The 72,089-nt window shown below is 32.4% G+C and overlaps 4 protein-coding genes and 1 long non-coding RNA gene across 5 annotated transcripts; 3 read left to right on the top strand and 2 right to left on the bottom strand.

Annotated features, from left to right (window-relative positions):
- The first annotated feature begins 16,566 nt into the window (after positions 1 to 16,566).
- LOC107895217 (V-type proton ATPase subunit e1) lies at positions 16,567 to 19,088 on the top strand. The gene is made up of 4 exons (XM_016820484.2): positions 16,567 to 16,757; positions 16,844 to 16,971; positions 17,617 to 17,664; positions 18,740 to 19,088. The coding sequence occupies exons 2-4, from the start codon at positions 16,874 to 16,876 to the stop codon at positions 18,804 to 18,806; spliced, it is 213 nt and encodes a 70-aa protein (XP_016675973.1). The 5' UTR covers positions 16,567 to 16,757; positions 16,844 to 16,873; the 3' UTR covers positions 18,807 to 19,088.
- A 269-nt stretch (positions 19,089 to 19,357) lies between these two features.
- On the top strand, positions 19,358 to 22,367 carry LOC107895218 (cell division protein FtsZ homolog 1, chloroplastic). Its single transcript, XM_016820485.2, has 6 exons — positions 19,358 to 19,987; positions 20,542 to 20,641; positions 20,754 to 20,983; positions 21,116 to 21,283; positions 21,553 to 21,786; positions 21,966 to 22,367. The coding sequence occupies exons 1-6, from the start codon at positions 19,742 to 19,744 to the stop codon at positions 22,230 to 22,232; spliced, it is 1,245 nt and encodes a 414-aa protein (XP_016675974.1). The 5' UTR covers positions 19,358 to 19,741; the 3' UTR covers positions 22,233 to 22,367.
- A 9,980-nt stretch (positions 22,368 to 32,347) lies between these two features.
- Positions 32,348 to 33,567, top strand: LOC107895219 (uncharacterized). Its single transcript, XR_001683459.2, has 2 exons — positions 32,348 to 32,989; positions 33,294 to 33,567. It is a non-coding gene; the product is annotated as an uncharacterized lncRNA (long non-coding RNA).
- A 577-nt stretch (positions 33,568 to 34,144) lies between these two features.
- LOC107895220 (syntaxin-51) lies at positions 34,145 to 37,164 on the bottom strand. The gene is made up of 6 exons (XM_016820487.2): positions 36,779 to 37,164; positions 35,865 to 36,083; positions 35,513 to 35,715; positions 35,325 to 35,425; positions 35,170 to 35,214; positions 34,145 to 34,526 (listed from the first exon to the last, which is right to left on the bottom strand). The coding sequence occupies exons 2-6, from the start codon at positions 36,077 to 36,079 to the stop codon at positions 34,395 to 34,397; spliced, it is 696 nt and encodes a 231-aa protein (XP_016675976.1). The 5' UTR covers positions 36,080 to 36,083; positions 36,779 to 37,164; the 3' UTR covers positions 34,145 to 34,394.
- A 17,761-nt stretch (positions 37,165 to 54,925) lies between these two features.
- Positions 54,926 to 64,251, bottom strand: LOC107895221 (probable long-chain-alcohol O-fatty-acyltransferase 2). The gene is made up of 6 exons (XM_041084794.1): positions 63,853 to 64,251; positions 63,644 to 63,738; positions 63,202 to 63,537; positions 55,467 to 55,729; positions 55,188 to 55,242; positions 54,926 to 55,091 (listed from the first exon to the last, which is right to left on the bottom strand). The coding sequence occupies exons 1-6, from the start codon at positions 64,249 to 64,251 to the stop codon at positions 54,926 to 54,928; spliced, it is 1,314 nt and encodes a 437-aa protein (XP_040940728.1).
- Positions 64,252 to 72,089: the final 7,838 nt, after the last annotated feature.

The following is a 72,089-nucleotide window of genomic DNA, read 5'->3' as shown; positions in this document are numbered from 1 at the left end:
ATTTGCCTTTACGGCCAAATTTGAGTACCTTTCTCCAAGGTGAGACTTTAAGAAACACCTTGTCTCCGACCTGATATTCAATGTCTTTTATTTTCAAATCCGCATACGACTTCTGACGATCTGAAGCTGCCTTCAAACTTTCACTGATTACTTTTACTTTCTGCTCAGCATCTTTAATCAAATCGACTCCGAAGATTTTACTTTCGCTAAGTTCGGTCCAAAACAGCGGTGTACGACATTTACGACCATATAAGGCCTCGTATGGTGCCATCTTAATGCTTGACTGAAAACTATTGTTGTAAGCGAATTCAATCAAAGGTAAATACCGCTCCCATGAACCACTAAACTCAGGGATGCAACATCTCAACATATCCTCGAGTATCTGAATTATCCGCTCGGATTGACCATCAGTCTGGGGATGAAAAGTGGTGCTAAAATGCAACTTGGTACCCAAAGCTTCTTTCAATTTCTTCCAAAATCGCGAGGTGAACCTCGGATCTCTATCCGACACAATAGAAATAGGTACCCCGTGTAATCTTACAATCTGAGAAACATACAATTCAGCTAGTTTATCCAGTGAATAATCCGAACGTACGGGAATAAAATGAGTCGATTTAGTCAGTCTATCAACAACAACCCAAATCGCATCTTTCTTACTTGCCGACAATGGCAACCCATATACAAAATCCATCGTGACTCGATCCCATTCCATTCAGGTATCATGATCGGCTGAAGTAAACTTGTAGGCACTTGATGTTCCACTTTCACTTGTTGACATATTAAACACTTCGAAACAAAATCGGAAATGTCTCGTTTCATACCATGCCACCAAAACTGACGTCTCAGATCGTTGTACATTTTCGTACTCCCCGGGTGAATTGACATTCGGCCACAATGAGCTTCGTTCAAAATCATCGAAATAAGTTCTGAATTTCTTGGAACACATAAATGACTTCTGAACCTCAAACAATCGTCATCATCAATTTGAAACTCTGATTCCATATTCGAAACACATTCAGCCCGTTTTGCAACCAATTCATCATCGACTTTCTGAACTTCACGAATTTGATGAATCAACAATGGTTTGGCCTTTAATTCTGCTACTAACACATTATCGAATAGAACAGACAAATGTACGTTCATCGCTCATAAAGCAAACAGTGATTTACGACTTAAAGCATCTGCAACCACATTAGCCTTTCCCGGGTGATAGTCAATGACAAGCTCATAATCTTTTAACAACTCAAGCCAACGTCTTTGTCGCAGATTCAAATCTCTTTTAGTCATCAAATATTTGAGACTTTTGTGATCCGAAAATACATGGCACTTCTCACCAAATAAGTAATGTCGCCATATTTTCAAAGCGAATACGATGGCAGCTAATTCGAGATCATGGGTTGGATAATTTTTCTCATGTGACATCAATTGTCTCGACGCATAAGCTACAACTCGACCTTCTTGCATCAATACACAACCCAACCCAAGTAAGCATGCATCACTGTAAATGACAAACTCTTTGCCTGATTCGGGTTGCACTAGTACTGGAGCTTCAGTCAAATAAGTTTTCAACTGATCAAAACTTTTCTGACATTTTTCTGACCATTCAAACCTAACAACTTTCTGAAGTAGCCTCGTTATTGGTGTGGCTATCATCGAGAAACCCTTTACAAACCGTCTATAGTAACCAGCAAGCCCCAAAAAGCTTCAAACTTCAGTAACATTTCTCGGGGGTTTCCAATCAAGTATGGCTGAAATTTTGCTCGGTTCAACTCGAATTCCCGATGCAGATACTACATGCCCTAAAAAGCTAACTTCTCTCAACCAGAACTCACATTTACTGAACTTAGCATACAACTGCTTATCCCGTAAAATCTGTAACACTAATCTCAGGTGCTCAGCGTGTGCAGTTTCATCATGTGAATAAATCAAGATGTCATCTATGAACACAACTACAAACCGGTCCAAATACTGCCTGAAGATTCGATTCATCAAATCCATAAATACCGCAGGGGCATTAGTGAGCCCAAACGGCATCACTAAAAACTCGTAGTGACCGTATCTCATCCTGAAAGCAGTTTTAGGTATATCTGAGTCTCGAACTCGCAGTTGATAATAACCCGATCTCAAATCTATCTTTGAGAACACTGAGGCTCCCTTCAATTGATCAAACAAATCATCAATACCCGGTAACGGATATTTATTCTTTATTGTCACTTTATTCAACTGACGATAGTCGATGCACAACCTCATGGTTCCATCCTTCTTTTTCACAAACAATACTGGTGCACCCCATGGTGAAAAACTCGGTCGAGCGAAACCTCTATCTGTCAACTCTTGCAACAGAGCTTTCAATTCCTTTAATTCGGCTGGTGCCATGCGGTACGGCGCGATCAAAATTGGTGTAGTCCAAGGTACAAGTTCGATGCCAAATTCTACTTCTCGAACGGGTGGTAATCCCGGTAACTCCTAAGGAAAAACATTTGGATACTCACGAACCACTGGTACCTTTTCAAGTTTCTTTTCTGACTCTTTGTGACTAAGTACATACGCAAGATATGCTTTACTTTCTTTTCTCATATATCTCTGAGCGATCATCGAGGATATTATTTCTGGCACTCCGTTCAAGTCAGTAGACTCAATTCGGACTATCTCATTATTTGCACACCTCAAATCAATGGTCTTTCTTTTGCAATTCACCACTGCATCATGCACGGTCAACCAATCCATACCGAGAATAACATCAAATTCATCAAACGGTAAGAGCATCAAATCGACCGGAAAACAGGAATCTCGGATTATCAGATGACATTTCTTACACACTTTGTCAACAAGTACATATCGACCCAAGGGATTTGACACTCGAATTACGAACTCAGTAGACTCAACTGGTAGAGTCTTACTGGATGCTAAAGTCTCACATACATATGAATGAGTAGAACCAGGGTCAATCAATGCAATCACATCAGTATTAAAGAGAGTGAAAGTACCAGTGATAACATCAGGGGAGGATGCCTCCTCTCGTGCGCGGATAGCATAAGCTCTAGCAGGAGCACGAGTCTCAGATCGAACAGCCGTATCAGAAGTCCCTCTCTGACTACCACCTCTACCTCCTGAAATTCTCGGTGGTCTACCTCTAGTCATTGTTCCACTAGGTCTTGCACCTTGCATCTTATTTTTCTCATCGAGTTCCGTGCAATCTCTAATAAAGTGATCCTTCGAACCGCATCTGTAACAGGCCCTGTTAGTAGACTTACCCCAACATTCACCTACGTGTCGTCTTCCACATTGTGGACATTCAGGTTTTTCTTGGCGATTGTTACCCACACTAGCAACCGAAGTAGCACGAGAGTCCGCTGAGGGTCGTTCTCTAATAGGAATCCCTGCAGTCGTCTTCGATTTATTAGTATCTTCCCTGAACTTCTTTACAGCTGAGAATGAGGTTTTACCCGCCAATCTTTTACGAAAGTCTCTGGCTTCAACTTTAGCCTTCCTTTTCTCCTTTCCAAGTTCTTTTGCCTTGCAAGCTCGTTCAACTAGTGTTACAAATTCCTTTATCTCTGAAATACCCATTAGTAGCTTTAAATCTTCATTCAATCCTTCTTCAAATCTTTTACACGTAGCAATTTCATCAGCTACACACTCTCGAGCATATCGACTGAGTCTTACAAACTCACATTCGTATTCAGATACTGTCATACGGCCTTGCTTAAGTTCCAAAAATTCTTTACGCTTTTGATCGACGAACCGCTGACTAATATACTTTTTTTGAAATTCTGTCTGGAAGAATCCCAAGTAACTCGTTCCTTCGGGACTATAGCAATCAAGGTTCTCCACCAATAGTAGGCTGAGTCTCGTAACAAAGATATGACACACTTTAAACACTCATCAGGTGTGCAAGACAGCTCATCAAAACCCGGATGGTGTTATCAAGCCAAAACTCGGCCCTTTCAGCATCATCAGTAGTTATGGCTCGGAATTCCTCGGCCCCGCGCTTCCTAATCAAATCCACAGGAGGTTTACTCGGCCTTACAGGATCAGCATCTGATGGTATTATAGGCACCTGAGGCGAATTATTTAAATTCAAAAATGGTTGAGCAGCCGGGTTAGTTCGGACATATTGTGCGACCCACTCATTCATCATGGTAAAGAAGGCTTGTTTTGCCCCATCATCTTGATTATTCGCGGATGATTGAGGTTCAACAGGCGGTGTCCCTTGCGCAGGAGCAGCCGCTACACTTTCAACGTCATCCGCTAAGGTTCTCTCTAGATTGGGTTCCATTTACTAATCAAAACAATAATTTCAACCGTCAGAAGTCATCACACTATCAAATACTAACATTAAGGCATGTATAGCTAGACTCATACGCACTATCATAGTCCTAGAACCGACTAAACCATAGCTCTGATACCACTAAAATGTAACACCCCATACCCGATACCGTTGCCGGAGTCGAACACAAGGTGTAAACGGGTTTAATTTATTACTTAAACAGCTCATGCAATTCATTTTAAAATTTTCTAGACAAGCTGGCTAACTGCATCCCAGTTGCTTTAAAAATCATATCTCGAGTTCTGAAACTCGAGATCCAATTCCGTAAATTTTTCCTGAAACTAGACTCATCTATCTATCTACTAAAATTTTTCCAGAATTTTTGGTCGGTCCAATTAGTACAGTTTATTAGTTAAAGTCTCCCCTGTTTCAGGGTTCGACTACTCTGACCTCTGTTTATTATGAATCAGATATCTCCCTGTACAGAGATTCAATGACTATGACGTTTGTCTCAAATAAAACTAGACTCAATAAGGAATCTGTACATATAAAGCATGACTTCTAATTATATTTTTAAAATTTATGGTGAATTTCCAAAGTCAGAACAGGGGATCCAGAAATCGTTCTAGCCCTATTTCACAAAATTTTAAATATCTCATACAATATAGCTCATATATCTGTTTTACTTCTTCCATATGAAAATAGACTCATCAAGCTTCGATTCCATAATTTATTCATTATTTAATTCCATTTTTACTATCTTTAGTGGTTTTTCAAATTCACACCACTACTGCTGTCTGAATCTATTTTATGGTAAAATTTACCTATTTCATGGTTTCCATGGATTAGCTAGTAATTTGACATACATAACACCAAATATGATCAGCCATGGCATACGGCATAATAATCAAATAGACTTAGACTATTACTCCATCAAAACCGAATTATCAAGGCCAAATCTACTGAACCTTATAACTAAGCACCCATAAGGCTAAATTCAAACTTAGCATTTAAGCCATATTCGCATGGCTAAAAGTTTACATATTGAGGTTCAAACAAAACATAATAGCCTATACATGCCGTAATGTTCACCTATATAACTAAGAAAAGATACCAAAACATTGCAAGCTGGTGTGATGACTTTGACGATGATCCAAACACGCAAAATGGGTCAAGGAAATCTAAATAGAAAACAAACAAACACAAACAAACAAAAAAAATGAGTATTCAACCCAGTAAGTCATAAGCAATAATATACATACCGTTGATATGAGATTACGAAAAAAATAATATAAAATCAATCAATTTCAGTCATGCCGAATTATGTTACATTCACATATTTTACTGACCCAACCACAGGCCAAGGCTTACTATCAAATCAACTATCAACCAACCAAATGCTTTAAAACCTTCTCTCAATGTATAAAACAATGTCAAATTATATACACTCATGCATATTCGTTTCAGGCCTCATTTTGATATTTCGATTAATAGCACAAACACTATATGCTTTCCATATGCTACTTAAACCATCAATCGAATTCGCACACATAGTGCACAAGGATTTTCGCACACATAGTGCCAAGATACACCACACACTTAGTGCCCCGAAAATTCAATCACGAATTTAACATTCAAATCAGCACACATAGTGCCTTTCAACTACGCACACGTAGTGCTAGTATCGATTCCTTATAGTAAGGCAAATTAATTAACTCAATTGGCACATACGGCCACAATTATAAATGCATATATATATGTATAATCAATCTCATGAAAGCTTATGGACTTACCTTATATAGTTCGAAATGATTTCCAACCGTCTACTCAATATTCTTTGTTTTTGCCTTTGCTTGACTCCCTTCCTTTGGGTTCTAGATCTAGGATAATTAAGTTCGGTAGTTTAATCACTTTGCTAAATACTTATACATATAATTCAATGATTTTTACATCATCTTACAATCACCATTATTCAAGACTTTGAAATTTCCACAAATGTTCATCTAATGCCTCTAGGTCGAATGTAATATTACATCCAAATTCACATAGTTTCTGTTATATCTAATTCTAATGTACATAATCATAATTCAATTCAACATTATAAACCATTATCACCCATTTAGCCGATTATAGGGAATTAAATATAATATCTCTAGGATATACTCTACATGGCTGAATATACCACATTATTTTTTTTAACATTACCTATGTAATTACCTATAGGTTCTTATACCTTAAATTTCACCCATTTAACCTTTTAGTGCCTATTTATCATTCCTTTGATCTTAACCTAAATGACAACCCCCATTCTCCATATGTCAACCGAATTATTCATAACATCAAGACTAAAATTTTTGCACCTTGAACTTCTTACATTTATAAAAACTTTCATAACTCATTCGCCCCTATCAAGAACCATTTAACATGCAAGGAAAATAATCATAGAGGAAGAAATTAACATTCTAAATAAACTCAATTTTTTTGACCGAATGTACAAGGTGCCTCTAAACTACTCATCCAAAAATCTTTACCCCATTCTAGTCATTCCCCTATTGTTCCATACAATATGAAAATAACCCCTAATTCTAACACTTAATCATTCGACATATTGCCCAAATCACCATAAGAAATCTCAACTTTCTTGACATTACCAAGAGTGCATCCACAATTTAACTTAGCATATTATAAAACCAAATCAACAAATTCAAAGCTTACCTCCTAATAGCTAAAGATGAATGCCGAATTGCTCTAGGTAAATTTTCCCTTATTTTTCATCTTTGTTTCGGCTTTGAGAGAGGTAGGAGAAGAAGATGAACACCATCCTCTTTCTTCTCTTTTATTTAATTCATTTTATTACAATTATTAAATCATTTGTTAATATAAAATTATTTTAAATTTGAATTAGTGAAGCATTATCATTTCTTGGCCGGCCACTATGTTTATTATGGGTAAATTGACATGCAAAACCACTCTTTTCAATGCATGTACTAATAGACCATTGTAAGATTAACCTATCACTTTCCAACAATGTTTCATATAAGTCCATTTTAATAAATTCACATAAAAATGATCAAATTAATGCATGAAACTTTCACACATGCATTTACTCACATCATAAACACAGAATATAACTTTTAATTACTTATAAGACTCGGTTTCATGGTCCCGAAACCACTTTCCGACTAGGGTCAATTTAGGGCTGTCACAGATATGCTAATGGTCCAACTCTCTCAATCACTTCAAACGGTCCAATAAAACGTGGACTTAGTTTGCCTTTCTTGCCAAATCTAAGAACTTTCTTCCACAGGGATACTTTCAAAAAAACTTTGTTACCAACTTGATACTCAGTCTCTTTTCTCTTCAAATCTGCATACGACTTTTGTCTCTCTGAGGCTGCTTTCAAGCAATCTCTGATGATTTTTACTTTCTCTTCTGTTTCCTTAACTAGATCAACCCCGTAAATCTGATTTTCCTTAAGGTCTGTCCAATACAAAGGTGTGCGACATTTACGTCCATACAATGCTTCATAAGGTGCCATCTTTAAACTCGACTGATAACTATTATTGTAGGCAAACTCTATTAATGGTAAATATTTTTCTCAACTACCTTGAAATTTCAGTACACAACATCTAAGCATATCTTCAAGTTCCTGAATAACTCTCTCTGACTGACCGTCGATTTGAGGATGGAAAGCTGTACTAAAACTCAACTTTGTGCCCAAAAGCCTTCTGCAATTTCTTCCAAAACCGTGAAGTAAATCTTGGATCTCTGTCTGAAATGATCGATAACGGTAGTAGTCTGACTATCTCTGAAATATACAACTCGGCCAACTTGTCAAGTGAATAATCCATACCAACTGGGACAAAATGAGCCGACTTCGTTAACTTATCAATCACAACCCATACTGCATCTTTCTTTCTCGGTGTAAGTGGCAATCCTGTCACAAAATCCATAGTAACTCGATCCAATTTCCACTCAGGGATTAGCACAGGCTGCAATAAACCTGAAGGTACCTGATGTTCGGCCTTTACCTGCTAACAGATTAAGCATCTAGAAACAAACTCTAAAATGTCCTTTTTCATCCTACCCACCAGTACATTTTCTTCAAATCATTATACATCTTTGTACTACCTAGATGGATAGACAAAAAACTACTATGTGCTTCCTGTAAGATCTTTCGAATAAGCTCATCATTCTTCGGTACGCATACCCTGTCTCGGAACATCAAACAACCGTCAGAACTGATCTAAAAATCTGACTCTATATCCGACTCACATTGATCTCTTTTGGCTAACAACTCACTATCATTTTTTTGAGTTTCACAAATTTCTTCAAGAAACATCAGTTTAGCTCTCAACTCAGCTAAGATAAAACCATCATCTGATAAGGCTAGACTAGTATTCAAAGCTCTTAATGCAAATAAAGATTTCCTACTCAAAGCATCAGCAACAACGTTTGCCTTACCTGGGTGATAATCGATCACTAGCTCATAATCTTTAATCAACTCTAACCATCTTCTTTGCCTCAAATTCAAATCTTTTTGAGTCATCAAATATTTCAAACTTTTGTGATCAGTGAATATGTGGCACTTCTCACCGTACAAATGATGTCTCCAAATCCTCAACGTAAAAATAATGGCAGCTAGCTCTAAATCATGTGTCAGATAGTTCTTCTTATGTGGCTTTAGCTGTCTAGAGGCATAAGCAATTACCTTCCCTTCCTGCATAAGTACACAACCAAGTCTATTCATGGACGCATCACTGTAAATCACAAACTCCTTACCTGGTTCTGGTTGTACTAAAACAGGAGCTGTAGTCAACAATGCTTTTAACTTTTGTCAAAACTCTGTTGACACTTCTCAGTCCATTCAAACTTGACATCCTTTCGCAGCAATCTTGTCAGCGGGGTAGCTATCATGGAAAATCCCTCTACAAATCGCCTATAATATCTGGCAAGACTAAGAAAACTTCTAACTTCTGATACATTTCTAGGAGGCTTCCAATCAACAATGGCTAAAATCTTGCTCGGATCGACCTTAATACCTTCACCTGAGACAATATGTCCAAGAAAACCAACTTCTCGTAACCAGAACTCACTTTTGCTGAACTTGGCATATAACTGATTATCTTTCAGAATCTGTAAAACTGTTCTCAAATGCTCTGCATGCTCAGTCTCATCATGAGAATAAATCAAGATACATCAATGAACACAACTACAAACTTATCCAAGTACGGTCTGAAAATTCAGTTCATTAAGTCCATGAAAATGGCAAGAGCATTAGTCAAGCCAAATGGCATCACAAGGAACTCATAATGACCATACCTAGTCCGGAAAGCAGTCTTCAAGACATCTGACTCTTTAACTCGCAACTGATAGTATTCGGATCTCAAATTTATCTTGGAAAACACAGTAGCTCCCTTCAATTGATCAAACAGATCATCAATTCTAGGCAATGGATACTTGTTCTTTACTGTTACTTTGTTAAGTTGTCGATAATCTATGCACAATCTCATCGATCTGTCTTTCTTTTTCATAAATAGCACTGGTGCACCCCATGGTGAACTACTGGGTCTTACAAAGCCTTTATCTGTTAATTCCTGTAACTGAGCTTTCAATTCTTTCAATTCCATTAGAGCCATTCTATAAGGAGCAATAGAAATAGGCGTGGTACCTGGAATCAACTCAATACCAAACTCAACTTCTCTAACAGGAGGCAAAGCTGGTAGTTCTTCCGGAAACACATCGGGAAACTCACATACCACAGGCACTGATTCAACTTTTAATTCTGGATCTTTAGTGTTCAACAGAAAAGCAAGATAAGCTTCATACCCTTTTCTCAAACATTTCTGAGCAGACATAACAGAAATTATGGGAAATAAACTATCTGACTCTTCTGAATTAACTCGAAGAATTTCACCATTTTCACACTTCAACTCAATAAATTTCTTTCCACAATTCACTATCACATTATGTGTAGTCAACCAATCCATACCAAGAATCACATCAAACTCATCAAATGGCAATAGCATGAGATCGGCCGGAAAACAGTAGCCTCTAATCATTAAAGGACAATTTCTACATACTTTATCTACTGATACATGCTTGCCTACTGGATTCGATACTTTAATCAAAATTCTGTAGATTCTATAGGCATACTTGTACTAGACATCAATTTCTTGCAAACATATGAATGAGTTGAACCCGAATCAATCAAAGCAATGACATTAATATCATATAGAGAAAATATACCCGTAATCACATCGGGGAAGGATGCCTCTTTGCGTGCACGAATAGCATAAGTCCTTGCAGGGGCTCTAACATCTGGTCTCACAGCCGAATCTCTTGAGGTACCTCTGTTACTTGCTCCTACTCCCGGTTGCCTCGATGATCTGCCTCTAGTAGGAACATTTCTAGATCTAGCACTCTGTGTTATCTCTCGATTAGCCACTTCTGGACATTCTCGTACAAAATGATCTGGAGCACCGCATTTATAACAAACATTTTTGCCTGCCCGACAAGGACCATAATGAAGTCTATCACACCGTGGGCACCCTGATCTACCCTGTCCAACATTACCTACACTTGCAGTCAAGGTGTTCTGAGCCTTCGAATCCTTAAATCTGCTGCCTCTATTCTGACTAGAATACCCGACTGAGAAACTAGATCTGGTAGAAAACTCCTTTGGCCTTTTGGATGTAGCCTGGAATGACCTGCTCATCTATCTCTTCTTTGTATCTTGTGTCTCTGTCTCAACTTTGCCTTTTGTTTTTAACAGCTCCTCTACCTTACAGGCTCTCTCAACTAAAATAACGAACTCTTTTATTTCTAGGACACCCACTGACAGTCGGATATTATCATTTAACCCATCCTCAAACCTTTTACACATAATAGCCTCTGTGGACACACATTCTCGAGCATATTTACTAAGCCTAACAAATTCGCGCTCATAATCGGTCATTGTCATATTACCTTGTTTCAATTCCAGGAATTCCTTTCTCTTCTGGTCAATAAACCTCTGACTGATGTACTTTTTACGAAATTCCTCCTGAAAGAAATCCCAAGTGACCCTCTCCTTTGGTACAACTGATACAAGTGTCTTCCACCAGTAGTAGGCTGAGTCTCTAAGAAGTGATACTACACATTTCATACATTCCTCGGGTGTACAAGATAATTCGTCAAAGACTCTGATAGTATTTTCTAACCAAAATTCTGCTCTTTCTGCATCATCATCTTTTGTTGCTCAAAACTCTTCTGCCCCTTGTTCCTTGATTCTATCAACTGGTGGCTTTTCTCTTATAACTGTACCTGTGACAGGGGGAGCTTGAGCTACATGGGTAGCCTGAGAATCATGAGGGGTGGAGGTCTAATTGCCGGATTCGTACGAACGAACTCGGCAAACAAATCATTCAAAGCTTGGAAAAGAGCTTCTCGAGTCACTCCTCCCTAATTAACTGTTACTGGCCTATTCTCAGATGGCGCTGCCCCTTCCGCGGGAGCAGACGCATTACTTTTTACATCATCATCACCAGCTCGCTCGGGATCCATTACTATAAAACAAAATATCTAAAAATCGTTAGGAGTCGTCACACTATCAAAATACATGTATGGCATGTATAGCAAGACTTTTACTCACACTAACTATTCCGAGAACCGACTAAACCTGCTCTGATACCAATAAATGTAACGCCCCCACGCCTGAAACCATCACCAGAGTCAAGCTTGAGGTGTTACTAAACTTATCTTACCTTTTAAACAACTCTAAACCACTTATTTTAATTTTCGGAATAAACTATTTTTCTGCATCATGGTTGCTTAAAAATTCATTTCTCGAGTTTCAAAATGTGAAATTAAGATCCGTAAATTTTTCCTGAAACTAGACTCATATATCTATCTACTAATTTTTTTCTAGAATTTTTTACTTAGCCAATTAGTACAGTTTATTAGTTAAAGTTACCCCTGTTTTAGAATTCAACTGCACTGGCCTCTACTTACTACGAACCACTTTTCTCTCTATACAAAAATCATATGATTATACCCTTTGTTTCTATTAAAACTAGATTCAATAAGGATTCTAACCATATAAAGTACACCACCTAATTATTTTTGTAAAATTTATGGTGAATTTCTAAAGTTGGAACAGGGGATCTAGAAATCGCTCTGGCCCTATTTCACCAAAACTCAGATATCTTATAAAATACAAAACCTTTACCTGTTTTTCTTATTCCATATGAAAATAGACACAATGAGCTTTAATTTCATATATTATTCACCATCAACCCATGTCTCTAAAATTTCTTGTGATTTTTCAAAATCACATTATTTCTGATACTTAAATCTATTTTTAAGTTACTTTCACATTTTTCTTAGTTTTCATGTGATAGTTACTACTTAATCATACATACTATTAAACATGTATATCATCCGCCATTCTATTAGTTAATCACTAGCAAGTATTTACACATCATTCATTGATCATATCATATCAAAAGAAACCAAGTTCCTATACATGCCATACACAAAACGAAACGTCTAACTATACCAATGTGATTTCTTCGATAGTGTGATCAGTTTTCGACATTTCCTTCGATCCCCGAGTGGCTTGATAAAAACTATAAGAAAAAGAAAATAAAGAGAGTAAGCACTAGGCTTAGTAAGCTTACAAGCAAATAAATTACAACATTCATCATAATGAATAAATATACATAATGTCACCTAGTATCATAAACTTTCTTTACATTCTCATTTTCTACCTTCTTCTTTACTCACTTACCTTCTTTCTTACCCGACCTTTCACTATTCATAAATATAATCTACCTTCCCTTTTTGCTGATAATTCACTGTAATTTAACATTTACAATGACCCATTGAGCCACTTGGAATACTAAGGATACTAGGGTCGTTCCTGTCTATCAATATCCTGTCAATGCCATGTCTTCGACATGGACTTACATGAATTATTCCTGTCTCCAATGCTATATATATATCTAATATGGGCTTACATGGCTCATTCCTGTCTCCAAAGCCATATATCTGATATGGACTTACGTGGCTCATTTCTGTCCTATCCTGTCCTGTCAACCCTAATATCCTAACATTCCTAAGGTTCAAACGGGGCTTCCTAATGCTTTTTCTCTGTCACTTCGCCTTTAATTCGACTTTAAATATTCTCAAAAAATAAGTATATAAATGCTGGAAATTGAAAATAATAATGTAAAATAAAAGAATATTGTATTTATTTACTGTAAACTTCCTCGATACAAAATGTGACTAAACTTTACAATTTAGTCCTTTACTTTTTCTTTTCCCCGATCTACTCCCGAATTTCGTTCTTCTTGATCTATAATAGCAAACTTAACTTATTTAATATTCACATTTATCAAAACAGTCCTTTACTCAAACTTTTCAAAAATTACATTTTTGCCCCTAAACTTTTGCATATTTACACTTTTGCCCCTAGGCTCGGGAATTAAACTTTATCCCTTATTCTTATGTTTTATGACATGCTGATAATTTTTCTCTTCTATGGCAGCATCAAATTCACACTCTAACATGCACTTATGACTATTAGGTATTTTTACCGATTAAGCCCTTTTACTCGTTTTTACCTAAAACCAAGTAGCACAAGTTGTCTAACATAATCTAAGACCTCATATTCTATCATAAAACATCAAAATAAACACTTTTCACCTATGGGTATTTTTCCAAATATGAACCCTAACTTAAATTATTGCTAGCATAAGCTTTATCGAACTACCGGGACTCCGAAAACGTAAAGAACATTAAAAACGGGGCTTGGAATCACTTACTATGGAGCTTGAAAATTGAAGAAACCCTAGCTATGGAGAGAGAAAAAATTCAGCAGCAACTAAAGAAGATGATAACAAATTTCGTGTTATTTTTCCCTTTTTAATTCATTTAATATCCAAATGACCAAATTGCCCCTCCTTACTAAACTTTTAAAAAAATTCCTTCCATGTCCTAATTTTTGTCCATGAACTTAAAATTGGTCAAATTGTTATTTAAACCCTCCTAATTAATATTCCAAATCAATTTCATACTAAAAACTTCTAGAATGCAAGTTTTGCAAATTATTCGATTTAGTCCCTAACCTCAACTTAAGCACTTTATGCATAGAATTTCATCACGAAATTTTCACACAATCATGCAATCATATCATGAACTTCAAAATAATAATAAAATAAAATTTTCTACCTCAAATTTGTGGTTTCGCAACCACTATTCCGTTTAGGCCCTATTTTGGGATGTTACAGTGAATAATGCTACATACTGCAAAAGCCGTATACCCAACGTACCAGTTTTCAATTCCTTATCTATTTGAACTCAGGCTTTTACTTACATCAAAGTATACGAGTTATGCATACATAATTCGTTATCCACTTAGGATTAATGTATGTTACACTTTGAATGTTACAAGTGAATAAATCCTTAAATAGATTAGGATCTATTTTTCTTGGGTTCGGTCTAATTTACTGTTAGTCCAGTTAGCCATATCAATATATCTATCTTTTAGGAATCATCCGCTCTGATGCCCAAGACAATGCATTTCCAAAGTTGGACTTGATAGACCACATATTAGTCTTTTAATTGGTTTGCTCATTTCCAATTAGGCTAAGGATATGTTTAGGTTCGTCTACTAATCTAAGTTGTCTTTTCATATTACGATCCGACCATGTAATGCTGCTTAGTATTAGTTTAATCAATAGACAACTAATGAGCCAATGTTTACTTCTATTTTTCTTTGCATACAAAAACCACATGAGGACAATTATAGAAAGTATATTAATATAATCCATTAATTGTTTTATTAACCAATTTATTCGAAAAAATTAAAAATTTTCAAACAAATATATTACACTCAAGGCACCGTATCCAACATTTTATTCCTGTTGTCACAATACTTGAAAAGGTGTCTACTCCATTAGCCATTCATTCTAAGCACACAACTTATAACTCAACAACCGTTTAGACCAACAGATACTTTACAATATTATATTTAAGATATACAATACTATTTTATAAGAATGCTAAATATTTAAAATCTTATGCCTTAATTTTTTTCAAGTCACTTCTCAAACTAGCTCCTAATAAACATCTTTAGTAGAAAAGAAAATAAATAAATAACTTCCTTGGATCATTATTTTGAAATTTTTTATGTTTATATAACATAATACAATCTCGCTTCAAAAGATTGACACCTGCCATTCTTTATCTTGTTGTCACTTGCTCTTGGTTGTTCCTTCTCTTGTTGATAGGTGTTCATTTAGTTGTTTTTTTTTATCTTTGTTCTAAATGTTTCTTTTTAAGAATTTGTCAATCATTGTACTTCATTAAAACTAAAAAGTTAGCCAATTAGATAATATTATTAAACATTAATTATCATTAAATTGTTAATTTAGAAACCAGTTATTCATAAAATTTATGCAAAAAATTTAACAAAAACAATCAATGTAATAAAATAGCAAAAGTTAAGAAATCAATAATTTCTTAGTTTTTCTTAAAGTGCGAACAAATTTTAGTATAGTAGAGTGGTGAAATTCATAGTTAGACTCTTTCTTTTTTTAATCTTTTTTTCCCTCTTTGTTTTCTTTTTCTTTTTCTTTTGGTTCTATTGGAACATTTACTATTTGACTCAATATTTGTAACCTCCTAAGATTTTAGTATTGGATTTTGTGCTGCTTCAAAATGAGTAGGGTAAATTTTTTGAATAAATTTATATTGTATTATTTATAGGATATACGGGTTATAATAAATTTTTTGGGTGAGTTAGGACCAAAAGATGAAGATTTAGATTTTTAGTAATTTTCGTGTCATGAGTAAAATGTCTAAGATTTATGGATAAAGTAAAAGTATAATGAATATTTTTGTTTTAATAATCAAATTACATTTTGACTCTTTTATTAAAAAAGCTAATGAATTCATAGGTTAAAAGTACCATAAAGGTTTTTGTACTAAGAGTTAGATTGCATTTTATTCTTTTTACTAAAAAATTGGGTACATTTGTCCTTGTATGTTGGATAAAAAAATTTTGACTATTTCTACCGTTAAAAATTGCGTTACTGACAAAATAATCAAATAATTACATGTGGTATGCCACGTGTGCCTCATTCTAATATATAAGGATCGATCTTTAATAGTAAAAATAGATGAATTTTTTTAACAGAAGAATCATTGTGTTCTTTCATTTAATATATAAGAACTAATTTACTAGATGAAGCAAAATATAATCTACTCAGTATAATATAAATATTTAAGTCAATTTATTTCAAAATTGGGCCATTTAGTCCAATACGGCCGAATATTAGCCAATTTAGTTTAATTTGGGTCGTTGATGAATTTATCGGCTTTTTCAAGATCCGCTACTTAAAATCTAAAATCTCAATTCAGACGAAGCTTCCTATTTCTAATTAAGATCTCAATTACAGTTATTTTCTCGGATTTCTTTTTTTTTTCAGAAACCAAGGAGAAGGTAATTGGAATTATATTCGATCTCCAAATTTATTTTGGTTCTTTGCTGAGCCTCATATCTTAGTTTTGAGGTTTTTTTTTCTGCAGGAATTATTGTGTAAAACCGAGATCTGAGATATGGGTTTCTTGGTAACAACCCTAATTTTTGCTGTGATTGGGATAATTGCATCTCTTTGTACCAGAATCTGCTGCAACCGAGGTCCCTCTGCTAATCTGTAAGTGCCCTTTAAAAATTTCTCTCCCTCTCTCTTTTAAAGAATTAAATTTGCTATTCTATTAGACTATTAGCTTCTTCTTTTTTTAATGTAAATTTCATATGCTAAAAATTTTAGTATTTTTTTCTCAATCTGGGTTTCATGTTCCTTTAATTATGTTTAAAGGGCATATTTTGATTGGTATATGAATGAAATATGCTTCAATTTGGCAATAGAAGTGAATAGCGAGTTATCACTGTGAACCAGTGTTCAGTTGTAGGTGATGTGGTTGTTAACTCTGAACTTGAATGAATTTTATCTCCTATCATTGTGTTGGGTGGTAATCTATCAAGCTGATCTTTAACGATTTTCATTATGTAGTACCATTTTATGTTACTCTGAGTGTTCATTTTTTCTTGAAATGCCTGTGCTCAAATCCAGACATGATATCCAAGGACTCTCCAAATATATGTTAAAACTTGAAAAAAATGAATATAACCATATTGAACCATTATATACCATATAACTTGTTTTGTCATCTAGGTTCTAAAGATTGGGTTGGGAATTCTTTTGTTGGGTTGTTATCCCCTGCCAATGAGATTAATGCCTTCTTAGATTTCCTTGTAGCTACTCGTTGAAAACCATTTTTCTTGTTGCTTTTTGCAGGCTCCATCTAACATTGGTTATCACAGCAACTGTCTGTTGTTGGATGATGTAAGTTTATGTTTGTTTTACAATTTATCTTTCTTCATAGTAGCTTGATCTTTATTTTATTTTATTTTTTAGACACAGTTCATCTTAAAAGTTTGATGATTATTAACATTGGAATCTGGTTAGCCATGTTAATTTTTTCCCAGATTTTGTTTAGATAAACAGTATAATATAATGTCACTTCTCAATTCCTTTCTTCCTCTCATTTGTGCAGCTGGAAATTGTTTTTCTTCAAGGCGTGTGTGTGTCTCTATGTATATATATATTCTAGTATTAGGATATTGACATATGGTAAATTTGAACGGCATTGCAAAGACCTAATTCTAAGCTGTTTGTAAAGAATTGTCGTAAAACTTGGAATAATTTCTTGTCTAGCATTTTGATTAGATTCTTTGGCTATGAATTCACCGAATAGGATACCTTTTAATGGCTGAGCTTGTTATGTACCATGATTTGTTATGTTACGTAATGCTGCCAATGTATGAGAGTTTGATGTATGTTTGTGGAATAAGCTGGGTTAAGGGTTTCCAGGGCAGATGATAAAGCTCCTAATTTTATCATTTAAAAGAACAGTAAATATGTTTTACTTCTTCCTTTGGGACTCTTGAATGCTTGTATAGTATTCATACAAATGATGTACGTCTTACATTCATCACATAAATATGCATCCTTTCATAGATTATTGAACCTCCAAGCATGCATTCTTCCTTTCTTCCCTCCCTAATACTTATTACGAACTTCTGTTTATGGTGCGTAATTCCTCAATACCTAAGAAGTAAGTTTGCCTAGTTGCTCGCTTACTTTCCAGCAGTGCTTTTTCTTTCTGGCGCCAGGATTTGAGTGAGGAACTTGACTTGGAGGCAAAACAGGATTTCCAAGACTATATTAAGCCAAGGTTTTAGGACCTCATTTGTTTTCAGGGAAGACCTATGTGGGGCATCTTTTGGGTGTGGGATGCTCGTTCATCAAGTTATTCTGATGAAACTAATTTTATCATGTAGAGCACTTAGTAGTAAGCAAACATTGTCTTATTTAATTGTCTTTCTAGTTTATAATATCAATTCTTTTCCTTTGATAGGTGGGCAATTGTATATCTTGCACAAATGAAACCACTCATTGTCCCCATTTTGAGTGAAGGGGAATAAAGTTCTTTACACATTATGTTTCAGAACCGAGAACGTGATTGTGAATCGACCACTGAGGAGCATCTGAATTGAGCTTATGATGGATGATTTTTGTGTCTTCTGGTGTTTGGTTCTGTATGTAGCCCGAATTTGAGCATGAACTTTAAAGTTTGTGTTGGCACTTGTTATCAGTTTCTCATTTGTTATATTATCATCTTTTATTCAATTTTCATAAAAATTAGTGTTCTATGGGACATTAAGAGATTTTGGTAAAATAAAAGATTATACATCTTTTGAGAATAATAGCAACGCCTTGTGTTGTTTTGATGTATCAAATATATAGAAAATTTAAACATATTTGTATTCAATCTTCACACTCAATTTACCTACCATCTAACCTTAAAGGGAAAAAATATAATTTAATTGATTAATATGTTTTATATTTAAAGATGATATTTAATAAGCTGATCACCTGAATTTATATTTAGAAATCATTCATCACTAGTTGAACAAGATTTTATGCCCATAATTTTTAAGATAATATCTTGAAACGTTTAATTTTCAGTTGAGACTTATCCTCTTTTCAAATTTTTCTTCTCAGTTCTTATTTCCAACTATCTTAAAATCGTATTTTCGACATCAATTTGATTTTTTTTTAAATAATAATGAGTGAAAAAATATTTGAGGTAATATATGAAATAGAAGACCAAACGCTGTCGTTGTGACGTTCTATTGTTAAAACCTGAGTCCGCTAAAAGAAAGTGTCATCCAATCTGTTGCAACTTGCAAGTGGTCTCTCAGAAATATTTTCCCAACACATGAAATTCTGAAATTTTACTGAAAATCTATCTAAAACCCTAAAAGCTTCTCTCTTTTCTTCTCCATTCAATCAAATATCATTTAAAAAGAAAACCCTTTTTTTTGGCAGTTTTTTCCCCTTGTTTTCCTTGTCAAAAATGGCAACACTTCAAGTAACAAGCCCAAAGGAATTGATATCAATAACCGCTTCTTCTTCTTTGTTTTCTTCAAGACTACGTTCTTCTTCAAAAAATTCATTGAAGAAAAGCTTTTTGAGGACGCGTCACCGTTTTGGAGGGATAGCCTGTTCATTTGCTCCAATGGAAACTGCCAAGATAAAGGTGGTCGGTGTTGGTGGAGGTGGTAACAATGCTGTTAATCGAATGATTGGTAGCGGTTTACAGGTTGGTTTTCAGCTTTCTCATTTGCGTTTTGTTTAACGTCTGCAAATTTTGTGAAATTTTGTGGGCTATTTTGCCTCAAAACTCAGGAATGTTGTTTTTTTTCCAGAGTGGTTTTAGCTTGAGATTTGAAAAATGGAGGATTGTTGGGGATTTCCCCATTTTTGGACTCAAAAACTTGAAATGGTTTTGCTGGTGGGTTAGCCTGTATTTTGATTTGATGGCTTCTGATTGTCAATTTGAGAAGTTAGGACATTGAGTTTAAGAATTTCACGTTTTCGTTTGTACAAAATCATTGACATTTGGACAATTAGTTTTTCATGATTAGTTTATGGTTTTTATGTGAATTTGCCGTTGTTCTACGTGAGCTAAAAATTTGTCTCTTGTTGTCCCTTTTACTGAGATTTTGGTAGGTTGAATTTAAACCGCATGTATGAAGGTAATGCAAATGATAATTGAAAGGACTTAGGTGTTGAATACATTAATATAGCCACAATGTTTTATTTTTTATTTTGGAGGCAATTACTGATGTTATTGTTGCTTTGTTCTGGAACTAGGGTGTTGATTTCTATGCAATAAACACAGATTCTCAAGCACTATTACAGTCCGCTGCCGAGAACCCACTTCAGATTGGAGAGCTTTTGACTCGTGGACTAGGTCGCTCTTGTTTGATCAATGGAAACATCATTTTGTTTCTTGTGATTGGTTGTAGGCTATCTACTTTGCTTTATATTTGGTTGATGATGTGAATCAATTGACTGACATGTAGGCACTGGTGGAAATCCACTTTTGGGTGAACAAGCTGCTGAGGAATCTAGAGATGCCATTGCAAATGCTCTTAAGGGATCAGATCTTGTCTTCATAACTGCTGGCATGGGCGGAGGCACTGGGTCTGGTGCTGCTCCAGTTGTTGCTCAGATAGCCAAGGAGGCTGGTTATTTGACTGTTGGTGTGGTAACCTATCCCTTCAGCTTTGAGGGACGCAAACGAACTGTGCAGGCATGTCCATTTAACTCCTCCATGCAATGCTCTGGATAGTGGGAGATGTTATAACTGTCAATAAGTTGATATGCTGCTAAACTTTTGATCATTTTAATGTCTAAATAATTGTCTTTATCTCTATATTTGCAGGCACTGGAGGCTATTGAAAAGTTGCAAAAGAATGTTGATACTCTCATAGTGATTCCCAATGACCGTCTGCTTGGTATTGCTGATGAGCAGACACCTCTGCAAGATGCTTTTCTTCTTGCTGATGATGTTCTGCGCCAAGGTGTACAAGGAATTTCAGATATAATCACGGTCTCTGATTCTCTCATATGCAAGCTAGATATTCTTAGATTGGACCCTTTTTAGAGGTTTTAGATTCAGCTTCACCATTCCAATTAACAATCATGACCTTTGGTCTTGCAATAACTATTGAATATATATGGCGATGCATTTATCATCTTGGCCATAAATGATTAAATGCTTGAACCATTTGAAACTTGGTTTTATGATTGTTATCCCTGTGAAGTATTTATGGTTTTGAGATTTGTCTATTATTGAAATTTCTTCATTTCATTTTGCAGATACCTGGATTGGTGAATGTGGATTTTGCAGATGTTAAGGCAGTCATGAAAGATTCTGGAACTGCGATGCTTGGGGTAGGAGTTTCGTCTAGCAAAAACCGTGCAGAAGAAGCGGCAGAGCAAGCAACTTTGGCTCCCCTAATTGGATCATCAATTCAGTCTGCTACTGGTGTGGTATATAATATTACTGGAGGAAAAGATATAACCTTGCAGGAAGTTAATAGAGTATCACAGGTATTATGTTGTACGGAACAATTGATTTCTTGTTTGCTGATTCGATTTTAACAGGTTTATGGAAATTGAAATGCATGCATTTTATGTTATATTCTTCTAATTTTCGGATGTGGTTGTAGTCTGTAGATATTAACCAGAAATTCTTTTTGTAATCTGTATTAGTTTTTGTTGATTTTCAGGTTGTGACTAGTTTGGCTGATCCTTCGGCTAACATCATATTTGGTGCTGTTGTCGATGACCGCTACAATGGGGAGATCCATGTGACTATTATTGCTACAGGCTTCTCACAGTCATTTCAGAAGACATTATTAACTGACCCCAAGGCTGCAAAACAGAATGACAAAGTTGCAGGGGGACAAGAAAGAAAGGGGATACCCTTACCCCTCAAACCATCTTCCCCTTCAACTGTTCCGTCCGGATCATCTCAACGAAGGCTATTCTTTTAATTTCCCTGATCTCTTCTTTCTACCTGCTTTTTGCTGTTAGATGTGTAAAGATCTTGAAGCTCATGAGTCTTTAGTTGCCATTTGTTTTATATGATTGTGCGCCTCTTCAATAATTAACGAGTTTTTGAGTCCAAAGTAGATATGTCCATGTTTAAATAGCAAACTGGTATGAAGACATGAACCTGAAATGCCTCTAGATAAAGAGCTTGTGAATTTTATCACATGGATTAAATTTACGTAGCTCATTTTTCTTGAGATAAGATGTGGCTAGGAAGATCATGATAACTTACACGAATTTCTATGGAAAGTTCAGAGAAGAGGGGAAGTTGCGAGTTTTTAGTTGTTACATGCAATGTTTTAAAAATCGAACCGGTTGAGTCTAGTTTTGGTTCAACTGGTTTAATTATAAAAAGTAATTATTATATTTTTATTCTTTTGACCATTGAATTTAACGAGTAGGTCTATGTTAGTCTTTGAATTTTTTTTCGTTCAAGTTTATTGTGTTAATGACCAAAAAAAAAAAAGGGATAATAAACTTTTGGTCATAAGTAAATTCACATTGGTTGTTGAACTTACAACTAGATTCCCTTTGGTACTTGGTACTTTTTTTAGTTCATTTTTAACACTCGAATTTGACAATTAGGTTTATTTTAATCTTTAAACTTGAAAACCTAAAAGTTTGATAACGTGATACTTTGAATTTGAAAAGTAAAAATAAAATGTAAACTCAGTTTTACTTGCCTTTTTAGATTTTTATGAATTTTTAATTATTTAATTATTATTGGTCTGATGGTCGGACTGATCAAACTAATTGAATTTGAGAATTGGTGGTCTAACATGTTCAACCATCTATTCAATTGTTAAAATATTGAATATGACACTGATATTGTACTACATCATCATCTAAAATATTTTTATTTTTCAACTGATGATGTGACACTCTTTGGGAATTAAAATGGACCTAATTGTCAAGATTAAGTACCAAAGTAAATAAAAAAAAATGTAGGTACTAAAGTGAACCTAATTGTCAAGTTCAAGGCCAATGTGAACTTACTTGTCAAGTTGAGGAATTAAAAGTTGCATTATCCCCACTTTTTCATGATTATTGATAGAATCGGCTTAAATAATTATCAATTTTAAAGTTTAGAGATCAAAATGGATTAAAAAAATAGTTCAAGAGCCAATGTAAACCTACTTGTCAAATTCAAGGGTAAAAAATGTAACTTGTAACCCATTTAAAAGTGCTTTTTGACTTTTAATATAGGTCTTATTTAGTGAAACAAACAGAGTTTTCATAAATGTGACAAAAACGCGTAATTAAGGAAATAATTTTTAAAATTTTTTTCCTATATAATACTTTTTTGGACATGTCAATGGTCAAATATTACTATTTCCATCATTTAAGTCCTAAGTTCAATTCTTATTTCAATCAAATTTTTTATTTCTTGTTGTTTTAAGCTTTTTTTGTTAATTTTTAATATTTAGTTAATTTTTTAAATTAATAGACATGTTATTTTCAAGTTTTTTTATTTTTAATTAATAAATTTTTATCTATATAATAAAATAATAAATATGTAATTATATAATAAAAATATATTTGATATATTTCATTATGTTAAAAATATTTTTTAATTAATAACTCTTTTATTTATATAAATAAAATAATAAATATGTAGTTGTATAATGAAAATATTTATTATATATACGATTATGTTAAAAAGGTAAAATTAAGAATTTATACTAATTTCAAGAAAAAATTAGGGATATAAGTCAAAATTTTGATTGTTTAGAGAAATATGTCTTTTTTCCGTAGACGTTACAAAAGCACGTCCTAAGAAAATCGCTTTTTGAAAAAAAGTTTTCTACAAAATGGGTCTTCTTTTGATGATCAAATGTTAGTATTTTCATTATTGAGTCTTAAGTTCGATTTCTCTCTTAAGCACATTTGTATTTTTTATTTCATATTGTTTCAAGCTTTTTCTTAAAATTTTAATTAATAAACTTATTGTTTCCAAATTTTTTTAACCCATCTTTATAATTAATAACTCTTTTATTTATATAAATAAAATAATAACTATGTAATTATATAATGAAAATATATATTGTTGATATTTATCTTTATGCAGGGGCGTAGTTAGGGGGTTGGCATTGGCCCCGCCCCCCCTTAAATGTAAAATTATATTTTTAGCCCTTTAAATTTTTTAAAACTTTTAAATTAGTAAAGGTAAAATTACACTTTGGCCCCCTAAAATTATAAAAATTTGATTTAATTATTTACAAATTATAAAGATATAAACTATAAAAAATTAAAATTTCATCCGGCCCCCTAAAAAATTTTTCTAGCTTCGCCCCTGTCTTTATGTTAAATATATTTTATCTTTTAAAAACATCAACTAAATTTTTTGATCTATTTTTCATTATATATAATATTTATATGTCAAATATTTATTTTATCCACATTTCTAATATTATAAAATCAAATAATTATTGCAAATATCATTATTATTTTTATACGTAAAATATTTCAAATATCATTGTTTTTGTAACGCCCCTAACCCGAATCTATCACCGGAATAGAGTTACGGAGCATTACCGGAGTTACCGCTTTATTTATCAGATATTTTATTTCATCTAACGTTCATATTTGGAACCAATTAAACTCAAACATATTGTCCCTTAAACGTACTTATTTTTCTCAACATGTTTTACTTGAATTTATTACTCGTCTCAATATACTTAATTTCCTTGTATCAATGTAACAAAGATAATCACATATTTGCATGTCAAGATAAATATCATTCTCTTGCCATTTCTTCATAAACATAAATAAGAAAATTCATTATATCGATATTTCATGCATTTAAAAATACAATTCAAGTTACACTAACTTACCTAGTTGCTTGTTCATGTTTATAATTTCATTAATCCGATATCTTTTCTTTTCCACGTTCAAGTCTCGTATTCGAGTTATCCGGATCTTTATAAATAAATTTGATCGTCATTTTCATTTATTTCATGTTCTAAGCTCTAAACAAAATTACCATTTTACCCCTAAACTTTTAATTAATGACGATTTCATCCTTAGGTTCAAAAATAAAATTCTTGCAATATAATCCTTATTTGCAGCCGTTATTCTCATACAAATTGATAACAACCCATGGATTCTATAAAATATCAGAATTTTCCATAATTTCAACATTTTTTAATTTAATCCTTAAAACACGTTTTTCCCCGATCTTGAACTAAATTAATAATTTCATTCAATTTTGCAATTTTAAATAATAAAATAATCCATTTCATGCAAATTGGTCATTTCTAACATTTTTACAAAATAACCCATAAAGTTTTACTTTTATTCAATTTAGTCCCTGAGCCTAAAACATGCAAATTAGCCATGCTAACTGAATATTCATACATATTTTCCTCCCCCTCCTCTCCATTCCACATCCTTAATTTATATAACATGCTACAAGTAACATTATCAATAATTTCACTATTTACTTATATGTATATTCAAAACTGTCCATTTGCGTCATAGTCACTAAATTATTTATATCTTGAGCTAAAGAATTCAAAATTAAGATCTGCTAATTTTTCATGAAACTAAACTTACGTATCTTCTTACCATAAAATGTTTAGAATTTTTGGTTTAGCCAATAAGTACAGTTTATTATTTAAAGTTCACCCTTATTCTGCTATCTGACAGTTCCGACCCTTCTTTACTAGAAAATAATTATCTCATTGTACAAGATTCGGATGATGTTCTCGTTTGTTTCTATTGAAAATAGACTCATTCAGGATTTTAAAAATATAACTTTAAGAATCTAATTATTTTTATCCAATTTTTGATGATTGTTCCAAAGTTAGAACAGGGGAACCCGAAATCATTCTGACTTTGTCTCACAAAATTTATTATATCTCATGATTCACAATTCCATTACTTACACGGTTTCTTCTATAAGAAACTAGACTTAATAAGATTTAATTTAATATTTTATTCATTCTCTAATTCGATTTCTACAATTTTTGGTGATTTTTGAAAATTAGACTACTGTTACTGCCTAAAACTATTTTAGTGCAAAATGTTAATTATTAAGTTTATAACTGTTAAATATGACTCCTATTTTCAGTCAAATTTGAAAAATAATCTTTCAGTTAAACTCTGTTTACTTGTTTTAATCAAATATTGATTAGTTTAGATTATATTATTATTATTTGACCTATGAATTTAGCCTATAAATAGGCTCTTTTACAACTTTAGAAAAAGACACCCATTAGAGATTAGAACTCATAACACATTTAGATAATTTTGTGTTTACGTTTTGAGGGTTCTTTATTTTCGAGTTTTCGGGGTTTAGTATTTATCTCCATATTTTGTACTCTTCGTTCTTTTGCCATTATAGTAAATTATCTTTGCCTGTGGGTTTTTATCCTCTTTGGAGGGGTTTTTCCACGTTAAATTTGTGTGTTCAATTTATTAATTTATTTTGCTATTTTTCTTGTTCGTTGCTTAATCGGGTTGATCCTAACAAGTGGTATCAGAGCTAGTTCAATTTTCATAGATCAGCTCATTCAGAGATGACAACAACAATGTTTGAAATTGAGAAGTTCGATGGTGAGACAAATTTCAATCTGTGGTAAGTTTGAATGATGGCAATTCTAGTTCAATCTGGTTTGAAAAAGGTTGTTACCGAGAAAAAGCCTTAGAATCTAAATAAAACAGAATGGGAAGAGCTTGATGAAAAGGCTTTATCTGCAATCTAGTTGTGCCTCACGAATACGGTATTGCGAGAGGTATTGATGGAGAAGACCTCATCTGCATTGTGGAAAAGGTTAGAAACTCTTTATGCGACTAAGTCTCTAGCTAAGCGTTTAGTGTTGAAACAATGTTTATTTACGTTTCGCATGAACGAAGGTGAGCTTCTTAGATATCACATCAGTCAATTCATTACACTTTTAAATGATTTAAAGAACGTTGAGGTTCATATTGATGATGAAGATTAAGCTATGCTATTACCGTGCTCTTTACCTCTTTTATACAAGTCTTTAAGGAAGACCTTGATTTATGGCAGAGACAAACTCTCGTTCGAAGATGTGAAGGGTCATTTGTTGAGTAGAGACAAACTCGACAATGAGCTTCATTTGGATAGCAAGACAAATAGGCAAGCTTTCGTTTTTGGTAGCATCAAAGAAACGAGACAAAATGTGTCGCTATTGTAAAAATTTGACATATACAAATTATATAAAAGAAAAAGAAAATTAGTTGAAACTCTTCAAAAAATAAAATATTTTTAACATAACGGTATCTATAAAAATATATATTTTAATAAATAACTACATATTTATTATTTTATTTATATAAATAATGGAGTTATTATATTAACATAATGAAATATATTTTCATTATATAATTACATATTTATTATCTTATTTATATAAATAAAAGAATTATTAATTAAAAATAAAATAAAAACTTAAAAATAATATGTTTATTAATTAAAAATAGTAACTAAATATTAAAAATTAACAAAAGAACTTGAAAAGGATTCAAAGTTGAAATTTAATGATGAAAATAATTATGCTTAATTAAAGAAAGCAATTTCCGTGAAGCACTTTTCTTTTAACTTGTTTTTGTCGCATCTATAAAAAAGTTTAACCTATTTTTTTAAATAATCAAAATTTTGACTTATATCTTTAAATTTTTTTCGTGAAATCGATTATATTCTTAATTTTGCTGATACAAATAAAAGTGAAAGTTGGAAAGAGTATTTAAACCTACATTCTTCTCCTCTACGGCTCCCATCGAGTATTCTTCATCTTCACGTCAACTTTTTTTCTTTTTTTTTTTTTTAATTCTCTCCTGTTGATTCATCTTTGCATCACTTTGAGTTATTGTTTCTTTATTTTCTTTTGATTTTCCTTTTTGGATTTAAAATGAAAAAAAAGAGACCTTCTATCATTGACTCTTAAAGAACTTATGATCAAAATCTAATATGTTTTTGCATCAAGGATTAGGTTTTCAATTGCTTACAAGGTAAATCTGTGAAGAGAATTCTCAGGTTTTAGCTATTTTAGTTTAAAATTTGCTTTTGGATCTGTTTTCCGCCGGCATTGTTGATGGCTGTCGATTCCACCAATATAAACCTACACCTAATTTGTAAATTAAAGCAGTATAGGGAGTAAGGTCGATCCCACAGAGGTTGGTTTACTAAAAATTGTTTATCTCTCGACCAAATTTAAGTCTGGGAAGTTGTTGTGCCCACAAAAAAAACGTAAAAAGTAAAAGATGAAATAAAAAAACAATGAAGTAATCTGAAGGAAAATCAATTAAACTTAGCTCAGCCTTAAGCATGGGTTCTTCCGTCTTTGACCCGATCCTCGAAATTAGGTGAACTCCTCTTTTCCAATAAGCTAGTTATAGCTACCAAGGACGCCTCGGACACCAACTCTTCCTTATGTTAATTAGTTATGGAACGTCCTATAACTAACCCTTACCAATCGAACAACCTACGAAACGTTCGTGATTTAGAACTCCGGCAGCTTTGCGTTCTAAAAGAGCCTAGCTCGAACCAATGCCCTCAAACGTTCGGGACATTTAAATCCGGTTACTACTTCCCTTGACGGAACCAAACAACAATCCCCACTTAGCACGCCAATGTGTTCACAGAAGACCAATTAGACAATCGATCCTTTCGGAATTCTAACTGTACGTCTAGCCACACTAACTCAAACGACGTCTTTTTTGACTTAGTGTTGTCTTGAATTTGTGAGTTGACGAAGTCATACTCTTAATCCAGAGAAATAATAAATATAAAAAATTAGGAGTTAAACAGCTTGGGTTCGTAACTCACGGGTTTTTGACGGGGTAACACCGGCTTAAAGCTGAAAGGGATTTAGTGTGGCATGAATTTAATCATGCCTGAAGGTTGTGGATTGTGTTTTGGCTTTGTGTGAAGGGTGATGGAATTTTGGAAAGGAAAGGGGACTTTGAGAGCAATTGACCCAATTGTGGAAAAGAAACAAAAATTGGAGACAAAGCTACAAAATGCAACGTCAAATTAAAGAGAAAAGAAATGATATTCCAACTCCAAATTGAAAAAGGAAATACAAGAGAGAGAGTAATTCTATTCCAAGTAGAAGAAGGAATACAAATTAAGGGATGCCTTTTCTAGGAAACTAAAAGTCCCTATTTATATACATTAGGGTTACTAAAAATAGCCTATTCTAAATTAATAAAATAAAAATAAAAATAAATAAATAAATAATAAAACTAAATAAAATAATATCTTCTATTTTTAGATTTTTACAAAGTCAAAATTGATGTTAAATCCTTGGCCTTCCCATCTTTATGATTTGGCCCCAACTCAACGATTTGTCTTCCAATTTTGCCCCTTTTTGCTCGTTTTTGACCAATTACATCCCTGACAAGATTAAATCATAAAAACACCAATTAAGCAGGGATTAATTCAGAAATAAACCAATTTAGACACAAGAATTATGTAAATTAATGTGTTTATCAATTGTTAATTTTAGATTTTGTTTTTGTTTTTGTTTTTGTTTTAATTCTTTTTGTATGTGGGCTGGGTAACTTGAATTGGCTTTTTTATTTTTACATTTCTAGATTTGGGCCGGTTGGTTTAATTTTTATTTTTTATTTTGGGTCATGAAATTTGGGCCTTTAAAAATAAAAACCGATTCAATTGGTTTTCAATTCGTGGCTCATTCACAGTTTAATTTGGTTTTCGATTCAAACAATTCAAGACCTGAAAAATATTGATTACACTCGAGTTTAAACATTAAAAGTCTGAGTTCGATTCAACTCATTTTTAAATTAGTAATATTTTATGTTATGTTATTTTTATATGTTGAAACCATCTTTTAAAGTTAAAGAAAAACGGGGAATCGACTTTTTGAAAAACGAAAATATGGAGTCGCCACCAATCCTTTTTTGATGAGGTGTGATTAGATCACCAAGAAGCTTGGTCGTTTTAATAAAATATTTTGGCTTACTAAAACAACGATTTTGGTCTACGAAATTTGAGAAAACGGGTTCGGGAGTCGGTTACGTATGAGGAATGATTAGCACTCTCATTACGCCCAAAATCGGTACCAAATCGATTAAATACTGTCCTTATGTCTAAGATTTAAAAATGTTTTTGAAATGTGGTTCCTTTTAATAACATTTGAATAATCCGAGTTGGTCATCAAAATTCTCTTCTTTCAGAAGAATATAGCATCACATCCAGCACGATAGGACGTGATCCTTTATATCCTCGAAAACACGATAAATTTCGACTTCCGAAAGTTTATATGTTGAAAATTACAAAAAGGATGCCCAATTATTTAGTCTAACGAAAAAATCGAAACCCAGCACGGTAGGGCACGATTCCTCAAATTTCCAAACATTGAACATAGCTTCGCTTTAGCATTTAGAAAACACGAATGAAATTTCAAAGGAATATTCGATCATTTTGAACAAGCGGGAAATCGCAACACAGCACGATAGGGCACTATTCCCCGAATTGCCAAACACCGAACATACCTTAGTTTTGAAGAATTTTTAAAGACATGAGTGAAATTCCAAAGGAACATTCGATTGTTTTGAACAAACAGGAAATCGCAACCCAGCACGATAGGACACGATTCCCCGAATTGCTAAACATCGAACATTGCCTTCGTTTTTTAAGAATTTTTAAATGGATAATGATAAAACTAGCTTAAAATGCATTAATTTGACTTGAAATAAAACGAAATTAATCTTAGAGATTTGGACCTCATAAAACCACATTTCGTAAGCCAAGTGGAAAATAATGATATGGGATAATATACACATATGAGATGTAACCGATTAACAAACTAATAATTAAGTATAACTAACCTAGGAAATATAATTAAACTCACAAGCATGGATGAACAATGATTGGTTTAATGACATCAAAAAATAAATGAATATGGTACAAAAATAAATGAATATGGTACAACCAATATACATAGTATGCAAAACAATATGAACAAACTACAACCACAATAATTATTAAAGCAAAGATTATGAGGAAGGAAATTTGAACCAAATAATATATAAAAACATGTTAAAGATGATGTGTTCATTTAAAGTTGACAAACGTACATGCATATAAAAATAGTATTTAAATGTGAAATTTTAAATCAAAACAATGTGTAGTAAAATGTGTTCTTAAAAAGATGACTTATGTACGTAAAAATATATATATAGAAAAGTTTAAGAGAATTCATAAAATAATTTAGTATGGGACTAAATATGTACAAAGAACTAAATTATTAATTATTCATGAACAAATATACATGAAACATTTGAACAAGTGTTACATAAATATTTTAAATAATATAGTATAAAAAATGAACTACAAAATGGTGGTTAAAAAATATATAAAAAGGTTATTGAAATAGCTCAACAAATATATAAAAATATTAAGCACTTTAAAGTGATAAATATTACAAATTACAAACTGTAATTAGAAATGTACATGTACAAATATATATATAGAATATTTAAAAAAATATCGTATAAATATTGAAATAACATGATAAAAAAAAATCCTCAAACTCATTGTACAAAGAAGACTACAGGTATAAAATCATGGATCTAATAATGTGTATAGATTAAATATATGTACCAATATATATATAAGTAAAAAAAATAATTTAAACGATATGGAAACGTGTATACAAAACATATTAAAATAACAAGAACATATGGGTTTAATAATGTATAGATTAATATATATACCAAATATATGAATATTAATAGTTTGAATAGTACATAGAATATATATGGATTTTCCTTTTAAGAATATATATTAGAAAATGTGAATAGGTTCAAAAGAGGTTATATGTATAAAATAACATAAAATTAATAACATATACAAGCTAAAATGAACTTTAGTACAAATTATAAATATAAAATAGTATACAAAATGTCAAAATAATATGATAAACAAAAGAAGAGAAAAAAATATATTACAATAATGACTTTTAAAAACAAAATTCAGTTATCAAAGCAACTCAAAATATGAAAACAAATAATCAAACATTAAAAAGAAAATGAATGTGCAATGAATAAAGATGATGATAAAAAAACCTAATTAAAAAAAGATTAAAGCAAGAGGGATAAATTATAAATGAAATGATTTTTTTGAAATTAAAATAAGGACCATCGCATAATTATGCAAATATATAGGGGCTAAAGTTGGAAATATTCCAGATCCCCAAAACACTGTGCTGGGGCGCGGATCCGATTATGAATATGCGCAAATTGCCAAGCTAAATTAAAAATGAAATAAACAAATAACATGTAATTGAATGGCAGCGCAAAAAAAGAAGGACTGATCAAGCAAATAACCCTCAAAGACCCAAAACACGCGGATCTGATTGCATCTGGGTCGGGTCATCGGGTTGCATGGTGAAACGATGCCGTTTCAAAGCCAATATTCACAACTTAAAACGACGCCGTTTTATGATATATATAAAAAGAAAAAAAACTTAAAAATCTGAGCACTTAAACCATTTTTAAAGAAAAGAAGAACGAAAAAAAACCTAGGGCCTCTTCCTCTTCGGTTCCCCACCGTTTGACCACCACTCCACCATTATAATCGGTGGATAGTGTGAGGGCCCCTCCTATCTCCGCTTAAGCCATGATTCAGGGCCGATTTCAACCCCGAGATCCCATCTCAGCTTCGACTTCGACGAAGGAGAAGGACCCCGATGGCGTTTTCGCAAAGGTAAACCCTCCTTTTCTTTTTATTTTCTTATGTTAAAATCACATGCAAGGTCAAGAAAAACTAAGAAAAACAGATTGAAAAGCAAGAATCTATATGGCACTCAAAAATCACCTTTCAAGGTTTTGATGACCTTTTTTTGTATTCAATTTGCGTATATTGTGCGTGTATATGTAAAAAAAAAGGAAGAAGACCCTTGCAATCGATTCCCCCCATGGCTTTATAGCCGAATAATCAAAAGAAGAGAAAATACAGAAATATTTTCATTGGCTGCTACTCTTGCTGCTGTTTTTGTCTTCTCTTGCAGGTACGAAAGGCGACGTGGAGGCACGAGGGTGGCGTACCGAGGCGTGCAGGGGGTTGTAAGGAGGCGCGCTGGAGGCTAGGGCTGCGGCGCTCCTTGCTGCTAGGGTTCTTAGTTGACTGAGGTTTGTTTAAGTTTTGGGCCATTTGGGCCAGGGGTATTTGGGTTAGGTTATTTTGTAAATGGGCTTGTAGCTGGGCTATTGGGTTTTAAATTTGGGTTATGTAATTTGGTCTTGTAGACATTTAATCATTTATTTTTTGCTTGTCTTTGCTTTTGTCTGATTCAAGCTTATTGAGCCCGGTAAAATTTGGGCATTTACATTATATATTATTGAATTTATAACACAAAAAATAAATCAATATGATGTAAACATTAAAAAAATGTTAACATGACTATATATATAATTTCAATAAATAAAATTATAAAAATATTAAATATTAAATTAAAAGAATATAAATATATATTTTTTAAAATTTAAAAAAAAATTATACGAGTAAAATTAAAATAGGTTTGGATTAATCATTTATAAATATAGATAGACTTGAATAAAATTTTACACCCATATTTTGAGCCAAGGTGAATTTGGATAAATATAAAGTGTGTTAATATCATGTATAGGCCCGACCCAAACCTGACCCATGAACAATTCTAATCATTTCATTAAATATAGATGGACTATAATGATACATTCAAACAACATCATACGAGCAAATCCAACGTTGCTAGAGAAGTTCTACATTGTTGTTGGAGATGTTCAGTTAAACCTACTGTACTTGTTTTAAGGCCAATCTAGATCCAGCATAGAGCTAAGCCCCGCCCATATTGCAGGCTGAGGCAGGCAATGCTTTAGATTCAACAACAGAAGGAAGAGCATAAGATTGATAGTTAAAATTTGTCTACAATACTAAAATTACTTGTAAATTTACGTATTTCGTGCGGCTCAGCTTCTTCACACAAAGCACGAAAAAAATAGAAGGAAAAGGAGTGGGACAAAGCCAAATAAGAAGTTCCCAACATGGAGGCAATAACTGAAAACCAATTCCACAGACGACACCCACATACAACAATGGCTAGCTTGTTTTGTTTGCAATCGTTGGGGTATTACAAGTATTTGATCAGAAGGTAAATGGCAACAACCAGAATCACGATACCGATAACAGCTAATAGCATGCACATACAGGAACAACCACCTTTTGTTCGCTTGTTCAAAATTGCCAGGTTTTTCTGCACTCTCTGTTATCAAAGAACACATAATTCTTAGAATCCACCATTATTGTATAATTTCATTTTGTTAGGAAACTCGTGTATACTGTATAGTGTTAAAGAGCTAGAAAGTTAAACTTCTCTAGACTTTAAGCAGCAAGGAAAAACAAGAATCCATTTGAACAAGCAAATTGCAAGTAATCCATCATTTCTCACACCTCGGACTGAAACTCTTAACATTATCAGACATTCCATCTTGCTTTAATTTGCTTCAAGTCACAGTAGTCAAAGAATGCTACACAAACAGATTGGTTCTAACATAATTCAGTGGTTAAAAGTCATCTAATTCTTAGTTTACTTGAGGAGATCTTTATCTATTCAAACACACAGCTTGAATGACCATGAATTCTATCATTCCTCCCTGACGAGATTCATCACCAAAGATTTCCCACCAAATGACATGTTTGGTAGATTCTGAGGCTTAAATTCATTACCATGAAGTGAAAAAAAAAAAAAAAAAAGAGACGCATACCACTTTACAGGAATGCCTATTTCTAGTAGGGGTACCGGATAAATATATTAAACAGCAGTCATTGGATTTTGTTTCATACAAAAAGAAAAGGAAGATATTCTGCTGTGCATTTAAAATGTTAATTAATTATAAGTGTTTTACCCGTAGGCGAGAATCGGTAACATCCACATGTTGGTCCAGGTCATCCTGCATAGAGGGAGTAGACATATAATGTAAAATTCACAAAAGATGAGTAATCTTCACTAAGCACTTATTTTAGAGGCAAAAGAGTATAGAGGGAAAAAACAGTAAAATACGATGAGTCTGGTATGCAGATCAAGTTCTTCATTGACTGCCAATGCAATATGCTTTGTACTTGTAACTGTCTCCTCCAACTTCTCAAGACCCTCATCTTGCTCTGCTTCAAAAAGACACCTTCATAAGTAAAGGAACTAAAGCCACTTCACAAATTAGCAGGGATGCCATTTGAAACTAAAATACTTGCCTTTCATTATTTGTCGCTGAAGACCAACAAGGCCAGAGTTATCCAAACCTACTGTTCTACTCATGGCATCTTCCTTCGTTTCTGGCCCCAACAGGCTATCTCGGTTCGCAAAATTTGACATATTGAATGCAGAAGCCATCTGATTTGCTTTTGATCTCAAATTTGCAACCATATCCTTGCGACGGTTCATCTCCTTCTCTGTTCTGTGACCAAAAATATGAAGCATTGACAAAAAGACAGTTTATTCCTCATACTATAGCATATTCAATTTGCAAAGAACATCAAATTGACATATTAAAACCCCAGAGGTCATATGATCAAAATCAAATGCACCTCAATGAAGATGACTTACAAGGGCTTCCCAGTAGGTCTAGACATAAGGGACTGCAATCCATCAAGTCTAGTCCCTAAAATCGTAATCTTTCTTCTTATAGCCGATGCATGACGCTGAGTTTCTGGTCCGGATGCAGGCAAGGAAATTCTTTCAGATATCATGCCATTGATATCATCAGCAATTTTTACTGCTTCGTTATATTCTTTTATCCAAGGGTCTGATGAAGCTGCCATTGACCTTGAATGGTAATCAGGTTAAAAGATTATTTAAAGGACCAAAAAAGCATAAAGTATACACACAATCAGAGAATGAAAGAACAACAAATAAGAGCTAACAGAAGCTGAATTGAGCTTTCAAAATTAACCAGGAATGATTATGAGAAGAACCTTTCCCTTTTATTTTATCCCTTCAACGGCTTCTGTTGAAGAATTAGAGCATTACTCGCAAGAAAAAAAGTAAAAATTTCTTCTACAACTAGATATGATCTTCTATTGAAAACAGGATAAATATCAATAAAATCCAAAAAGAATTAAGCAATCAAATTATGCCCAATTGTTCACCTTGTAAAATTAACTTTACTTAGGGCCATCGACAGAATTCCGCTTTTCCTTTAGATCATGCTAAAATAAGTCGAATTCAAAGAAAAATCTATATGTAATGGGTTCTTAAGAGACCTTAATTAAACTTTAAGAAAAAAAACCCTTTTTCGAACAGGGTATGCTCCCAATTATTCACAGCTGGATGAATATTTATATAAAAGAAATGAAAAACTTAGCAATCGAATTAACCTCAATAGAATAAATAAAAGACACAGAGGGAAACTGGAAGCAAAACCCAGCAATAAATTCCCAAATTCCGATGAAATTAAACAATGACCCATAGCATAAAATGAGAATTTAATGAAAAATAAACGAAATTCATCAGTAACTTACAACGAGGAGAAGTGAAATTGAATGAGCAGCTAATCAAACCCCAAAGAAAACGAAAAGCTTGAAAGATCGGGTCAAGAGAGGGAGATTGGATTGAATATAAGTAACAAAACAAAAATTGAAATTTCCTGAATTTGATTGAAATTTTGATTGTTGAATTGGGGAATTAAACGACAGCGTAGAGCCAAAGTAACCTCAGCGTCGTTTAGCACATTATTAGGGGCATTTCCTTTCCGTTAAATAAAAAAGTAGCCCTCCTCCCCCCACCCCTCCCAAATAAAAAAGGGAAATTGTCCATTTTCTTATTTTTCTAGTATTTATTACATAACGGGGAGGGAGAGGTTGGATTCGAATGGCATTGTTTAAGATTGTTTTGATGACTTAAGAGAAGCATAGAAGATTCTTTGGATACTTTGAAAGTATTTTAAAGTAATTTCATCAAGTGGAGAAGATTTATTTGCTTCTCCAAACATGTGTTTTGAGGAGTAACTAAGGCTTGGTGGGTTTCCTGCATGTGTATTTGGATGTAATCACAGTGCTAGTTGTTTTGTTTTGAAATCTCAAGTGGATTCAATATGATTTGGAGTGTTGCCTACATGTTGCCCATACAAGAGATAAGTGTTGAGTATGATGATCATACAATGTCTGAAGGTGATTCCTTTAGGTGAAATAGTTCCTCAATTATAAGAAGCATGATCTCCTTATTCTCTTTTCTAGGTTGGGTTGTTGACTCGAACGAAGTGGTCATACTATAATTACTCGAACGAAGTGGTCATACTATAATTTCTCCCTAATCAATAGAAATTATAAATTACCCATAAAAGTTCATGGATATGTAACATACCCCTTACCCGTTTCCGTCGCTGGATTAGGGTTACAGAGCATTATTGTACAATTAGAAATATTAAAACATCATAACATTTAATAACATAAATATATCATAAACCATTCAATATCATACATTTCGTCCCTAAATCGAGCCTTCGAGGCCTAAGAAATAGCTTGGAAACAATTCAGGACTAATTTGAAACAAATTGGAAAGTTTAGGAAAATTTTGTAAAAATTAAAAAACAGGGATCACACGGCCGTGTGACATAGCCCCAAGCAGTGTAACTTTCGAACAAGGGACACACGACTGTGTCCCAACCCCTGTCTTCACCCTTGTAACTCACTAAGTAAGGTCATACGGCTATGTTACACGCCCGTGTTACACGCCCGTGTGCCAGGCCGTGACTCACTAACTTGAACCCTAAGTGATCCTTATATGAAATACGGCCGTGTCGCCAGACCGTGTTCCTCACACGGCCGTGTGACAGCTCGTGTTCTAGGCCATGTGAACCCAAAATTTACCTAAAATCAAGCCACTTCAAAACCATTTCTTACCTAACCATTCTTACCATTTGGGCACACAAGCAAGGGGTTCAAATATCATCCAAACATACTGTTAGAATTAAGTGGCTCGAATCCTTATTTAAATAAAATACAGTGGTAAAATAAAATAAAAGTAAAATCTATATAGAACTACACTTCTTTTATTTTATTTTAGAATAAGGTTTTTTAAACCTTATTAAAAACTCCATCTATTTTATATTGATTAGAATAAGGTGTTTCAATCTTACTACACTCCTATTAGAATATGGCTTTACAAGCCTATAAATAGACATAGTCTATTCCTCTTGTAATGATTCGAATTCGACATAGTGAATTTTCTTCTCCTCTACTCGTGGTTTTTTCCTGAAAAAGTTTTCACGTAAAATCTTTGTATTCATTATTATTTTATTTTATTTTATTTTCACAAATTGATATCAAAGCTTCCAGGTTATTTATCTTGATCACGGTAATGGCATCTTTGAAGTATGAAATTTCACTGTTGGATCACAACACCAGATTTTCTTTGTGGCAGATAAAGATGCAAGCAGTTCTTGTGCAGATGGATCTAGAGGATGCCCTGCTAGGGATAGATAAGATGCTGCAGATGGATCTAGAATATGCCCTGCCAGGGATAGATAAGATGCTTTCTACATTAATAAATGAAGAGAAGAAGTGTAAGGATCGAAAGGCGTTAACACAATTACATCTACATTTGTCCAATGAAATTTTGTAGGATGTGATGAAGGAGAAGACCGCCATTGTATTATGGAAAAGGCTAGAACAAATATGTATGTCGAAAACTCTAACAAGCAAGTTGCATATGAAGCAACTTCTTTATGCTCATCGTTTGGAGGAAGGTGCGTTTGTACACCAAAACTTAACAGTGTTTAAAGAAATTTTCTCAAATTTAGAGGCCATGGAGTTTCAGTATGAAAAGGAAGATCTAAGGTTGATTTTACTTTGTTCATTGCCACCGTCTTATTCAACCTTTAGAGACACGATTTTATATAGCCGCGAGTCTCTCACAGTTGATAAGGTTTATGATTCATTGACCTCGTATGATAAGATGAAACATATTTTGGTTAAACCCGACTCTTAGGGAGAGGGTTTCATTGTTTGTGAGAGACAAGATCGGAATGCTGATGATGATCGTGGAAGGACATAAGAACAAAATCCTTGCTGTAAATCTAAAGGTAGATCGAAGTCTTCAAACAGAGGTAAAACTTGTAACTTCTACAAGAAGAAAGGGCACATTAAATTTAAGTGCTATAAGCTACAGAACAAAATTAAAAGGGAGGTTGAGAATCAAAAGAGAAAACAATCAGAAAATTTCGATGAAGCTGATGTTGCAGAAGATTACAGCGATGGTGAACTTCTAGTCGCTTCTGTCAACAATTCTAAAGTGAGCAATGAGTGGATACTTGATTCAGGCTGCACCTTCCATATGAGTCCCAATCGGGATTGGTTTACAACTAACAAAATAGTGTCTGAAGGTGTTGTTTTGATGGGAAAAAAGACTTTCTGTAAAATCGCAGGTGTTGGAACAATTAAAGTTAAAATGTTTGATGGAGTTTTCAGAACACTTAGTGACGTACGACATGTTCTAGAATTGAAGAGAAATTTAATTTCTTTGAGTACTTTTGATGCAAAAGGGTACAGATACAAAGCTGAAAGTAAGGTTTTAAAGATTTTCAAAGGTTCCTTTGTTGTGATGAAAGGGCAGAGAAAGACTGCCAAGTTATATGTTTTGCAAGGTTTTACTATTACTGGTGATACAGCTGTCGCTTCCTCTTCCTTGTCAGATAATGATATTGCTAAACTTTGGCATATGCGCCTAGGGCATATGAGTGAGAATGGCATGGTAAAATTGAGCAAAGGATGACTTCTTGATAGGCAATGAATTTGCAAACTGAAGTTCTGTGAGCACTGTGTTTTTGGGAAGCAAAAGAGAGTTCGATTCACTAGAGGAATCCATAACACGAAGGGAACATTGGAGTATACTCATTCTGATCTGTGGGGGCCATCTATAGTGCCTTCGAAAGGTGGAGCTAATTATATGCTAACTTTTATTGATGCTTTTTCTAGAAAAGTTTGGGTGTTATTCCTAAAGCAGAAAAGCGATGTGTTTTTCGTATTTAAGTCTTGGAAAATTATGATTGAAAAACATATAGGAAAACAAATAAAATATCTCCACACAGATAATGGCTTAGAGTTCTGTTCTGATGAGTTTAATAGACTGTACAAGTTAGAAGGGATTATGAGACACTTGACAGTTTGTCAAACTCCACAGCAAAATGGCGTTACAGAAAGAATGAACAGAACGATCATGGAGAAGGTTCGATGTATAATGTCAAATGCCAACTTACCAAAGTCATTTGGGCAGAAACAACCTCTACTGCATTTTTTTGATCAACCGATCTCCATTCGTTACCATTGAGAAAAAGACTCCACAAGAGACATGGTCTGGTAATCCTGCTAATTATTTTGATTTAAAAATCTTTGGGTGTCCTGCGTATGCTCATGTTGATAATGAAAAATTGGAACTGAGATCCATTAAATGTGTTTTTCTTGGTTATAAAGCTGGTGTAAAATAGTCTAAGTTATGATGTCCTTAAAATAGAAAAGTTGTGATTAGCAGAGATGTTGTTTTTGATGAAATTACTATGCTACCTAACTTATCTCTTAAAGATTCTTCCAATAAAGAAAATCAAAAGCAGTTGGAGCATCAAATTAATACAGAGTCGACTCCTCAAGCCAGTACAAAAATTGAGAATAGAGTTGCTTCTTCACCACAATACTCTATCGCCAAAAACAGAACTAGAAGAGAAATTAAACTTCCAAAGAAGTATGCCGAGGCTGATCTAGTAGCTTATGCTTTAAATGTGACTGAAGATATAGATGGAAACCAAGAGCCATCTAATTATTCTAAGGCGGTTAGTTATGAAGACTCAGAAAAGTGAATGTTTGCTATGCAAGAGGAGATGAAATTACAGAACATGAGATCTTGTGAAACTTCCTAAAGGTAAAAAGGCTGTTCGTTGTAAATGGGTGTTTAAAAAGAAAGAAGGGACTCTAGGAGTTGAAGAACCAAGATATAAAGCAAGGCTTGTTGCAAAGGGTTACAGTCAAATTTCAAGAGTGGAGTTTACAGATTTGTTCTCCCCAATTGTGAAGCGTAGTTCGATTCGAGCTTTACTTGGTATTGTGGTCATGCATGATTTGGAGCTTGAGGAGTTAGATGTAAAAATTACATTTTTACATGGAAAACTTGAGGAGGATATTTACATGCAACAACCAGAGGGTTTTACAGTCTCAGAAAAAGAGGACTATGTTTGCTTGCTGAAAAAGTCCCTTTACGGTTTGAAATAGTCACCAAGAAAGTGGTACAAGAGGTTTGATTCCTTTATGACTTCTCATGATTTCAAAAGAAGTAGTTTTGATAGTTGTGTTTACTTTAAGAAAAACAGTGATGGTTTTTTTGTATATCTACTTCTTTATGTTGATGACATATTGATAGCAGTAAAAGATAAATGAAGATAAGAAAGGTCAAAGCTCAACTAAGTGAAGAATTTGAGATGAAAGATTTGGAACTAGCAAAGAAGATACTTGGTATGGAGATTTTTAGAGATAGAAAGCAAGTAAATTGTACTTAATTCAGAAGGAGTACATTGAGAAAGTTCTTTGCAGGTTTAATATGCAGAGTGCTAAGCCTGTTAGTACTCCTTTAGTAGCCCATTTCAGACTTTCATCGGCTTTATCTCCACAATCAGATGATGAGATTGAGTATATGTCACATGTTTCATACTCTAGTGCAATAAGGTCTCTCATGTATGCTATGGTTTATTCACGTCCAAATTTATCATATGCAGTCAGAGCAGTTAGCAGATACATGGTGAATCCCAGTAAAGAACATTGGAAAGCAGTTCAGTGGGTTTTAAGATACTTACGAGGTACTACTGATGTTTGCTTACAATTTGGAAGAACTAGAGATGGAGTTATTGGGTATGTTGATGCTAATTTTGCTGGAGACCTTGATAGAAGAAGATCTCTCACAGGTTATGTCTTTACAATCGGAGGTTGTGCAATCAGTTGGAAAGCCACTTTGCAAACTACAGTCGCTTTGTTACCACTGAAGCTGAGTACATGGCGATTATTGAGGCTTGTAAAGAAGCTATTTGCTTGAAGGGACTTTTTAGTAAACTCAATGAAGACCTTCAAACCAGTACAGTATTTTGTGATAGTTAGAGTGTAATCTTCTTTACAAAAGATCAAATGTTTCATGAGAGAACAAAATATATTAATGTTCGGTATCATTTTGTTCGTGATATTATTGCTCGTGGTGATATTGTTGTGAGCAAAATTAGTACTCATGAAAATCTTGTAGATATGATGAGTAAGTCACTTCCTATAACCAAGTTTGAGCATTTCTTAGACTTGGTTGGTGTTCATCGTTGAAGTTAAACCTTTAAGGGGTTTTATGGAAGAGGTGGAGAACTTGTTCGTTAAGAGTTCGCGATGAAGAACTTGTTCATTGAGAATTTGTGTCAAGGTGGAGATTGTTAGAATTAAGTGACTCGAATCCTTATTTAAATAAAATAAAGTGGCAAAATAAAATAAAAGTAAAATCTATATAGAATTACACTTCTTTTATTTTATTTTAGAATAAAGTTTTTTAAACCTTATTAAACTCCATCTATTTTATATTGATTAGAATAAGGTGTTTCAATCTTACTACACTCCTTTTAGAATATGGCTTTACAAGCCTATAAATAGATATAGTCTATTCCTCTTATAATGATTCGAATTCGACATAGTGAATTTTCTTCTCCTTTACCCATGGTTTTTTTCCCGAAAGGGTTTTCACGTACAATCTGTGTGTTTTTTATTAGTTTATTTTATTTTATTTTATTTTCACACATACATAAATATACCATTTCAAACAACATAATTCACCTAACCAATATGCCATTCAAATGCACCCCAAGACTTAATTCCATTATGTACCTAAAACAAATCACAAAAGACCATTTTCAAGCCAACATCAAGATACCGTATGACCATTGTAACACCCCTAACCCGTATCCTTCGTCGGAACAGGGTTACGGAGCATTACTGGAGTTCACAAATCAAATAAACAGACGTTTTATATAATATAACTTTCATGTCAAAAACTAATTGAAATCAAACATTTTGTCCCTTATACGAGCCCTCGCGGCCCAAAATCGCGTTAGGAGCAAGTCGGGACTAAATCGGGTACTCAAAGAATTTTTCTGAAAAAGTAGAAAAATTTTAAAGCTATAGGGGTCACACGGCCATGTAGCCAGACCGTGTGACTTACACGGTCAGGAGACAAGCTCATGTCTCAGGCCGTGTGGGCATTCGAAATAGGTACACACGGCTGTGTCCAGCCTATGTCCATACCTGTGTAACTCTCTGACTTAGGTCACATGGCCAAGTCACACGCTCGTGTGCTAGGCCGTGTGAGCATACTGACTTGCATTCCTAAAAGATACAGAGGACACACGGTCGTGTCACCTAGCTGTGTGTCACAGCTGTGTGTCACACATGGCTAGACACATGACCGTGTAGACAAAAATAGGCCATTTTCTAAGCCACATTTCTCACCCAGATTGACACCAACCTAGCCTCAACAAATTGCACATCAACAAGCCATAACAAGGCATTCAACACAAGCTAAAATCAAGTCTTAAATATGTATTATCACCACATACAACTAATAAACCCTTAGACATCTCAAATGAAAACTTAGAAAAATGTCAACCAAGTATCCAACCTTACCTAACTAGTTTATCTAACCAAGTTACTAAAGTTCACTATAACTCAATTACATACATACATATATCACTTATACTAACATCACAATCATACCTTAATTTCATACCAATATGTAAGTTGGTTATATAAAAAAAGGATTATTCATAATATTTTCATAAGCTAAACCTTAACTAAGTCCGTACAAAAGCTTATACATGCCATATAAACCGTATTTAATGTTTCAAAAACTACCGAGATAAGCTGGATAGTGTGACTTGAACGTTGATCTGATCGTCCAACCTTCTAAAAATCTACAAAACATTAAACAATGCAAATAAGCTTAATGAAGCTTAGTAAGTTTAACGGGTTAAATAAAATCTTACCGAACCTACTATAACAAGTCAAATAAATAAAATCATTCATGTCAATTCCTTGTCATTCACTATCAATTTCTTGTCATTCACAACTTCTATTGATAAATACATCCGTATTCAAATCAATATAAAAATAAATAACATCTCTTTAAAATTCATTTAATAAATCAGCTTACCGAAATTTTTCCATTCAAAAAACAACTTACAGATAAGAGTACATCGTCAATAGAAACTCATAAGAGCTGGTCCATCTGAATATGCCAACAGAAGCTTGTAAGAGCTGAACAGAAGTTCGTAAGAGCTGATCCATCCAACTACTCCAAACAGAAAGTAAAACATGAGATTTCACAATAAATGCTAAATCCCGGTTTACTTGGGTAAAATGTTGGTATCTCCCTCCAATACCATCATACACCAAATTACGAATGTACTTAAATACCGTGTTCAATTCAAACCGAATATCCAATTCAATATTATAATTCCAACAATAATTCATTTCCAAAAATAGAATAAACACATAATACCATTCATCAATTTATACAAATATTAAATTTTTAACAATACGAACTTACCTGGATTGGATTGTAGTAATTGTAGAAGTTCAGGGACTATTCTACTATTTTTCCTTTTTCACGAGTATATACAGGATCTTGATCTAAAATATAAAATTATTCATTTATTAGCATATATTCCATTTCCAATTCATTTTTACAATTAATACCCTTTTATTTTTTGAATTTATATAATTACCCTAAACTTTTACAATTTTTGTAATTTAATCCCTTAATTAGTTAATCTATCAAATTAACTAATTTTCTCAATAAATAATCTATCCAAATATTCTAGGCCTTCATATAGCCCCTAAAAACCCAAAAATTAACTATCAAACCCTAATATTTTAACCTTTTCACAATTTAATCCTAAAATCAATATTTAACAAAATTACTTTATAAAATCATCATACAACATAATCAAAGCTCTAAATCCATGTTATTCATAAAAAAAATCTAATATTTATCAATGACAACTTCCAAAATTTTTAATAAAAAAAGATATGGTTTAGTTGGACCTAATTGTAACAATCTTAAAAAACATAAAAATTACAAGAAACAGGTAATAATTGAACTCACATGAAACAAAAATATGAAGAACCAGCTTAAACTCTCTCTCCTATGCTGTTTAGGCTGAATTTGGAGAAGAAATGTCTAGAAAACCTTTAAATTCAATTTGTTTGTTTTTTTATTTCAAGTAAATTACAAATTTTCCATTGAATCATTTTATTTTATTATTTTTCCTTAATATGCCGCCTCATCTTTTTAATTTTGGTATAAATGTTTCTTAAGTCCTCCCTCATTTATTAATGAAGCCATTTAATCACTTAAAAATTATAATTAACAAGTTTTGCATAATTTTCAATTTAGTCCTTTTTAATTAATTAACTATCGAAACGTTAAAAATTTTTAACGAAACTTTAATACAACCTTAATGACGTTCTGTAAATATTTATAAAAATATTTACGGCTCAGTTTACAAAAAAGAGGTCCCGATACCTCACTTTCTAAAATCACTTAACCTAATAAATCATTATAAAACACAAATTACCAATTCAAAAACCTTTTTAAAATCATATTTAACTCGTAAAAATTAAATATTAATATTTACGAACTTACTCGCCGGATTTGGTGGCCTCGAAACTACTGTTTCAGACACAACTGAAAAAATCAGGCTGTTATAACCATGCACATCAATTATCTAAAAGTGATCAAAGGAACTTAACATAACAAGCATTACAAGTCCATCAACCATACATAAACATCAAGACACAAACATACCAAATTACCATTTACACATTCTCGAAATATCATAACAAAACATCCTATACATGCTATTATAAATCTTGGTCAAAATGCTTAAAAACTACCAAATTGACCATTGGATAGTGTGATAGGTCTCCGACGAGCTTCCAACCAAAATGAGCTTCCAATGATCTAGAAAATAAAGAAAAGAAACTACGTAAGCAACGTGAGCTTAGTAAGCTCGTATAAACCTTAAACATAACTTACCATTTCTATAACACAATTCATAAAATAATTATAAACCAAAACCAATACCATAAGCTTAGTATAAGCTTATACAACATCATCAAACTCACAAGTTAGTATACTTGTTCATGATATATATGAAATCAACCATAAGATATATGGTTTACCATGTATAAACATAACATTTTACATCATCAATGTTACCATAATGTCATGATTCATTGCATTTGCCTACTTACCATTTCCTTTTCCTTTTCTTACCTATTGAACCATCTAGAATTACATCGGATACTCGGGAAAGCTCACACCAAATGTGCCTTTACATATAATTGTAATCTTTCCTTTACATCAATGCTCACACGAGCTGTGAAATGAGTCTGCTAACACGAGCTGTGGGTCAAAATGTAAACTACATGATGCTGCTCACACGAGCTGTGGGTCAAAATGTAAACTACATGATGCTGCTCACACGAGCTGTGGAGTATTTGCAACAAATGTACGACCTCAGCCATCGGTAGGACATTCAAGACCAACACCTGAAACATGAAATCCCTAATAACATGTCATTTATATCCTAAGAATTTATAAGGTTCAATCGGGACTCAATTTCCATCAATTCATCATAGCATTGATGCATTTGTATATATATAAGTTTGTTTATATCAAATCAACATAATGAACGTTCAATTCAACTAGCATGAATCATTTATAGTTCATACGAACTTACCTCGATAACTAGAGTGTAGAAGTAAGATTGAGCTAATCCGAAACTTTAGCTTTTCTTCGATCTAGGTCCGAACGTGGTTTATTTTGATCTAAATAGATATTTTCAATCAATTAAATACTTAAAATATTCAATTTAATCCATATTTCATATTTATACAAAATTATCAATTTCCCCTAACATTTTAACATTTCACAATTTAGTCCTTAGGTTCATATCTTGCAATTTAACCATCTTAACTTAAATCCAACTTAGCCATAATCACAAGGGACCTTGGAACAACTCATATTTACCATCATTTCACAAAAAAAAAACCTATAATTTATATTTTTAACAATTTAATCCCTAATTCCAAAATTTATTAAAAATCACTTAACAAAACTTCTTTAGTTTTCAATAAAGATTCATAATCTATTAATAACTTCAAAAACCATTCATGGAAAGACCCTTAACCTTTAACGATTTTCCAAATTAACCCCCGGGCTAGCTAAATTAAGCTAAAACGAACTTAAAAACATAAAAATCATTAAAAACAAGGTTTGAATACACTTACATGCAAACAAAAGAGCTTGACGGAATGCCCTAGCTTGTTTCAATGGTGGTTTTCGGTGGAGATGTGAACAAATGAAGAAGATGGACCTTATTTCTTTAGTTATTTTAATTTTATTTATCAAATTACTATTTTAACCTTTAAAATCTATCATATTTTCATCAAAACCATATCCATAACTATCAACTAATTCATTAAATGGTCTAATTACCATTTAATTCCGTTAGATTTCCTTTCCATAGTCTTTTAGCCCTTTTTACTAATAGAACTAAATTTTTACACCTTTTACAATAATTTAGTCATTTTTACATAATTAACTGGTTAAACATCAAAAATTTTTAACGAAATTTTAATACGACCTTAATATAATCCCATAAACATTAAAATAATAACAAAACAATAACTTGCTTGATAGAACTGTTTTTGACATGTCTGAAAACATGCTGTTACAGATATCCTACGAAAGTTACACACATATGATAAATCATTGGACAAAGATTTTAAAATATATTTTTTGTAATGGTATAATTTGAGATTTTAATCATGGTACATTTAATAGTCTGGCTCCATGGCTAATAATGAAAGATGGGCGTCAAATCCCTCAAATTTAATTTCTTATGGCAAAATAAAAATAAACCTATTGCGAGCCAATTTTATTGTCTCGATTTAATTTAGTGAGATCAAGAGATAAATTGAACTAAATCTCCTAATTAGGTAAAATGATGACCAGAAGTTAAAATTGGACCAATTAGGAGTTTGAGTCATTTAGATCCATAATCCAAGAATTAACTAGCAATACAAATGTCAATCGACCACTTTAGCTCATTGAATTGATATTTGTCCACTTTTATCTATTATTCAATTTAATTATCCTAGGTGTAGCTTAGTGTAATTAACCCTTGATGATGATTTGTCATAATGTAATACGTAGTGATTAATTAGCTAAACTTCTTAATTACATGCGCTATATTGTTGGTCACCTTATCATCCAATCTCTCTTGGGTTCAATAATTGGAATGCTCTAAGTGCTCCATTGTAACACTTCCAAATATTACAACTAACCTGTCACACTTGTAATCAAGTTGTTTCAATTTTTAATATTTTGTGCTAATTCTCTGCTTGGCATTTGTACACAGTGGTGCGGTAACATAGAATGGATCTTGATTGTATTGATGGATGATATTTTATGATGATGTGGAACTTTGAGCTCAATTATCGTGTTTCTAATACAAAATTGATGTATTTCTTATTTATTATGATTGTGCACACATAATTTATTTGAAATTATTTAAAACAAGAAATCCTTTATAAGATATTATTGTAACCATGATTTGATATGTATCTTACTTAAAAGATATGTTATATTGAGTTGTAATGTTATAGTTCATATAAGTATGAGACTTAAATTTATATATAATTGTCATAACTCACATTTGTAATTCAATAATAATACAATTTTTTGTCCCTAAATTTGACAGTTAGATCCACTTTGGTATCTGTATTTGTTTTTAATCCATTTTGATACTTAAACATGTTATCTAGATTCATTTTGATCATTAAACTTAAAAAATATAAAAGTTTAATTGCGCGGGATACTATGAGATTGTGTCACATTATTACTAGAAAATTTTAAAAGTTTATATAAATTTTCATGTGATGACATGATATAATTTTAAAGTGCCACATATAATATTCCAATAATCGGATAAATAATTAAATTAATCAAATTATTAATTCTCGATTCAATAAATTCTTTGACACCAAAGACAGATTCACTATTTATAACGTAGGATTAAAGAAAGTTTAACAGCACAATTGGTTTTTCGTTCAGAAAAAAAAACCCACAGCTGGCTTTTGAGCTTTCACTTCATGCGTAATGTAGTAGCTATACATAAATTAATGTCCAATTTAATTATATTGTACTATGTGGACTATTTATTTCACATGATGATTCTAACAATAACAAATAAATGTGAAATCTAAGTTTTGTATATAACTTTTACTATTTGATTAAATTATTTTGACTTTTTTTCATTTTTATTTTTTAAGTAATAAATAAAGTTGAGGGTTCGATATTCGTCCTAGGTATAGAATAGTTTTAAAACTCATGATAATATCTACTCTTTTAATGGGCTTACAAGATGTGAATAATTAGTTACTAGGTTAGCTCCAGTAGATACCTTAAAAAATTAAAAAAATTAAATAACTTTAGAAAAGTTAAAAGTTAATCTACTAAGGTTGTGTTTAGCAATACTATAGATAAACATTTTTGGTTTGAAAAACACTTTAAAAAAAATTATGCTAAATAACGACTTTTGGTTAAAATTTTTTATTTTTCCAAAAGCACTTTTAGCCAAACGGAGAAATTTATTCTCCCCAAAGTACATTTGAGAGTTTAAATACTTTTTTTATTCTCATCCCTTTCCTTTTCTTTTTTTTTTTCGCTACAATAAGTAAGAAACCCATTATTTCGCAATATTATTTTTAAAATAATACAAATGTGTTAATATTTAATTAAAAATATTTAATGATTATATTTAAATATTTAAAATATAATTTATATATTTTAATTAAATTTTATAAGTAATTAATATTAATTGTTTAAAAATATTTAAAATTCATATTTCATATATTAAAATATTAAGAACAAATTATAATAAACTATTTTTTATATTCATATTAAAATATCATAATATTAACTAATTTGAATATTATTTAAATATATATTTATTACTTTATAATACTATATTTAAATTGAACATTTTATTTTTATAAATATTTTTTAACAATAATACTAAATATTTAAATCTTAAAAAAATTAAAATACTTCTCAAAAATATTCTTCTATAATAGTTATTAAAAGTAATTCTCAAAAACAACACTATCTTCACAATCGATCGACAAGGTCCACCTTAGTTGGGGAAAGAAACGCAAACCTAAGAGAAAAACGTGAAGGGAGACAATATTTTCAGTGGGATACTTTTTTATCCATTAGCTTTTCAATTTCTTTTTCTTAAACGTCAAGTGAGTTAATGCATAAACTAAATAGTGTTAAAAGCTATGGGAAAATTGATACTGTGATACATGGAAATATTATTTACGTAGATGAAAATTTATGACAATAAACTATTAGGCAAATAACATTATGTATATTATTATTTAAGTTTTTATTAAATTAATGTCACGACAACTCGGTTAAAAAATTATAAAAATATTCTTTCACAATTAAAATAAATTTTATTATTTAAGAGTTTTTTAGTCTTTTTATTTGAAAATAAATTATATTATGCATATAGAATGATTTGAACCCACCCCAATTGCATTAGTAAAATCTTAAATTTATCACTCAACAAAAACTTTATTTTAATTTTTTTATACATACTTTATTATAAACCTACTCATGGGTCGGGCCACTCGGCCTGGCCCTAAGGCCTGCTCGAAATGTGGGGAGATTTGGGCAAAAATAATGGCCCAAAAAATGGGCTTAGATAAAAAAATAAGGCCCGTTTAAAAAACGGGTCGGGCCTCGGGTAAGGCATTTTTGGTTAATATTATTTTTTTGTTGTTCTCTCCTTATTTTGCGACCATTTTACTATTATATTGCTACTATTTTGTTGTTATTGTTTGGATATTGTATAAAACTTATTTTGTTGTTAATTTTTTTATTATTTTAAAGACATTTGTTAATTTTATTATTATTTTAGATGCATTTGCTTGTTAAGTTGCATTTATCTTAGTGTTATTTAAGTATACATATTTTTTAAATTTTATTTTTAATTTGTTGGAAGATATTTATTTTGATGTATTATTTATATTTTAAAATTATATAAAAATTAATATGGGCCGGGTCGGGCTTGGGCAAAATTTTAGACCATATTTTAGACCTATTTTTAGACCCATGCACACCTCTACTTTATTACCACCATCAATTGTATTTATGTACTTACTATTATTTTTTTATACAAAAACATTGACTATACCACTAAACCAAAGTGTTTTTTTTATACTTACTATTATCTAACTGAGTTAGTGTCACCAACTCGATTAGATAAATTACGAACATGTCTTTCTGTTATTAAAATAATATTATTTAAATGTATTTGAATCTTTTTATTTAAAAACCAATAAAAAATTTGCATATGGTTGGATGTAAACACATACTGTTTGACTATTTGAGTAAATAGAACATTAACTATACCACTAAACCAAACCTTTGTTTTAACTAATTCTTTACTTTTTACTTTTGTTATGCATACTTCATTACCTCCGTCAATTTTATACTATATTATTATGTAAGTTTTCAACTGAGTTGATTTTACAAGTTAATTCGATATCAACTCAAGATTGATGATAACGTTATGATAAACAATTGTAGTGCATTCAATATTCTGAATATATTGTTCTTATGTGTTTAATTTTCGTTTTACTCACAATTTAGTCTAAAAATTTTCATTTTAATATTTGTACATGGTGCATGTGTTATTATTAATTTTAAACCTTACGTTTTAATTATTTATGATATGTTATATTTAAATGCACACATATATATTCTAAATACATAATTTTCACCCGCATATATAAATATATATGATATGAAAAAATTATAAAACTTATGTTGATCCCTTGAAAAACTCGACAAAAGCATTGTATTCTCTGATAACCTTATCATCAATACCATTTCTCAAGAGTTGTGATGTCACATCCCGAAAATCAGACTAGAAAGAATGGAGTAGTGAAACCAAGAGTGGTCATGTCCTGTTTTTGAATTAAACGTTGTGAAATTATGTTAAAGAATTTGATTTGGTTTAGTGGTTAAATGTTCTTGATTGTGTTGTTGAGGTCCTTGTTAAAATCTCTTCCCTTGAATCTTTATTAATTTTTGCCCCAACCTTTATCAGTGAACATTTGGTTTATAAATTATTTTTGTTCAATTAATGATAGAATGAGCCTGCTGGTTCAGTGGTAAGGCTTTAGCTTACCTTAGGGTCGTGTATTCAAATCATGTGTGTGCAAAGTGGGAAATATCTTTGTTTATCTTACATTGTACAGCCCATGTGGCAGAATTTGGGATAAATTCAAATTCTGGGGAAAACTCAATAAGTGGGTAGTTAAGGGATTTAGTGGGATATGGTTAGTTTTTTGAAATTATTCCAAAATTTCTCTCCAAAAATCTCCCACTCACGTCCCCCATTCCCCACTTCTCTCTTTTCCCTAATTTTTGTTTCCAGTTTACCTATTATTGAAATTTTCTTTTTTGACATCATTTCTTTTGTTTTCTTTCTCTTTTGTGCACATTACCATTTTTTCTTTCCTCATTGGAAAACTTAGGTGTATTGTTTTTCTTTTTATTACTTTGATTTATCATTTATTTCTACTTTGCTATGGTTATAGACGTTTAGTTTCTACGTTGTGCCATCATTACTGTTGTGCCATTTTTGTGGTGGGCTTCGTATACTATTTTTTTCCTTATTATTTGTTATGAATCGTTCTTTCACGTGAAGGATGAGTGGTTTATTTAAGTTTTTAGATTCAGTTGTAATCGTTTGTAAGATATTTTGTAGGTGACAGATGTGTGACATTTACTCCTTTGACAAATAGTGAGCTTTAAGAATTGCTACTTTTATTTGTGGTAAGTGATCGAGTGCCTTGTAAAGGTTGTTTTGGGTTGTGTACAGACCGATTGTATTTTTCACTTATGGTCAAAATAGTGTTTGAATTTCACGTACCGATTGTTAATTAGTTCATTCTGAATGTTATTTTTAGGTGTTGGAATCGCAACTGTTGTGTTATTATCGAAAAACGATTAGGTGTGTAACAAAAAATTTGAAAAATAACAAACGACTCAAAGTAAAAAATTTGACTATCGACACCATACAGTAATGTAATAGGCCGTGTGTCAGACCCTATGAACACGGTCTGGGTCAATTAGGCTGTGTGGGCCATACGAGTATGTAAACTCATTTTCTGAAATTTCACACTATGGCCTTATCTGTCATGCGAATTGAATTTAGCCCTTCTGTAGGGTTCTATAGTATAAATATGACTATAAATTCTTATATTTGATGCACTGTTTTTGTTTAATGTAACTTACGATCGCACGAGAGGTATGTTATACATTATAGCATACTGTGTTTAATGCTAATGTGATCTAAATTTTCTTGTGAATAGCATGTATGACATTCACACATTCGACATCTATTTATTTATTGCAATTTTGGCAATTAAACTACAATATTTTTTGGCAACTCAGCTGCACTTTTATGAGTGGCATACCACCACAACCCGGTGTGATTAGATGGAAGAACTTTTGTAGTCCTAATTGGTGTGATTGGTTGGACGGAGTTTGTGTGTAGCGAATGGGGGTAGGATCTGTGATTGCATTTGTTTCCCAATCTGAGTATGCATCTGTATCCGATTATGAAATGCATTTGATACTATATATGAGAATATGTTTATTTGAAAACGTATCTGTTTATTCATGTATATATAACTTGTTGCTTGGGATGTGTTACACACTAAGATTCTAGCTCACCCGTTTGCTTAATACATTTCAGGTGATATTCAAACTTAGGACAAATGGTGTGTAGGAGCTCAGATTGATTTCTCACTTTAAGCTTTCTGGGCTTTTAGGTTTTTGAACTAAGTTTTCAGATTTGGTTTGTTTTTAGGTTTTTGCTTTGATCGTTGGGTTTTTTTTTATTTTAATATGAAACTGCAAAATAATACGATTTACCATAGAATCCGATTTCAAAAATTAAAACTCTAAAATTTTCGTTTCGAAACTAAATAAGTTATTAAGTGATTTCACTGTACAAGAAGTGTTTCGAACATAAGATTTGACTAAAATTTGTAGGAGTTTTTCTGTGAAATAAATTAATATTTTCAAAATAACATGTAAGAGATTTGCTAAAAATTAATAATTTCAAATCATGCGAGTATTAAAGTTAGAGAGCAAATTTATGAAAGTTTTCACTGTTTTATAAGTAAATATTTAAAAGATTGTGTTGTGAAATAGATGTCGTCAAACTTGTGATTTTCTTAAAACCTATATAATCTAAGCTAAATTAAGATTTTAGATCATACGATGTCTAGGCTATAATTTTTAAATTAGTTTTTCATATGAGATGATGTAACTTATCTAGATTCAGCCATAACGTCTAGGCCGAGTTTGGGGTGTTACAAGCAATAAGATAAGCAGCTAACGGTGAATGCTATATTTGCCAAAGCCAAATGTCTTGAAATTGATTTGTGAAGCTGGAACTTCTTGGTGGCTACCAATATTTTCTTCAAAACAATCTCTATATAGACCAAAACTCATTGTAAAATGAAAAACCAAGTAACTTTCCACGTAGGGCTTTTGTGGATTATATTGTAATATATCATTTCATACATCAAACTTGAAGTGACAAATGTTGCAAAAGTAGTAGGCAATGAAGCCCATCTGGATCTAATTACTAGTGTAGAAATGGATTTTACAAGACTGCATATGGCCGAATGAAGTATATTTGAGACTCTAAGGTTCAATCTATGTCCTCAAAAGTCTTGTAATGAAGTGGCTCGAACTGGTGCTTTGAACTGTGGCTCCAGTTCCATACTAGCAAGCAAGATCTCAACTAGTATTGTAGCCACAACTAACAAAAATTGAATTGTAAAATAAGTGTAGAAAAAGTGAATGATCAACAAAATATGCCTATAAAAATAATGCTTAAAGTTGTAGGAACAAAACAGTAAAACCAGCAATGTAGCTTTATTCTAGCCTCTCGGATTATAGTAGGAACTTTTGGTTCACTTTCCTAGAATGGGATTCCATCATTTTTAGTATTTACAAAGTATTGTTTGGTTTTGATTGGTAAACAAGCTGTGAGGATGAAAAGATGAGGTTTTGAAGGAAATGATGAAAGGGGAGCTTTATCGAAGGCAAATAAAAGAAGCTTAAAATTGGCCATCCATGAAAGGAAAAACATATGGGAAACTCCAAAATGGAAGGTGTGAATGTTAAAAAGGAGAAATGAAAATAGAATAATGACAGGGAAGATTGAGATAAGTCTTGAGAAGCCCTTTGAGATTTTTGATGAAATATAATATTTGACGATAACGTGGTGTTTAGCATAGGGATCACTTCACAACACAAGAAATTAATTTCATCATTTTGTTTGGTAAGTAGGGATCACTTCACAACATGGGAAATTAATTTCATCATTTTGTTTGGTAAGTAGTTAATGATACTACATCTGAAAGTCATCAAATTACTACATGTATCTATAATCTATAATATATATATAAAAGCACGAGTTTGATTTTTTTTAAACTGATCAGCATCTCTTTTATTTTCTATTATATTACTAAATTAACTGTAATCCTATACTTGGATAATTAAAATAAAGGAAGGTAAGGGAAAGAAATGTAAAAAAGAAAAGCAAGGAAATATTTATTTTTTATTTGGATAGCTAAAATTAATAAAATAAAGAAAAGGAACGTAATTTTAACATTTTCTATGTAGTTAAGGTATAAAAAGTTATTGTCTTTCATCTCACTTTCTTCAGTTTTCTATTTAGTTTTTAAAAATTATAATTTTTTTTATTTTTAGAATTTGGACTAAGTTGACAAAATGTGCAAATATTGACTGTGAAATCCTGACCGATAAAGCCCTAGTGCTCGAGTGTTGTTGTAGGAGTAAGTATTTCAGAATAGGTTTCCGGTAAGTAAGGTGTTAAATTTAATTAAGAAGTCTTAGTTAGGCGAATAAGTCATAAGGAAGCAGGGGTGTGGTTCTAACTGCCCAAATGATACTTTGGCGAATAGATTGCTCGAACTGTTAACATTAGGATATTGAGTGAAAATGCCTCAGAAAGTAAGACATATCTAGGTGGAACTTTGTAAAATGTTAAGGAATTTCGAGTAATAAGGATATCGTCGAAAGGTGTTGTATGGCAAGTTTGGCTAGTTAAGGTGTTGGTTATATTTAATGAGATGTATAAGAGCGAATGATGGATTTGACCCGAAAATATTTATTTATACATGTAACTAAGGATTGTTGAACATGTTTCCCTAAAATTGTAAACCACCCATATGACAGATAGAGCAAGATTATGACGTGTGTCAAGTTTTCATAAGGACAAAGTTTGTATATCTAGATAGTCAAAAATTAAAAATGAGAGTTTTTCTTCCACCTTCTTTAGGAATTATTTCCCTGGTCTAGATCTAAACCAATCTGAAGTACTTCATTCCTTCACGAAAGTTGAGGGTCGATATAGATTTCCACCTATGGATGCTTCATGTCAACGTAAGGTTTATAATCTTTCATACTATGTCGTAAGAGTAAGTCTGTTTCTACTGGATAAGGCTAAGGACCTAAAGCTTTATTTGGGGGATTTTAGCATTAGAAATGATGAAAAAGGGGGATATATGAGTGAGTGATCTTGATGATTTCCATGTTTTGGAATAGTAATTGTTTTTTATTGTTCGATTGAAGTTTGGATCTGGAGTTTGGAGCTAAAAAAGGGGTAAAAGTCAGGTGAGTCTTTAAACTGACTTTCACATGCATGTATGCCTTTTGGAAACTTCTATGCTAAGTGACCAAAGCATGAGACTGAAACTAGTAAAGTGTAATGTGACAAATCTGATAAGAAAAATGAAACTTAGGAATTTGAATGACTATGAGGGGCTTTTGTCTGAAAATAAGAACAAGTTTGATAGGAAGTGCATGTGTGTTTGGTAAGCATAATGATGTCTGTCATGAGTGAGTCGATGCATGATAAGTCTGTGTTTGTCTCTAGAGTCGTCAAAGGGGTCCATTGGGACTAAAACACGAATATCTAAAAGGACAAGTCCATGGCCATGGCGTTAAAGACCATATCGTGTAAGACCGTGTAACACCTCTAACCTCTATCCGTTGTCGAATTAGGATAACGAGGCATTATCGATAAAAAACACAGCTCCGAACAGTCATTTAATACAATTCAAGCATAAAGTTATATCAACTTCTTATAAACACTTCCAAACTTGAATAGCCACAATTCACAAAAACCAATGTTGCATATATGAATCATATAGCCAACCAAAATCAATCATGCTTTATTAATCCAATATCATATACAAAATATACTCCAAAACTCAATCATTTCCCTTATACTAATTATGCTTCAAAATTTAACCATTTCCATATCATTTGTCTATTCTAACTTTTAGAACTAACGATCATACATCAAAGCCATATTCGCATGCTTTATAATTACATCATTCGAACCATATGTTCAACAATTACATGGCAATCGAAAACCTAAATTATAAACAAGTATATTTCATTTCATATATTAAGCTTACCTTAAAACATCCATTAGTGCAAATTTATTCCTTTAACTAAATACTAAATGTACCATTTTTGCATATTTGTGTACACTCACTTATTAAACCAATCACCCCATATCACACGGTATAATATTCATTAGCACAATAGGCAGTAGCTAGCATTACGACATGGCTAAATTTACTCTTATACATTACAAATTCATGCACATTTACCATATCAATATGGACCATTTTTTAATACAAATGTCAAGTCTTATCATACCTAATTCACAAGATAAATAATATGTTTGACCATCATATATTCAACTATCCTATAAGCCATTTCTAAGCATAATTACCGAATCAAAACATACCAAAATTTATATGCTAGAATCATGTCAAAATTACAAGTACACAACTAATTCATTTCTCACCTATTCGGCTATCAAAATTAACCACATAATTTATACCAATTCCACCATTAAATCTTAAGTTAAAAATGCCATTTCATAACCGAATGTAAATGTCAACTTGTCACTTTATAACTATCCATTTAGCTAACAAAATATACCTAATATATATTGTCATTATTTACCATTTAAACGCTGTACCCAAATAACCAACCAATATACAATCACCAATATATTCATAACTTAGCTTGTAGGAACATATACATTATAGCAAAAACACATCCATCAACTAAATCATTACTCAATGTCGAATAATAAACCAAATACACCACACATATATACCATGAAATATACTTCTCAAATGAGCTTATAACATTACCAAATATACATAATAATTAACAACATGATCAAGCCATTTTCGCATGGCTATATATATATACAGAAATTTCAAAACCAAACATATCAAAACTAGCCTATACATGTCATATGTCAAAGTTCAAGCTTTCAAAATACCAAATTAGTGATAGATAGTGTGATGATAATCCTTGACGATCCCCGAACTCGAGCTAGCTTTATATATCTATAAAACAGAAAAAGAATGCACAAAGTAAGCTTTGAAAGCTTAATAAGCCATAAGCAAATAGTTCATCACAAGAACATATATAATTCAATTCAAATATGCCAAATTTAGCTAATCTCATACACATATACAATCACTTTTCTCATATAATTCATATTACTAACATTAAGTAACTTCACTTACCTTATTTTAAATGAACATATAAACTTCATACGTACCTGAATCATTTAGCTCAAATTCACATTTGGTATCGTTTTGATATTGCCCGTTGAACCATTTGAAATCATTAATGATACTCGAAAACACATATATCACATACGAAGACATATCCCATATATGGTATTATATGTTATCACATATTGATGCCTCTGTCCCAAACAGGGTCTTACACGAATAATATACTATGCCAATGTCCCAGACATAGTCTTACACGAAATCACATCTCGAAAGCCTTATGTCATGACATTAGTATTCGATACATTTCCTAAGGTTCGTTTGGGGCTTACGACTTCGTAATTAAATCAATTCAAGCTTGAAATAAGTCATTCAATGCTCAATTAAATTCGGCAACATATATATATTTATAATTCAATTCAACAACATATAATATATACATTTGAATTTAAGAACATTTATTTACTTATGAACTTACCTCGTTCAGAAACGAACGGATCGGAACGACTATTCAACAACTTTTGACTTCCCTTGATCCAGATCTGATTTATTCTTTTCTTGATCTAAATCAATTCAAATTTAACTTATTTAATGACATATTTATTCAATTTCATCTAAAAACACATAAATGGGCATTTTACATTTTAGCCCCTAACTTTTCACATTTTCACAATTTAGTCTCTATGTCAAAACAACACAAAATACTCAAAATTTCATTTAATCCCTATTTGGCCGAATATTCCTTAGGTCCCTAGCAGCCCATTAACTTCATTTATTTCACAATTTGATCCACTCAATTTACAAATTTGACAATTTAGTCCTTAATAAGCATTTTTATCAAAAATCACTTAATAGACTATGATAATCTAACAACAAATATTTATTTTTCATCATCAAACAACAAAAACATCAAGCTATCAACAATGGTAAATCAAAAATTCATCAACCAATCCAAAAATTAGGGCATGGGCTAGCTAGATTACGAAGCAACAATCTCATAAACGTAAAAATTATAAAAAACCGAGATCAAAATCACTTACATTTTTAATTATGCAAGGCCGAACCTAAGCGAGCTTCTATGGCTTCTTTTTTCTTCTCAATATTCAGCCAAAAGATGAACATGCATGATGATTTTTTTTTATGTTTTGTTTTATTTATTTAACTATTATTACTAAATTACCTAATTAACCTTTATAATTAAGTAACAAAACATATAATGGTTGTCCATCTTTGTCCACTCAAATATTCAATGGTCAAATCAAAACATAAGAACATCACATTTAATTAATCAAAGCAAATAAGCACTTTAACTTATAGCATGCTACTTTTACATTTTACACGATTAAATTATTTTATCAAATTAAACAACTAATCGATAAAATTATTTCACGAAACTTTCACACATATTAATTCACATGCTGTGAACATATAAAATAATATACAAATAATTTTACAACCTCGAATTTGTGGTTCCGAAACCACTGTTCTGATTTAGCTAAAATCGGGCTGTTACAGACCGTAAGTGGTGGGTTATGACATCATATGGAAGAATTTAAGGAAGGTTATTTACTTAATGTGGTTCCTTATGTGTCCTACGATGATGATGGGAAAACATCACTAAGTATGAGTCTAAGCAAAACCCTATCGCCTAAATCACCAAAATAAGGACAGTCTTTGTGGCAAAACTCTGGATAAGAGAGTCTTCGTAGTGAGTACTGAATGTTAAAGAACGCCTTGTGGTAAAACTCTAGACAGGAAAGCCTTTATAGTGAGTACTGAATGTTAAGGAACGCCTTTGTGGCAAAACTTAGGAAATGTAAGCATATGTGGCGAATCTCTGCAAGGAAATGCCTTTGTGGCAAATCTCTGGACATGGAAGCCTTTGTGGTTATCTCTAAAAAGTAAAGTCTTAGTGGCGCGGTCTAAAGTATGATAATTGTGGCAACCGTTTGAAAGAAATGCCTCTGTGGCGGACTCTAAACGAAAAGAAAGGAATCCATGGCGAACTCTAATAAAACAACGTATGAAGTTTTTTGAAGGAACGATAAGTATGGCTAATTCTAAAAAAAATTTCTATATGAAGTGTTAAGGTGAACCCCATATAGTATCAAGGTAAGAACAGAGAAGCTTGAGAGTGTTAGTGCAAGTGGCGAGCCAAGAGTATTCTATTTGTAAGGTCCTTTGAAGTAGGAATGGTTAACGGAATCATGAGAGGTATGTTATGATCTTAGCGCGTAGCGTGACACCTATGGTATGGTGAATGGAACCTTAGAGATGTATTTGTCAGAGACAAATCAAAGAAAGGATACAAGGAGATAGAAGAAAATGGAGTTTTCGAAAAGAAAATGGAGTTTTCGAAAAGAAAATGGAGTTTTCGAATATGACTTAGGTAAAAGAAGGTTTTCTCACTAAGTTTGCATGAACTTACTTCTATGCTTTTATGTCATAGGTAAGCTGAGATGGGATTACGCCGAGAAGCCAGGGCTACGCCAAGGGTTTGGCGAGATGAGCTATTATGCAGATAGAGCGAGCTTGGGTTGGGGTGATCAAGTCTGATGGATATAATGTAAACCACTAAGAGAATCGTTTATAAGGCTTAGGATTGTATACATACCATGTCAGTAATACGGTTGAGCCGATAATAGCACCTAAAAATAAATATTAGAACTAGGTAACTAAAGCATACTATCATCATGTAAAGCCCATCATGGTCAATATAATTATATACTGTGCCTCAGATGCAAATTCAGTTAAAAGATATTTCAATTGAGTTTTAAAATTTTATAAGTCAGCAAAAAGTCTGTAATGGAAAATGTAACACCTGAGATTCAAATCTGGAGAATCGGATCAGGTTTAGGGCGTTACATTGAGGGTTAAATTTGTTGAATTTTTTTAGAATTAGGACCAAATTGACAAAATATGCTAAGTGTTAAGGGTTAAATTTTTTATTATACCAATCAAAAGGCTATCACGTCAACATTCTATCTAGTGATCAAAGGCATTTAATGGTAGAATCACTAAAATTGATAGCTTATTTAACAGGAGTGACTAAAATAACAAATTTTTGAAATTGGTGACCAAAATAGGAACACGTGTAAATTTAGGTGACTATATAGATAGTTTCCAAAAGTGTCAAGGTGACCAATATTAACAATTTATTTAACTCAGGTGACTAAAATAACAAAGTTTTAAAATAATTTTGTTTTACGATTAGGGTTCATAACTGTCCCTCTCAAAAATGTCATTTTTAAAATTTAAACTTTGTTCTTCCTTTGGAAATGCGGCTTATTTTTTAAATATGGAACAAAAGCATGGAAGCTGATAATTATTTCCCCGGTTATAAGATTTCTGATGTCACCACACTCTACATTTGGTAGCATTACAATTATCTAACCTCTTAGATGAGTCATGAAGTTATGTGACTAGCATTTCTATTTTCAATTTCAATTGATATCCTTTAACTATGCTCTAAAGCATAACTAATCAAAGAAAGGGAGAAAAGCTGAGTGCAACGTTTGAGAATGGTCGTCAAAGCTCTTTCATCCACATATGGTTTGCTCATAGTGAAGTCAAAAAAAATTTGTGTGCGTTGAAATTAAATTATATATTTTTATTATAGTAAAAATATAATAAGTTATATTTTTATAATTTTTAAAAGATCAAATCAAGTATTTATTATTTTTAAAAGGGTCAAAAGTGTAAAATTATCATTATTAATTTAAAATTTTGTAAACTATAAAAAAATTTAAATTGAAAATTTTCTATTTTATGAACGTTGGATAATGATTTTCTATTTTATATGTAACATGTTTGGTTTCATAAAACAAAAGTTGGATCATTTCATTACTGAATTCCTTTAAATAACACTTTTTTATTATTGTGTAGTAATTATAACACTTTTTTTTAAATAAAACTGCAGGATAGAATCATAACTCTGAAATTGGTTATTTAGCATTGATTATAACAAAAAAAGAAAAAAAAAGCCTAAGTAGTGAAAATGAAAGCTTGTTAGAATGTGGCTTGATTGACAACGACGGAAAAGTATTTGATCTGGAGGTTCATCCATCCACTAATCTTCAAACAAAGTTATACATTCTTTTCATCGATAAAACCATCAATGAAGAAGTTATAAAACTTACGTTGATCTCTTAAAAAACTCCACAATCGCATTGAATTCTTTGATAACCTTTTCATCCACACCATTTCTCAAGAGTTGCGTATAAGATAACCAACCAGCAGTGAGTGCTATATTTGCCAGGGCCAAGGGTCCTGAAATCGCCTCGTGTAGCCGGAACTTCTCGGTGGCCACCAATTTTTTCTTCAAAAAAATCTCTATATCAACCAAAACTCCTTGTAAAACGAAGAACCAAGTAATTTCCCACGTAGGCTTTTTGCGGATTATATGATAATATATCAGTTCATGCATAAAACCCGAAGTGACAAATGTTGCGAAAACAGCAGGCAATGAAGCCCATCTGGATCCAATTACACGGGAAGAAATGGTTTTTTATAGGGCTGTATATGGTCAGACGAAGTGCCTCTGAGACCCTAAGGTTCCATCTACGTCCCCAAAAGTCTTGCAATGAAGTGGCTCGAACTGGTGCATTGAACTGTGGTTCGAGTTCCACACCAGGAAGACAGATCTGAGCTGGGATTGCAGCCACAGCCAACAAAAACTGAATTGTAAGATAAGTATGGAAGAAGTAAAGGATCAACAGGACATGTTTATGAAAGTATTGCTTAAAGTTATAAGAATAAAAAAGTAATGTCAGCAACGAAGCTTTATTTACAGCCTCTAGGATCAAACTGGGAACTACTCTTGGTTCATTTCCCTGAAATGGGGTTTCACACTTCAGAACCTTGACTGATTTTTCTTTGATTTTGAAGGGTGAACAAGCTGCGAGGATGAAAAGAATAAGGTTTGCAGGAGGGGGTGAAAGGGGACCTCGATCAAAGGCAAATAAAAGAAGCTTGAAATTGGCCATCCATGAAAAGACAAACACATGGGCTGCTCCAAGATGGAAACCATGAATGTTAAAGGGGAGAATTGACAATAGAAAGATGACAGGGAAGATTGAAACAAGCCTTGGGAAGCCCTTTGATATCTTTGCTGAAATATGATAAGAATAAGACAATGAAAATGTTGTTAAGACCCATAACTTAATTAAGTTATTGAGCTCACTCTCCATTTCTCATCCTTTTAGTTTTCTTGATGTATAATGCGACAGTATATATAAAGAATTGGACAATTAATTAATATATTTAAGGTTCTTTTGCTAAAGATGGGAAGCCTGGGAGACGAGGAATGGCCAAATTGCAGAGCAGTCTCATAGGTTGCCAAATTAAACCTAATTTCTGTAAACTATGACCTCCGTTTTTATTTGACAGCTCCATACTAATAAATTAAATATTAAATAGTAATTATAATTGCCAACCGACTCCGTAGATATCAATAATCTTGTTTAGTGGGTTGGAATACGTGTTAATCTTTTTATTTATTCAAGGGTCAGAAAGAGTAGACTCATTCTATCAAAAATAGTAATTATAATTATTATATTTTTTTTCCTGTTAGGTGTTTATATTTTTTTATTTTTAGTTTAAGATTTATATTTAAATTAGGGACAGTAAATTTTAATTGTCTATTGTTAAGTATCTATTGAGTACAAAAAAAAAAGATAAGAGTTTAGTTGCTTTATTTAAAAAATTTTAAAGATCTTTTTGATACATTTTAAAAATTTACGTGTCTAACCGAATACATTAAAAAAATAAGAATTTAATTGTCTACATATTTAAACTTAATTCTTTTAGTTATATATTTTTTATTGTAACTATATAAGGTAAGTATTAATGATTAAAATCATGATATATATTTAGGGACGAAATTATAAGATTTGCTTAGATGGTTGAAATTAAATTATAATTTTTATGATAATAAAATATAACTTTAAAAGATTATGTCAAAATTTTATAAAAAGAAGATTAAAATATAATTTTATACCTATTAATTTAAAATTTTTAGGGGGAGAAGTCACATCCTCAATTCGCTTTTGGATATATCTCTGATGAAATCGTAACTTCCGCAGCTACCTCTGACGCCTTCACCTACCATAGCTGCCCATTTTTAATGAGAAAACTGTGATATACGAGGCATAGTGTTGCCGCAATAAGTGCCACATGTGCCTTGTCATTCAATCCTCTCACAAAAATGCATTCAAAGGATCATCTACCATCACCTTCACATATTGTCTAATGGTTTAATAGGGTCGAAAACGATTTAAATTTTTTGTACTTTTATCATTCTAGTGTTAAATATTTTTATAAGTATTTTTTAATATTAAAATTTAGGTAAATTACAACGAAAGTCATTAAATTATTAGTGAAATTATATTTTAGTCATTCATTATGAATTTATTAGTCAAAATTTAAATAATTTTTTTCTTCGATCTCTAATACTGAATCAAGATAAACTTAAATCTAAAGTATGTTCTACTTTTTGATGAATCCTGATTTACTGTACCAATCGTCAAATTATAACTTAAAGTTTACTAGTTGAATTTAAAAAAAAAACATAATAACATAAAGACTCAAATAATTTTTTATAAATAATTCAATGACCTAAATGTTATCATGAAAATCATGATAGTGATGGCGAATTGAAATCCGACATCCCTCTCCCATCTTGTATTTGCTAACACAAAAGCTCTTTAGTACCTAATGTTTGAGTTATCTTTCCTTAATTTGTTGTCATAGCATTTCATTCTAAGTAGTTAGCTTTTAGCTTCTCACTCCGGAACATATTTTTACATTGTATCATTTTAGTTCACATTTTTAAATATTTAAATATCAAGCAATACTTCTAACCCAAATAATTGATAAAAATTTAAAATAAAAATAAATTACATTAAATAGATTTTTAAAGCTAAGAAATAATCGTCACTACATAAAAGTTCAATTGATTTATTATATTGACTAAAGTCATAATACTATATACATTCCACATTAGTAAGTACAAAAAGTATGATTAAGTACATCTGAATTTTATTAACTACATAGAAAAAAAAATGTATTCATCAAGATTATTTGTGTCACATTAAAATCATTTATGTACTTGTGAGTTCATGTATCAAAAGAGGAAGAATAAACATGTATGATGGGTTGTGCCTTATGGAACTTTTGATCTCTCTCCACTCAATCAAGTTTGAGAGTTTTTTTCTCACTTGATATCAAATATCAAAAGTGAACAATGAGAGAGAACATTATGTATGCATCGAATTTCTACAAGATCTACAGTAAATTGTAGTCCAAAGTTCATGACTCAATATGTCTCGAGGCCTGTATTTATTTTATTTACAAATGTATATGAAAACTATTATGTTTATGAATCACAAAATTAGCCAAAGATCCTTAGGTGGTCTTTCTTTTATACAAAACAACTTCCGACAAATAATTTTTGGAAAATTGATTAATTTTTTAGAAATTTGATATTTTCTAGTGTTTAGATTAATTTGTGTAAAATATTTTTCATTATTTGATAAGTTTTCTTAAAATCATTTTTTAAAGTTAATTTCCATGAAACAAACAAAACATAAATTATATTTGTTACAAAATAGTATAGAAACATTTCCTTGTGACAAATGAAATTTATTTTATAATAAGATAATACTTCATATCTTATATAGACTGAATAAGAATGAATGATTAATTAAAAGTTACATATATTAAATATATGAGACTAGATAATGGCATATTGAAGTTGGAAGAAATAAACGAAGCTAAAGCATGCTTTCAACTAGAGGTGCTCATGGGTAAGGTCGGGTCGGGTCCAACAAAAATTAAGGCCCGTTTGCTGGGCCTGGCTCGGCCCTAAAAACGGGCTTAAAATTTTTCTCAAGCTTGACTCAAATAAAAATGCTAAAACCCGGGCCCGACCCGACTTGACCGTATTAAATTTTTTATATTATTTTTTATATAATTTTAAAATATATATAATACATCAAAAATACTAAAAACATTAAAATAAATATTTCTCAACAAATTGAAAATAAATTTTAAAAAATATGTATACTTAAATAATACTAAGATAGATTCAACTTAATAAGCAAAATGCCTTTAAAATAATAACAAAATTAACAATAAAATAAGTGTTACACAATATCCAAAAAATAACAACAAAATAGTAGTAGCATAATAGTGAAATGGTAGCAAAATAAGGAGAAAACAACAAGAAAATAGTATATCTTTGTCCTTTTGTGAATTCGGGTCGGGCCTGAGCCAAAATGCCTTACTCGAGGCCCAACCTGTTTTTTAAACGAGACTTATTTTTTGACTAAGCCCATTTTTCAGGCCTATATTTTTGTCCAAACCCACTCACTTTTTGGGCAGCCCGACCTATGAGTAGGTTTAGTTTCAACAAGTACTCATATTTATATTATAAAATATTTATTATTAAAAAAATTTCTTTTTTAAAAATAAGTCACGTGAGTGGCTAATGCAATTCTTTTTTGAGAATAACTAATGTAAAATCTTTATGATATTGATATCATGCAAAACAAAACCCTAATATTGCACAAACAATTATTTTGAGACCTTTAGAATGATATATTTTCACAAGTTTAAGAATTATCTAATGAGGAATTGGAGTTAGCCATTGGGTTTGACGAAATAAATTGATTTGACCCTCTTGACCTTTTCCTTTAATTACACAAACTCTTAACAATGTAGGCTATAATTTTTGTGTATTTTGTTTGTGTAATCCTAAAAGGTAGAGGAAGGATCAATTTATAATGATCAACCTTTAATCATGTACATCCATTAAGTAACTGAATAAATGGATAGAATTTAACTTTGTTGCACAAGCGTTAGTAAAATAACAGTAATATAAACTTTTATATTAATTAGAAGATCGAACAAGGACAATATTAATACATATATAACTGGAAAACGGAAAACAAAATTAAATTGAAATATTATATTGGTAATTGAGGCCTGTTTAGACAGTCTCCTTAAGATAGATTTGACTGCTCCTTCGGTGCTGGAGAAACGTCAGTCGGTTGTCGCCCAGGATATAACAACAAGATGAGCACGGCAGTAGCATGACTGCAATGATCAACGAACAGTGTCCTTGCCTTTTTTTTATCACCGAAAAACAGATTGAATAATATGTAGAGAAAGGATATCTCGAAAACTTTGGAAAATATTTCAGTGTGTATCTTCCCTATCAGATTATTAGTTTTTAAAAATAAATTCAAAGGGAGAATTTTTGGAAATATTTGACTAATCGGTCTAGATATTTCACGTTGCCCACATCATGCAGTGTGTCCCAACCCCGACAAGTTTGGATTTGTATCCCCTGCGTGCGAGGGAGAGTATTAGTTTAGTCATTCAATAACCACCAAGTTGGTTCTCATATATAAACATATTCCACTTTTGATATCTAACCAATGTGAGACTAAGCTTTTCATTTTCCTCAACTTAATTCACAAGTGGCTTACTTTAAGCTTCAATTTCTCATTCATTACTCAACCACTTTGAGCATATGATATACCATTGTAAAGATCTCATAAAGTAGAATATGAAACCATAATTCTATGATTTAAATATCCACTTTTACTATTCGAAAATATGCCTCAAAGCTTCCAAAGTATCCATTTTTTCAACAAACTTTTGCTAGAGTAAAACACTCGTCATTATTATCATATTGTAGTGAATTACAGAAGTAAGTTATAACAGTTGTATATGTTGCTACCTTAAGTTGCCTATTTGCTTAAAATGACATGAAATGGATGTGCTAAACCACAATGGCCACTATGACTTGACACTGCCAAAAATTGGGCAAACAAAATAGAAACAACACCAAGGTTTATTTACATAGTTTGGTTTCCCTACATCTAAAAGCCTAGCTTAATAAGCAATTTCATTATCTTTTATCACAAATACAATAAGTGATTCACGCTCTATCACTCCCCAAGTATAGAGATATCACATTTGTACCTAAAGACTATAACACTCGCCTCCAAATTTCCCCTTGAACTTGGGTAGTAAACACTCAACAATGTTTACAATAACATATTTTCACTTTCTCACAAAAAATTCCTTAATAAACAAATTAGAATGCACTCAATAAGCTCTTGTTACATAACCTATACAAGTCTCAAGCATATATCAATTTCAACTTTCTAACATAGAATCAATCAAAGATCTAATTTCCAAAACAGTTGCATAGTCTCCATCAATTTTCCATGTTTCAAGGGTTTATTTGATTCACACAAATCCAATCCAATCTCCAGACTATCAAAGATTAGTTTTCAAAATAGACCAAAGTATCTTCAATATAACCACACATAATCAAGTCCAAAGATTTTCTTTGTTAAATTGTCAAACCAAATAAGACAAGTTTTTAACCACCTTAGCGATAGTCTGCAATTGGCACTGCCACGTGCCACTCAGCAACTCTTAGCTCATGTTGCCTAAACAATATATTGTTTAAGTTACATATTTCCTTATATATACTACAACATTAAAACTTAATATAATAGGACCTTAAGTATCGCATCATGATCGCAATGATATTTTATAAAGATTTTTCTATTTCAAATAATTTCAAAATTTATGTGCACATAATCATAATAAACAAAAAATACATCAATTTTATATTAAGAACACAATAGTTGAGCTCAGGGTGTCACATTATCATAAATATCATTCATCAATGCAACTAAGACTCATTCTATGTACATGTTTTTTAAATGTCTTTGATTGTAAGAATTTAGTTAATGAATTTGCAATTATGAGATTAGTTCTAATGTGTTTTATAAACACTTTTTGTTTTTGAACTTTGTTAGTTCTAATGTGTTTTATAAACACTTTTTGTTTTTGAACTTTGTTAGTTCTAATGTGTTTTATAAACACTTTTTTTGTTTTTGAACTTTGTCACGCCCAAATCTTTAAAGACTCAAATTTAGAGGAATTTTGGGACCTAATTGTACGCATGGAAAGATGGTGAAATCTACAAGAAATTTTGGGAAAAATTTGTACTTTACGAGTAAATAGTTAGGATTCAATTCTAGTTTGGTTAGGATTGAATTAGCTTGTTTTATAGTGGGAGACATAATGATTGATAGTGATTGGTTAAAATGGACTAGTAGACCATGCAAACTTTGGTTGTATATATATATGAGTAGTGAGGAGAAAATTCTCTTGAATATTAGTTAGAAATCTCTGCATGAGGTGCCAAATGTGAGGTTTGAAGTTTGGGGAGATAAGAATTTGATAATCTGGTAAGCCCTAAGCCTTCCTGTACTTGTGGATTAGAGAAAAGAGAAGTAAGGATTCTCGAAAAGTGTTGTATAATTATGGATTCTAGGTTTTTAAGGTTTGAGTACTTTCAAGTTAACCGAAAAATAATTGTTATGCTTAGCTGCCAGGATAAAAGAAGCTCTAGTATTTGGACAAGTTAAGTTGTCCAGGATAAAGGAAGTAAGGTGAGTCTCTGCACTTGACTTTTGGATGATTATTGATGTTGTGCTATTTGTTTAAACCATATTCGTGGCTACTTTTAGTTGTGCATTAAACCATGGTCGTGTATTATGATGCAGGTTAAGTAAGCTGTGCATGCATATGATTGCAAGTATATTTTATGAGTGTTATATGGTAGCAAAATATCGAATAGATGCATGATGAAACGTATGTGATAGCCACTAGCTCGATAAATTACATGAAATACATTAATATAGTATATGCGGAGTACGGAGGTATTTTACCTTGACAGGGTAGATGAAGTTAGGAATATCAGTGGAATGAAAGAATGGGCGGATTGTTAAGGGAATATATAAGAGTATGGTTGTGCCGTGGAATGATATTGTCTAGCTCGCTAGAATGAAACCATGACGATGGTTATCGACTAGTCCTTCAGGGCGACACCGTGAAAATAGTTAAAGGTTCCATAAAGTAACACTACAAGGACAGTCTGCAGGTTCTATCGGGTGAAACCGTGACTATGGTATACAAGTACTATAGGGTGACATCTCAAAAGAGGTTCAAGGTGTAACACCCCTTACCTGCATCCGATACCGGAATAGGGTACGAGGCATTACCGGAATTAAACTCAAATGAACATTCAAAATCGAGACATGAATTTCCACTCAATTTTAAAAATTTTCATAAACATTCATATCGTCCCTTAAATGAGCCTATAAGGCTCAAAACGTGCTTTGGAAGCGTTTTGGGACTAAACCGGGAACTTTCAAAATTTTTACAATACTTAGAAAATTTTCATGCTTTGGAAGGTTACACGCCCGTGTGGGTAGGCCGTGTGGCTTGGGACACGCCGTGTCCTCAACCTGTGTAACTCTCTATTTATGACGTTATCAACAAATTAGGGTCATACAGCCGAGGCACACGCCCGTGTGCTATTCCGCGTGGGCGACTCAATTTCATAATTTTCCCTAAAATAGGTGCAAACTTCACACGCCCTGGGCACACGCCCATGTCCCTGGGTCTTGTCCTTCACATGGCTGAGACACATGACCGTGTCTCTGCCCGTGTGGCCAATTCGAAGCTAAAATTTTCAATACAGGGACACATGGTTGGATCACACACTTATAGGGCAAGCGTGTGTCACACACGGCCTAGACACACGCCCGTGTGTTTACCGGTGTGGACAAAAATAAGGCTATTTACTAAGCCTTTTTGCCACCCTTACTTGCACCAACCTACATAACACCAAACAACACCAATCCAAGTATATACACACTACCAATTCAACCACAACCAAGACATCCATACATCAATTTCATGCTAATTTCTATCACATTCAACATCTCATACTTATCATCACAAATTATGCAATAACCACATCCATGGAAGGCATTATCTTATGTATACATACCTAACCAATATTAGCCAATACCAAATGGTCATTTACAAAATGAATCAATTACCATTACAAGCCAACACATTTGGCCAAATCAATAATGACACATATCACAAAAAGACCAAGTCCCTATACATACCATATTCAAAATAACTA

This window comes from Gossypium hirsutum, chromosome A13 (genome assembly GCF_007990345.1).
Source record: "Gossypium hirsutum isolate 1008001.06 chromosome A13, Gossypium_hirsutum_v2.1, whole genome shotgun sequence".
NCBI classification, from domain to species: Eukaryota; Viridiplantae; Streptophyta; class Magnoliopsida; order Malvales; family Malvaceae; genus Gossypium; species Gossypium hirsutum.
The sequence above is the reverse complement of the archived record's forward strand: the minus strand, read 5'-3'. Positions and strand labels throughout refer to the sequence as shown.

Bases quoted from the DNA above. Each gene is read 5' to 3' on its own strand.
- LOC107895217 (XM_016820484.2), top strand. From the start codon at position 16,874: ATGGGTTTCTTGGTAACAACCCTAATTTTTGCTGTGATTGGGATAATT. The intron at 16,972-17,616 runs GTAAGTGCCCTT...TGCTTTTTGCAG, and splicing joins CGAGGTCCCTCTGCTAATCT to GCTCCATCTAACATTGGTTA. The intron at 17,665-18,739 runs GTAAGTTTATGT...TTCCTTTGATAG, and splicing joins ACTGTCTGTTGTTGGATGAT to GTGGGCAATTGTATATCTTG.
- LOC107895218 (XM_016820485.2), top strand. From the start codon at position 19,742: ATGGCAACACTTCAAGTAACAAGCCCAAAGGAATTGATATCAATAACC. The intron at 21,284-21,552 runs GTCTCTGATTCT...TTCATTTTGCAG, and splicing joins GAATTTCAGATATAATCACG to ATACCTGGATTGGTGAATGT. The intron at 21,787-21,965 runs GTATTATGTTGT...GTTGATTTTCAG, and splicing joins AAGTTAATAGAGTATCACAG to GTTGTGACTAGTTTGGCTGA.
- LOC107895220 (XM_016820487.2), bottom strand. From the start codon at position 36,079: ATGGCAGCTTCATCAGACCCTTGGATAAAAGAATATAACGAAGCAGTA. The intron at 35,426-35,512 runs GCAAGTATTTTA...TTTTTGAAGCAG, and splicing joins TCAGCGACAAATAATGAAAG to AGCAAGATGAGGGTCTTGAG. The intron at 35,215-35,324 runs GTATTTTACTGT...CCCTCTATGCAG, and splicing joins ATCTGCATACCAGACTCATC to GATGACCTGGACCAACATGT.
- LOC107895221 (XM_041084794.1), bottom strand. From the start codon at position 64,251: ATGGAGAGTGAGCTCAATAACTTAATTAAGTTATGGGTCTTAACAACA. The intron at 63,538-63,643 runs GCAAGACTTTTG...AATTGGATCCAG, and splicing joins CCAGTTCGAGCCACTTCATT to ATGGGCTTCATTGCCTGCTG. The intron at 55,730-63,201 runs GTAAGTTTTATA...TGTGTTGTGAAG, and splicing joins GAGTTTTTTAAGAGATCAAC to TGATCCCTATGCTAAACACC.